This window comes from Macaca mulatta, chromosome 13, assembly GCF_049350105.2.
Source record: "Macaca mulatta isolate MMU2019108-1 chromosome 13, T2T-MMU8v2.0, whole genome shotgun sequence".
NCBI classification, from domain to species: Eukaryota; Metazoa; Chordata; class Mammalia; order Primates; family Cercopithecidae; genus Macaca; species Macaca mulatta.
In genome coordinates, this window is record NC_133418.1 from 16,605,190 (window position 1) to 16,677,278 (window position 72,089).

The 72,089-nt window shown below is 49.2% G+C and overlaps 1 protein-coding gene across 1 annotated transcript; it reads left to right on the top strand.

The window, feature by feature from the left end:
* Window positions 1-11,672: 11,672 nt before the first annotated feature.
* On the top strand, window positions 11,673-56,450 carry LOC106996046 (SH3 domain and tetratricopeptide repeat-containing protein 1-like). The gene is given in 14 exon segments (XM_077958751.1): window positions 11,673-11,759; window positions 28,444-28,468; window positions 38,940-38,981; window positions 40,709-42,021; window positions 42,023-42,365; window positions 46,470-46,597; window positions 46,599-46,651; window positions 47,851-47,909; window positions 47,912-47,997; window positions 50,921-51,043; window positions 51,750-51,762; window positions 51,765-51,905; window positions 52,869-53,065; window positions 56,081-56,450. Coding segments are annotated over 14 exon segments (2,868 nt in total). The 3' UTR covers window positions 56,339-56,450.
* The last annotated feature ends 15,639 nt before the right edge of the window (window positions 56,451-72,089 follow it).

Genomic DNA, 72,089 nt, shown 5'->3' on the forward strand with positions numbered 1-72,089 from the left:
GTTTTTCTACATTCCTTACATTCGTAGGGTTTCTCTCTAGTGTGAGTTTGTTCATATATTAGACAAGAACCGGAAACAGTGAACGCTTTACCACATTGTTTACATTTATAGGGTTTTTCTCCTGTGTGAGTTCTCTGATGTCTTTCAATTGAATTGAGAACATAAAAAGCTTTCCCACATATCGTACATTTATAACTGGAGTTCCGCTGTGCATTATCATGTGTCTTCTAACACCTGGAACAGAAACGAAGAGTTTCCCACACTGTTCACATTTATATTGCTTCTCTCCATATGGTTTGTATCCTGAGTGAGCTAGGATGTGACTATTAAGGAGGGAATGACGTACAAAGACTTTTCCACAAATACCTCATTCACATTGTTTTAATCCAGGAGAAATGTTCTCATTCAGATCAAGCTTTGGAATTTGGCTGACAACTGTCCATACTGACTACTGTCTTTGCTTTCACACAGTCTCTGTATCATATGAATTCTGTAAAAAAAAAAAAAAAAAAAAAAAAAAAATGACAAGCACATTATTATTGGTTGGTTTAATAACTTTCTACTTATTAATAGGTCTTTGACTTACACTGCTACCAATACCAAGGAAAATGCTTTTTTTTTTTTTTTTTTTTTTTTTTGCCATGACTGAATTATTTGAAAGTAAAAGGGTTACTACTGAAAACACAGCTACCACCTGCATGGCTATGACCAAATTAGTAACATTCATGTACACAATTTTGTAGTACTATTTTCAAGTAAACTGTTTTCCAAACACTGACTGCTACACTGAAGCACATTACATTTTGGGTGAAATTTTTCTAAAAAGAAATAAATTTCAAGTGACTCTTATTTGTTTTGATCGCTTGTTTTTAAGTTCATGACTAGCTAAGATTCCTTCAGAGGACTTTATTTCCTCTTCTCAGTGCAAATTATCTTATCTCTTTCCCAGATTTTTCAAAGTGATCTTCAATATTCTGGCCTTTCCATTTGTTTCCTAAAATACAGACCCACAAAATTATCATAAATTATTACAAACTATAGAAATATTACTAGATTTCATGTTCATTGTACAGAGTGCCCATGCCTGATTTCTTCACCAAATCATTCCCTTGCCACATTCCAAATCACAAATAGCACTGATGATAGGGAAATACTTCTGTAATTAAGTGAAATGTGTTGTCATTCTCACCTACAGAAGCCAGGTTCCTGCAGGTTTCCTGCATCACTTCTCTGCAGAGAATCTTCTGAGAAGAATCTAGCAAAGCCCATTCCTCCTGGGTAAAGTTCACAGCCACATCCTCAAAAGCCACGGGGTCCTAGAACATCCCACACATGTGGATAGAAGGATGGGTGGGACTGACAGCACTGGGAATCTATACTCAATCCATACGCTGTTTACATGATTCTAAAATTTCAAGCATTTATTCTGTGACTTGATTGTCACAACTCTTACTCTGTTCACACATACTCCCTCCCACACAGCAGTACGAATGCTAGAATTGAACTATTCAAAAAGGCAACAGCAAAGTAGAAACTCCCATCTTATTAGAGAATCCAGGGAGTAAGATGTGCTGCTAGGAGTTACCATTTAACTTCACTTTGTACATTTCTAGTATCTGTCATAATAAAGTCCTACCTGATGTGCATAAGAGAGTTAACATTATCAGTCCTGAGACTACTTATTCTTAAAAACGCCTGCTCACAAAGTTCCATCTTTGTTTGTATTAGTAACTTACATTTTGAAAAGGATTCCACCAACCCAAGTAATAAGAATGACTCACTGCATCTAAATGGCTTATATTTGCCAAAACTTTTTCTGCTGAAGGTCTATTATTTTGTGTCACTGCAGTGGTGCTTAGGGAACCAGACACCAAAACACAGTCTGAACACTAAGTGTTCAATGAGTTTCCCTGGTAGACAATATTTTACAAATGCTGTCACTTGTTAACTGAGGAGTTGAGCCCATGCCATGTGATTACACCAAGACAGAGTAGGCTCATTAGATTTAACTGAGTAGTAAATAAAACCAATAATTGATATTTGGTAATACTAATGCCACAATTTTAAAAATTTCTATTGCACAATATCAAGGTAGAAAGGAATAAGAGGAAATGCGACACATGTTTTTTAAAATGACATTTATATCACCACTTCCAGATGTTATTCCTATGAAATCACAAAAATTCCCAACTCAGGTTGTTTTTGGGCAAGAAAAACTACTTTTTCTTACGTAGTAAAAATGACAAATGTCTAATGATTTTTAGTCATCTAAAAAAAGACTGATGGCTTGTCTAACATACTTCTAAGATTTTCAAACGAAAATATTCAGGACAGCACAGTATTAGCAGAGAGATGAGCAAGCAGATCAAAGGGAAAAAAAAGTGTTAATGACCCAGCATTTATATGGAAAGTTGATGAATGATAGAGTAGGCACTGTAGAATAGAAAAAGAAATCACATGCATTTTAAAATATGAGACAAACCAGGCTGGCATCTACTTGGGAAAATGCATTGTATTCTTCTCTATTCCATGAACCATAATCAACTTATTATATATTCAAATGTGAAAGATAAAACCAGAACACTTTCAGAAGTCACAGGAAGATTTTTTTTTTTAACGAAGGATTAGGCAGAATTTCTTTTATGTAAGAAAACAGTAACAAAGGAACAGACAAACTCAAACATATTAAAATTTAGGGAATAAAAAGAAAATAGAGTGGGCAGGGCATGGTGGCTCACGCCTGTCATCCCAGCAGCTTGGGAGGTTGAGGAGGGCAATCACCTGTGGTCAGGAGTTTGAGACCAGCCTGACCAACATAACAAAACCCTGTCGTTTTGTTGTTTGTTTGTTTGTTTGTTTTTTGAGATGGAGTCTCACATTGTCGCTTGGGCTGGGGTGCAGTGGCAATATCTTGGCTCACTGCAACCTCCACCTCCCGGGTTCAAGCAATTCTCTTGCCTCAGCCTCCCGAGTAGCTGGGATTACAGGTGCCTGCCATGAGGCTCAGCTAATTTTTTTGTATTTTTAATAGAGACAGGTTTTCATCATGTTGGTCAGGCTGCTTTGGAACTCCTGACCTCATGATCCGCCCACCTTGGCCTCCCAAAGTGCTGGGATTACAGGCCTGAGCCACTGTGCCAGGCCTAATACCCCATGTTTACTAAAAACTCAAAAATTAGCTGGGTGTGGTAGTGGGTGCCTATAATCCCAGTTACTCAGGAGGCTGACACAGGAGAATCACTTGAACCCGGGAGGCGGAGGTTGCAGTAAGCAGAGATGGCGCCACTGCACTCCAGTCGGGCTACAGAGCAAGACAGTGTCTCCAAAAAAAAAAAAAAAAACCCTCAGGTATCCAGATAAGAGGATACAGATGTGTCCACTGTCATAAATTCTTCACCATGCTGCAAGAGGGAAACTGACATTTTGGTGAATCTTTGTAAATCATCAATTTATCTATCACACTTTTATTTCAGCGGTAGCATTGACAAAGCTAAGTCTTACAATTCCATTTGAAATTACCTTTGAAAAGAACAGACCTTTAAAACTTACTACACTCACTCTGGGGAAGAAATAAATACGAATTTTTAGCAAATAAAATACATCATTTTACCTTGCCTCTTTGGAAATAGTATGTTTATCTTTCAAGCTGTACAGATAAAATGTATCTTACAGTCAATGAAAAACTGAAACTCAAATAAGTGGAGAAGCCTTTTCAAGGTAACAAATTCAGGGAGAGGCAGTGCAGACTCCAACACCTTTCTAAGTGTCACGGCAGGCCATTCTATCCCTCGGGACACCCATCGTGTTCAGTAAAGTGCTCAGTGACCACCTAGGAGGCACTGGCACTGCTCTTTGTCCTTCTGTGCGCCTTCAGTGCATTTTCATGTTCAGGTTGTTGCACATCCTCTCTGGGGTGGGTTTTCCTTGTCCTTTGGGACAGTTTTTCTCTCTTCACAAGTCTGTGACAATCTAGAGAGCAGAAACCATTTTTGCCTTTTCCTCTCAATATCAGCATCCCATTGGCAGACCATCAATGTGTCTCCGAGGAATCAAAACTCCGGCTGGAAGAACAGTTTTAATGACCTAGCTTTAATCACATTACGTTGTATTGTCCATTCATTTTAATGTCCTAAAATTTTAATAACCCTAAGGGGTCACCATTTTAGATGAAACTATACCAGGAGATTCCTCTAAGGCCAAGAGCATCCAGCTACTCCCCTGAGAGACTCTACCCCCTACCTCAGGCTGTCCTTGGCGATGAGGTGACCCCGGGGCTGATACTCACTAGACCCTCCAACAGACATGGCCACTGTGGGTATCCTGGGTCATCCCCAGACAGTTCTAAAATACCAGGACTAGGAAAAGACAGGAGGGTGGTTGAGAACTCAACACCCTGTAAAGTTTTCACGTGGGGACCTCAACCTAAAGACATTTTGGTAATATGTACACTTAGGAAAGATGAAAAGAAGAGAGGCACAAAGATTTTTTTTTACAGTAGAGTGTCAGATGATTTATTCTCCGCTTTCCTCTCATGTAAAGTGCTTGGAAACAGAAAAATATTTTGACCAGCACTGTATTCCCAGCACCTTACGAGGCCGAGGCGGGAGATAAATTAAAGTCAGGAGTTCGAAACCCACCCAGCCAACATGGCAAAACCCTGTCTCTACTAAAAATACAAAAATTAGTTGGACGTGGTGCTGGGGGCCTATAAGCCCAGCTACTTGGGAAGCTGAGGCAGGAGAATCGCTTGAACCCAGGAGTCAGAGGTTGCAGTGATCTGAGACTGCATCATTGCACTCCAGCCTGGCTACAGGGCGAGACTCCGTCTCAAAAAAAAAAAAAAATATATATATATATATATAAAAAATATATACATTTAAAATTATTACATGTAGATAGTATTTGAAGTCATGGGACTGACTGTAGGTAGAAACAAGAGAAGGCAAGGAAAGTTTTTATATTTATATATAATTATATAAAATTAATATACATAATTATAATATATAAATATAACATATAGGCTGGGCACAGTGGCTTACACCTGTAATCCCAGCAATTTGGGAGTCCGAGGTGGGCAGATCACTTGAGGTCAGGAGTTCGAGACTAGCCTGACCAACATGGAGAAACTCTATCTCTACTAAAGATACAAAAATTAGCCAGGCATGGTGGTGCGTGCCTGTAATCGCAGCTACTCAGGAGACTGAGGCAGGAAAATCACTTGAACCCGGAAGGTGGAGGGTGTGGTGAGCCCAGATTGCATCATTGCACTCCAGCCTGTGTGACAAGGGTTAAACTCCGTCTCAAAATAAATAAATAAATAAAACAAGAAATATATATTTACGTCTAAATATATAATTGTAATACATAAATGTATATATAAATATACATTTATTATAAATTTATTGATGTATGAAATATGCTTATTTCTGAGATAGGGTCTGGCTCTGTCACCCAGGCTGGAGTGCAGTGGCACTATCATAGCTCATTGGAGCCTTGAACAGATGGCTCAAGCGATCCTCCCACCTCAGCCTCCTGAGTGGCTAGGATTGGATGCACACACCACCATGCCTAGCTAATTTTAAAATTTTTTGTGGAGACAGGGTCTTCCTTTTTTGCCTAAGCTGGTCTTGAACTCCTGGGCTCAAATGATCTTCCTGCCTCATGCTTCCAATGTGTTAGACGTGGGCCACTGCATCTGGTCTAATGCATTTTTTAATTTGCGAGTTTATATTATTTAATATTTTGAAGTACTGAATGTGTTGAACAACCAACTTGCAGAATTCCCGAACAATGGATAGTCAGCTCTCATGTCCTGGTTCCAATCGCCCCAGCACACCATGGCTAGAAATCTTTCAGCCAACTTCCACTTATATGTCCCGGGGCAGGACAATGTCACTTGGCCAATCCCCACTAAGAGGGACTCTAGAAAGGCAAGAAACTATTCTGTTCTCTATAATGGAACCTCACCAGGGAGAAGGCAGCTGAGAGGGCCAGCTGGGCCCTTCAACCAGAAGCTTCCACCATCGACCCACTGCCCTAGAACTACACCGTGCTGGGCATTTGGGGCACTGTTATGAGCAAGAGTTTCCATTTTTCTTCTCATGGGACCTTCAAGCTAGTGGCAAGAGACAATTTTTTTTTTTTTTTTTTGAGACGGAGTTTTGTTCTTGTCACTCAGGCTGGAGTGCAATGTTGTCATCTCGGCTCGCTGCAACCTCTGCCTTCTAGATTCAAGCAATTCTCCTGCCTCAGCCTTCCGAGTAGCTGGGATTACAGGATTGCACCACCATGTCTAGCTAATTTTTGTATTTTTAGTAGAAATGGGGTTTCACCATGTTGGCCAGGCTGGTCTGGAACTCCTGAGCCACTGCACCCAGTCAAGAGGGAGATTTTCAATCAATAACTATAATTGTGATGAATGCCAGAAAGAAGAATGTGTGTGATGGGGAAGGGACCTAAGTTATTGTCTCATATTTTAACACTTTCACAGGCGATAACTATAAACTTAGAAGGTTAAAACAACACACACTTTTAAGCCAATTTTGGCAAGCTAAGAGTTGAGCGCATTTTAGCGGGTCCTGTGCTTGGGATCTCACGCTAAGCAGCTGGGCTGCATCCTCATCTGAGGCTCCACCAGGGCAGAATGCATTTCCACATCCGCTGAGGTTACTGGCAGAATTCACTTCCTCGGACCCGCTTGGCAAGGGCCCAGCTTTTTGCTTCCTTGCCTACGGGGCCCCTCCAAAGGTCTTTTCTCAGCACATCATCTCCCTCTGGCAGCCCCTGCAGGAGGAACCTTTCTCTCAAGTCTGCGAAGGTGATGCACTGTGACAGTGACATCCCATTGCTTTTGCCAGGCTCTATGGGTTAGAAGCCAGTCACTGGTTTTGCTCGTACCCAAGGTCAGGAAGACTATACAAGGACATAGGTTATTGGGGGGTCAGCCACTTTAGGGTGTGGCTGCCACCACTGAACTTGGTGAGAATTTAAGGGTTGGTAGGAGCTGGCCAGGTACGGGGTGAGGGTGTGTCAGGCAGGGGTGAGGGCATGCAGGGGGATGCAGAGGCCTGCACCCTGGAATGTCCTTTCACTCCCTGAGGGTTTGTTCTCTTGATCCCTGAGTACATCCCAGAACACGGTGGGGCCCTAGCAGGGGAGAGGTAGGGCAGCATGTGTTGTTCATCTGGAGACCTTGTTAGGCAAATCAGATTAGGGGCCAGGCTTTCAGTGGTGGGTGTGAGCGTGGGAGTGATGAGTGTTCAGGTGTGTGTGGGAAGAGCGATGGGGATGAGGTCAGCCTCAGCCACCATGAAAACCTTAACTGTGCATCCACCCATCCCAGCAGTATCCCTGAGTGAGTGCCTTCAGGGTGCAGGTCCTGTTTTACACAGGTCCCAGTAGCTGGGACCACAAGTACGCGCCACCACGATCGGCTAAGTTTTTGTATTTTTAGCAGAGATGGGGTTTCATCTTGTTGGCCAGGCTGGTTTCGAACTCCTGGCCTCAAGTGACCCACCTGCCTCGGCCCCACAAAGTACTGGGATTACAGGCGCGAGCCACCGTGCCCGGCCCTACTTCACTCCTAAAGCCCACCATACGTGCTTTCAAATGTTTGGTGAATCACAAAGTGAACGAGTGAATGGGACTACGTGACTTCGGGCAGCAGGCAATCCTATTCCTTGGACCTCAGTTTCACTTTTTGTAAAGCAAGCCTGTCTCTCGCTCTCTGCCCTAAAAGCCTGAGTTCTGGGCTTGAGATGAGCGCGTCCTGTAGACCAGACTGCAGGTGGACGTAGAGCTGGGTCTTCTAGGAGGCCAGGATCCGGCCAGCTCTTGGGTACCGTCCTCCCGCGGAAACCTGTACGCCCAATCCCAGCACCGCCCCGCCCAGCCTCCATTTGTTCCCCTAGGCCCCGCCCTCTCCGCGCGGCTCGCTCCCCATTGGCCGGGGGGCGGGCCCTGGGCGCCCGGCTCCGCTGGGGGCGGGGTAGCGGGCGGCAGGCGGGGCCCTGTGCACCTGCATGATGTGTTTTCCGGCCGCAGCCCGGCGCCAGCTGCAGCTCCTTGATCCGAGCCGGATCCTGAGCGTGGAACACGGGCTGAAGCGGCGGCAGCGGCCCCGCCCCGGGGCTCCGTGGTTGAGGCTGCCTCGGCTCTGTCGGCTGCTCAGCTGCGCTCCAGTCGGCCCAGGCGCCGCGGCGAGGAGCGAGCGCTCCGAGGCGGCGGCCTGAGGTGAGAACGGGCAACGAGGTCTCCGGACCGGGCGGGGGTCTCTGCCCCGGGCGAGGCGGCTCCGAGCTGGGTTCCGCAGGGTCCGAGGTCGGGATCCGGGGTCCTTGCGCCTGGGCTTTGTCTCGGCCTCGGGTGGTACCGGGGGCTTCGCGCCTGCTACGATACCGCGTGGGCCCGCGCGGGGGTCCCGGTCGTCCTGCCGGTAGGGGCCGGTCCCCACTGCTCCCCGGCTCCCCGCATCTGCCACGGAGGGGGCTGCATGGACCCGGGCGCTGGCTTCTGAGCCGAGATGGCGTCACTGCACTCCAGCGTGGGCGACTGAGTGAAACTCCGTCTCGAAGAAAAAAACCTGGTCAAGTGTTTTACCCAGCCTAGGTACGTGTGGCAGAGCCGAATGAAAGCTTAGAAAAAGACGACTTGAGAACTAACCTAGCAGAGGAATCAGGCGGGTTGTGTTGTTACTAAGTGGAATTTGCACTGTTTTCTCCCAGGCCTCGCTGAGTTGTGTACAACAGAGAGCTCAGGTGTTGGGGGCAGTTGACCGGTTGAAGAATGCATTACTATTATGTGAGAAATACTGGCCTTTGAAAAAGCAGAACTGGATCCACGTTCTTGCCTGGTAACTCTATCATCTAGTTTGTAAGTTCACTGAAAAATTCTTATGACAGTGGGGAAAGGATTGGGGCGTCTGCATTGGTTTGTGTAATATAGGTCATATGAAAGAGCATTTAGGCTGGAGGGAGACTTTTCACCTCTCTAACTTTACTTTCACAGGACAATTCCATCATGATTTGAAGATTTTTGAGTGAAAACTACATTGTTCTGCTATGTGTTTCGGGGCAAATTTATACATACAATTTGCTTAAATATTTCAGATGATACAAGAATATATGTGTGGGCTAAAAAGCTGAAATTTGCATTCCCCCTTCTCTAGAAGTAACCATTGTGAATAGTTAAGTCTGTATTCCAGCTATTTTGTATACTATAAATACACTGTGAACATTTGAGTGTATATAGACATGTATGTTACACACAGTTTTAGAGGTGGAATATTGCTCTGTTGCCCATGCTAGTCTCAAACTCCTGGGCTCAAGTGACCCTCTCGCCTCAACCTCCCAAAGTTTTGGAATTACAGGCGTAAGCCACCGCGCCTGGCCTGCATGAGTATATTTAGTAATTGCTAAGTTACTCTGTCCAGTACGTGTCTATTGAAGTCCCCCATGTGCCAAGCATTATTCTGAATACCTTATATGCACCAATTGACTTAATTTTTAGAGCAGCTCTCTTATTGTGGCCCTTTTACAGTGAGGAAACTGAACCACAGAGAGGCTGGGGACGTCGTCTAACATCACACAGCCAGTGCTGTTGGAATTGAGGTTTGAACCCAGACAGCTGGCTTCAGATCTCTTAGCTGTTATCGTAGATGGCACACCCAAACCTTAGGGCCGCCTCCCAAGCCTTGCCTGAGCTCTGCCTGAGCTCTGCGAGAGCCGTGTATGTGAGGTTTCTTTCCTCTTTAAGAACACAAGTCTTGGAATTGTCCCAGACCCTGGTAGGACCTCTTGAGGACCAAAAACAGGGATTCTTCAAGCCTGTCCCAAGGGCCAGATCTCTGATTTAGCTACTTGGAAGGTAGATGTAGAAGAGAGTATTTTTACCAGAACAAAAAGTCAGGATGGCTGGGCTGACTCGGCCAGATGCAGTGGCTCATGCCTGTAATCCCAGCACTTTGGGAGGCCGAGACAGGTGGATCACCTGAGGTCGGGAGTTCGAGAGCAGCCTGACCAACAAGTTGAAAGTATGTCTCTACTAAAAATATGAAAATTAGCTGGGCGTTTTGGCGGGTGCCTGTAATCCCAGGTACTTGGGAGGCTGAGGCAAGAGAATTGCTTGAACCCGGGATGCAGAGGTGGCAGTGAGCTAAGATTATGCCACTGCACTCCAGCTTGGGTGACAGAGCGAGACTTCATCTCAAAAAAACAGAAGGAAGGGGAAAGGGAATGCCTGGGCTGACTCACAGGGAAGAGGCCCTACAGCAGCCGTAGGACATTGGCCACTTGGGTGGAAAAGAAGGAAGGAAGAGCTTCACCCATGGCGGTGACCTGGACTGCAGAAACCACACTAAACAGTCCACATCCTGGAGCCTGGCCACCCCATTTGCTTCTCTTCTCCTTGGGTAGAGGGTGTGTGGAGCTTTCTACCCCGGAGGCTGAGCAGCGCAGCTTCTAACCAGGGTAGGCGTTTGTCTGTCCCTGGGAATACAGACAGCATTCTCATAAGCAGCCCAAATACTCCTGAACAGCTTTTTGTAGGGTGGGGCAGGGCGGGGCAGAGGATCATTTTGACTCCTAGGTACCTTTTCCACTTTCACTGCTGATAACTGTGTTACAGATTAAAGTTTTGTTTTTGATACTGAAGAGGGCTTAAGAGAGTGAGCTATTATGGCACATCTAAGTCTACTAAAATAGAACCACAGGGTAGTGTAGGAAAATCTCTTCTAAATTATGGATCATATATGGTGAACGTTAGAAGCCATGTGTACCTAAGTTGAAAAATCAAACCATGTCTTGTATTTGGGTGACCCCGGTAAGTCTGGATGTCACTGCGCCTTGTGTGAACACAGGATGCTGAGGTGCAGGGATCAACAGGCTTTTTCTGGACATCTTGCGCTTCTCCCTTGGGGTAAAGTGGGGCGGCAGTAGCAGCGCACAGCTGTAGGGCCCCTAATATTTGTCATGTGGGATTACATGTGGGATTCCATTTAATGCAATCTTGGAGGTAAAATTATGTTATTGAAGATGAAGATAGAGGCTTAGAGAAGTTAAGAAAATTGTTCAAGGTCACATCATTTGTTTTGTTTCGTTTTGTTTTTGAGACAGTTTTGCTGTTCTTGCCCAGGCTGGAGTGCAATGGTGCGATCTCGGCTCACCACAACCTCTGCTTCCCAGGTTCAAGTGATTCTCCTGCCTCAGCCTCCCGAGTAGCTGGGATGACAGGCATGCGCCACCACGCCACGCTGATTTTGTATTTTTAGTAGGGATGGGGTTTTTCCGTGTTGGTTACGCTGGCCTTGAACTCCCAACTTTGGGTGATCCACCCAACTCAGCCTGCCCAAGTGCTGGGATTACAGATGCGAGCCACCACGCCTGGCCAAGGCCATGTAATTTCTTAAGTTGAAAGATGAAGTACTGGATGAACTCAGAAGTTTGACTTCAAGGCCCTTGATCTTTCCATAACACGTGGTTCCTTCCCTGGTTGGTCGGAGTGACTGAAGAACTCAAGGAAGCTGTGTTTTGTGGAAAGAGGACCTGAGGGGTGTATGGTCTTTCCAGGCTTGGAATCTGCCATGCTGGGCTTCTGAATTGTATAACTTGACCATATAGAAAGAAGCCCCTCATTTAAGACTTATTCTTTGGGGAAAATGAAGGAAAGCCGCCCACATGAGACAGGCAGAGGCGACTTTCTCAGAGTTGCTGTGGCAAGAGAGTCGGCACCGTCACTTGCGTGTGGCAGAGACTGACATGCAAGTGAGTGGCGGATGAGGAGTGAGGAAGCTTCAGGATGGAAAGAACGGCCCCCAGTGGAGGCTGTTGTGGGGGTTGGAGGCGGCTGTTCAGAAGTGGGGTGTCCTATGTGATTGGGTAGGGGCATATTTGACTTTCTCTGAATGATCCTAACTGGAAACACTGGGCCAAAATTAGGGTGGCTGTCAGTTTTGAGTCAAGTCCTGGTCACCTGGGACAGAGTTGTGGTTTAGTTTCTGGGTTGTGGAGAGAGAGCAGTCTGGCTTCCTGTCTGATGTGCTAGCCTGGCTGGCCTCCTGGCTGTTGACTGTAGATAGGGGATTGGTTTCCTGGGTGGGCAGCTACAGGTTGTGATCTGAGTTCTGTCTTTATACATATGATCAGGCATGGTCTGTTTGTATATTCAGTCCCTCATTTTTCTTGTCAGTAAAAATATCAAGTGACAAATTGGATACATTGGGAAGATTTTAGATGTCTGTGTCCCCTGGAGGAAGTTTTCACATTCACATTGAGTCAGAATGAATATAAACAATGGGGCTATTTATCTTGAAGATTTTAAAAGAGGAAATCTTCAACAATACTACCTCGGCGCCATTGCCTCTCTGTCCATCGTTAGGGAATGTGTTTTTATGCACCGCCGGCTCATCGTCCACCAGTTTGTGGTTGATCCAGTTCTCTATACGTCTTACCTTGTGTGTATTTCATTGTTTGCTAGTGTTACCTTTCCCCTTCATCAGTGTAGTTTATTTGTGTAGCCTCTGTTGATAGGAAGTTATTTGTGGAATTTGTGAATGGAAGGGACCTTGGAGGTCTGCTAAGTCAACCAAGTGATTTTAGAGATAAACGGAAATACAGGGAAATGTTCCAGCTTTTTTGGTGGCAAAACCAGGAATAGAAAGCAGTGTTCTTTGTGCCACAATGTCATTGAAAGACAGCTCAATGTGGGCCTAAAATGCAGAGTAACTAACTTTCATTTATCTCTGCTTCTGACTCTTGTTATCAGACATTTTAAATTGACCTAAATGTGTTAGCAGAAATATGAAAAGTCCTGACTTGTTTACATATAAGGTACTTTGTCGCCTACTCATTTGGTTGTTTTTTTCAACAGGATTGAAAAGACATTGTTATAAACTGAATGTTTATGTCTCCCCCAGATTCTTGTACTGGAGCTCTAACTGCCTGTGTGATGGTATTAGGGGGTAGGACCTTTGGGAGGTGATTAGGGTTAGATGAGGTCATGAGCATGGGCCCTGGTCTGACAGGATTAGTGCCCTTAGAAGAAGAGAAACCAGGCCGGGTGTGGTGGCTCACACCTGTAATCCCAGCACTTTGGGAGTCCGAGGTGGGCAGATCATGAGGTCAGGAGATTGAGACCATCCTGAAATCCTGTTTCTACTAAAAATACAAAAATTAGTTGGGTGTGGTGGCATGTGCCTGTAATCCCAGCTCCTCGGGAGGCTGAGGCAGGAGAGTTGCTCGAACCAGGGAGTCGGAGGTTGCAGTGAGCTGAGATTGTGCCACTGCACTCCAGCCTGGTGACAGAGTGAGATACTTTCTCAAAAATAAAAAGAGAAAGCAGAGAGCCTGCACTGCCCTGGTGTGAGGAAACAAGAAGAAAGGTGGCTGTCTGCAAGCCAGGAAGAGGTCCCTGTCCTGGAACTGAGTTGGCCGACACTTTGATCTTGGACTTCCAGCCTCCAGAGCTGTGAGAAATAAACTAATGTTTAAACCACACAGCCTATGGTGTTTTTGATGGTATTTGCCTACGGTATTATGGCCATCTGATTTGACTGATACAGAGATGGTTCCAGAATACTGTAGCCTGTATCTGAGTTGGTGATGCCATGAAAATAAATGTGGTAGTTCATTCCTTTATATAAAGATAACGCTGTGAGCCCAGGGCCTTTGCTCATGTCTTAGTTGAGTCTTGTTTTCTTATAATAGCTTCCTAATTTCTCTTTTCCCCTTCTAATTTATATTATATAGCTGGATTAAATCATATATGGTATGATTTTATACTTTATGTCTGTACAAACTTGTAGTGATTTTATTTCATTTTATTTGATTTTTGAGACATGCCCTTGCTCTGTTGCTCAGGCTGGAATGCAGGCGTGCCATGACAGCTCACTGTAACCCTAAATTCCTGGGCTCAAGTGATCCTCCCGCCTCAGCCTCCTGAGTAGCTGGGACTACAGGTGTGCTATCCTGCCTAGCTAATTTTTAAATTTTTTGTAAGGACAGAGTCTTGCCGTGTTGTCCAGAGTGGTTTCAAACTCCTGGCCTCAAGCAGTCCTCTCGCTCAGCCTCTCAAAGCACTGGATTACAGGCATGAGCCGCCACACCCGGCCCAGTGATTTTTCATTGTTAAGATCAAGGACGGGTTCCCTGGCTTGGCATTCAAGGCTCATGATCAGGGCGTGATCTGCAAGTTTGGGTTTCAGTGGTTCCATTCCCGCCATCAGCCTTGCACTCCAGCTTGTTGCCTAAGCCCTGTTCTGAAGCCCAGCCTGAGAGCTGCACTTAGAATTTATACCTTCTCATCTCTTCATCGTCTTCGCCTATGTTCTTATCTCCATCTGGGCCATGGTCTTCGCCTATGTTCTTATCTCCATCTGGGATATCGTCTTTGCCTATGTTCTTATCTCCATCTGGGACATCGTCTTCGCCTATGTTCTTATCTCCATCTGGGACATCATCTCCACACTTCTGCCTCTTTAAATCTTCTCCATCCTTCAAGACTTGAAATACTCACTTCCTTTACATGATCCCCGCTCTGACATCCAAGCTAGAATTAATCTTTCTTCCTTTGAACTCTGATAGTGCCTGTTTTTCATCCTTTAATTATACAGCAGTTCTGTGTGTTAGATATTATTTTCCCAGTTTTTCATAGTTACTTTGAAAATATTTGCTGTAGTCATATATTTTGAATATGTAATATGAGCGACATTCAAAACGTACTGGAGAGTGAAAGGCAGTCCTACTCCCATCACTGCCCTGTGACCACTGTTGCCAGTTTTTGTTTGTTTGTTTGTTTTTCCAAGGCAGAGTCTTGCTCTGTCACCAGGCTGGCGTGATCTCGGCTCACTGCAACCTCCGCCTCCCGGGTTCAAGCGATTCTCCTGCCTCAACCTCCTGTGTAGCTGGGACTACAGATGTGCTCCACCACGCCCAGATAATTTTTGTGTTTTCAGTATAGACGAGGTTTCACCATGTTGGCCAGGATGGTTTGGATATCTTGGCCTCGTGATCCACCTGCCTCAGCCTCTCAAAGTGCTGGGATTACACGCATGAGCCACTGTGCCCAGCATATGTGTCTTGTTTTTAAAAACACAGATGTTGGCATAAGATAAACACGGTTCTCCACCAGTTCCCCACTGGTAAGTATTTAGGTTGTTCCCAACCGTTTGGATTAATCAATGCTGAGTTGTACATAATTCTTGCATATTTGCGTGAATATGTTCATAGGATGCATTGCTAGAAATGGAATTGTGGGATCCAGGGTTCTGCGCATTTTAAATATTGATGGGTGTTGCCGGATTCCCTTCCGTTAGGGCCATACCGTTATCTTACTGTCAATGTGTAAGGGCGCCTATTTCTATTTCCTTGCCAACAGTTTCTTCTCAGCTGTTTTCTTTGACATCACATACACACAAAAATAGCCCACTTGTTCCAAAAACATGGACATTTTACATTTCTACTTAAAGTGTGCGCACACTGACTGAAGCTCTGTGTTGCAGTGATGTGTGCTGCTAGGATTGTGGCTCTGTTTTGAATTTGCTAGCCAGGCTATGGCTTTCCAGTCAGGTATTTCTTGTTTTGTTCATGCTGTTGCTGTCCTTGGGCTGTGTGAATTTCCCTCCACTGCCCAGCCAGATTTCCTTTCCGGTGGACGGGCTTAGTGTCTCATCCGGCAGCCCTGTTTCCTAGTGACCTGGGCCGAATGTCTCATCTGGCAGCCACGTTTCCTGGTGACCTGGGTCGAGTGTCTCATCCAGCAGCCCTGTTTCCTGGTGATCTGGGCCGAGTGTCTCATCCAGCAGCCCTGTTTCCTGGTGATCTGGGCGGAGTGTCTCATCCGGCAGCCCTGTTTCCTAATGACCTGGGCCGAGTGTCTCATCCAGCAGCCCTGTTTCCTGGTGACCTGGGCCGAGTGTCTCATCCGGCAGCCCTGTTTCCTGGTGATCTGGGCCGAGTGTCTCATCTGGCAGCCCTGTTTCCTGGTGATCTGGGCCGAGTGTCTCATCTGGTAGCCCTGTTTCCTGGTGATCTGGGCCGAGTGTCTCATCTGGCAGCCCTGTTTCCTGGTGATCTGGGCCGAGTGTCTCATCTGGCAGCCCTGTTTCCTGGTGATCTGGGCTGAGTGCCTCCATGAGAACTTGCACCCATCTTCTCCAGGAGTGCATCTTTTCACAGCAAGCAAAACATTTTCATCACTTTTCTAGTGGGAGAGGCACTAGTTCTTTTCTGGGCATCAGGAGACCTGAGTTTGTTCTGGTTCAAGCAACAGCTGGTGAGTTACCAAAGACAAGTCGCATCTGGTCCCTAGTCCTTTGCTTTATAAGTAGAATCACAGTCCGAGTGGACATCACTGCCCTGGTCTCTATGCGGGGCTGAGTGTTGTGGGGATGATGGCTAAGTGTCAGGGTGCATTTCCACCACTAGGGGATTACAGGCCAGCCAAAGACACAGGAGGAAAGCTAACAGCCCCGGGCAGGTACACAGAACCAGAGGAGTTTGGAAGGGTGGTTCCAAGCTCCGTGGTGTGATTGATGTGATCACAATAAACATTTTATCTCTAAGTCTTTGGCCATTGGATCAAGAGAAGAGAGAGCTGGTGTTGAGTTGTAGTGAGAGGTGCGTGGTTCGTGTGCCTGCTGAGCCTGGCTTGGACTCAATTCCATTGAGTCCCATTCCATTTTACCTTCTGTTTCCACCTTTTTCATCCTCTTGCTTGTTTCTCCGGGAAAAAATTGAAACAAATTCCTTTCAAAAACTTTACAAAAGCCATGGATGCTTATTGAAAATAGTTCAAATGATATGGAAGACAGAAAGATAGGGAGTGTTTTTCTGTTGTGTGTTTGGATGAATGTGTCTTTGGGGTAGTCATTATTAACACTGGGTGTATTTCCTTCCAGACCTTTTCCAGTGTACCTACAAATATATATGTACACTTTGTAAAACACAAAATAGTACCTGATAAACACTGAGTCCCCCTACTCCCACTGCGCAGTCTACATGGACATCCTTTCATGGTGATACGATGAGACCTGATCGACTCCTTTTGTTCGCTGGACTGCTAGGTACTAATAGCTACAGACAACTCACCTTCAGTGGACGTTTGCCATGTGACAGGGTCTGTGCTCCAGGCAGACTACATGAAGTGGATCTTAAGGCTTTTTACAACAATGCTATGGGTGAACGCAGTAATTGTTAACATTTTGCAAATGATAGGATTGCAGTAGAGAGAAGCAAAGCTGCTTGCTCAAACTCATGGCACGATTCCCAACAGAGAGAGAGAACACTTTTAAAACAATTGTTGTTATAGTCAGGTGATTTATGATCATTTGAAGAAATAGTGCATTCAGTGAATACATTTCAGGGTCTGGTAGAGTCTGGGAGCTGTTCCTGAAAATGCACTGGGCTAGAGGTAAGGGAGCGGTCCATTGGCCCTGGGCCCCTAGTGCAAGGAGGGAGGTGCCGGGGAGAGGGGGCATGGAGAGGAGGTCTCTGAACAAACCTTGCAACGTCCATTTCTGCTGAGTCTGGTTCGAGGTGTGGCTCTTGACATGTACACTTTTCAGAGATACTTGGTTTCGATTTTTATCATGGTTCACCTGAGCAGCAATGGTTTCGAACTGCCTGGAGATGTGGTCTGGCAGGCCAGTGCTATGCCCATCCTTCCCGCTCCTGCAGGAGGGGAGTCATCCTGGGACTAGAGGGCTGCGCCTGTAATCAGCTATCTCATAATAAGTGGATTTGATGCTGGTTTCGCTAGGTCAGGAAATTTCCCATTTGGAAGGAAAACTGATACTTGTTTTTGGGTTTTGCTGAGGAGCCACAGGGTTTAGAACAGAGACTGGAAGTTTGTTGAGACACACGTGAGTGCACTCAAACATCTTCCATGAAACATGGAAATAAACAGTGTTCCAGAGAGGTTCCTGGCTTTGGGATATAAATATTTCTGTAACAGAATGGCACTGGATGTCTGCTGTATTTTTTTCTCTGCTATTTTGGCAAGTTTTATTTGGGTGTGTGTCTCCTGTACAGAAGGTATGACATCAGTTTTTGCCACCAAGTATTTACAGCCGTTGGTTACCTCCTATGTGGGTCACTTTTGTGCCGTGGTTTCTTTGAGGAAATTGTAGGTCTCCTACCCAAAGCACATTGCCCATTTCAAGGTGATCCTGGTTTCTGAACACCTGTGGCAGTGCCTTCCATGTGGGTGAAGCCCGCCGAGAAAGTACCCCCCCCTCCAGGAGGTGGGGACTGGTGATTGCCTGAGTGAGGAGGCCAGGGATGAGCCCTGGACTAGAACTTGTGACCGGCTGCTTTTCCTTCCCCTCATCTCCCTCCTATTTTTCTACCACCCCCACTTTTTAAAAATTTCTTATAAAAAATTAAGCAAGTATTTTGGTTTCCTTTATTCGCTATTCCTTGCTAATCGTATGCAGAATGAGCCTGGGAAAGTGGAAAGGAAAGTTGTACTTAGCTTCAGATGATCCTTCCAGCCCCGCATTGAGGGGCTTCCGCCAGGTGGCATTGTCAAGTGGCGTTGTGGAGGTCCTCCTTTCAGTCCTCAGTGTTAACCAGCAGAGGCAGGTGACACTTACTCCTGGTTAATGTTGAGGAAGTTGAGCTCAAAGTGGCTAAGGGAACTTCCCAAAGTCACATAGGAAGTAGCAGAGTAGAACCAAACACAGATTGTCTCTGAATCAGGCAGGTCATCGGATTCCAAAATGGGCTCTTAATTTTTGGAGGTCAAAAAGCTGAACAGACAACGCTATTTCTTTTTTCTTCTACTTCTTCTTCTTTTTTTTTTTTTTTTTTTTTTTTGAGCTAGGATTTCGCTATGCTGCCTAGGCTGGTCTAGGCTCAAGCTGTCCTCCTGCCTTAGCGTTCTGAGTACTGGGCTTACAGGTTTGTGTCACCACACCCAACAGAACAGACATTTGTTTAAAGAAGACATACAAATGGCCAAAAAATATGTGAGAAAAATGCTCAGTATCACTTATAATCAGAGAAATGCAAATCAAAACCACAGTGAGGTATCATCTCACCTGTCAGGATGAGTATTACCAAAAAGACAAAAAATAACAAGTGCCGGTGAGGATATGGAGACAAGGGAGCTCTTACACACTCTAGGGGGGTGTACACTAGAGCAGCTGGCTGGGCGCGGGGTGCACGGTGACATCCCAGCACTTTGGGAGGCGGAGGCGGGCAGATCACCTGAGGTCAGGAGTTTGAAACCAGCCTGGCCAACATGGTGAAACCCCATCTCTACTAAAAACACAAAAATTAGCTGGGAGCGGTGGATCACACCTGTAATCCCAGCACTGTTGGGCGGCTGAGGTGGGTGGGTCACTTGAGGCCAGGAGTTCAAGACCAGCCTGGCCAACGTGGTGAAGCCCTATCTCTACTAAAAAATACAAAAATTTGCCAGGTGCAGTGGCGGGTGCCCGTAATCCCAGCTACTCAGGTGGCTGAGGCATGAGAACCACTGGAACCCGGGAGGCAGATGCTACAGTGTGCAAGCCGAGATTACACTACTATACTCCAGCCTGGGCAACAGTGAGACTCTGTCTCGAAGGGAAAAAAGAGAAAGAGTAAGAGTAAGCTAAGGCACCCACTATGGCAAACAGTATGGAGGCTCCTCAGAAAACTGCAAATGAAATTACAGTGTGATCCAGCAGTCCCATTACAGTGTAGATACCCAAAGAAAAGGAAATCAGTGTCGGAGGGGCATCCACACCTCCGTTTCCTACAGCACTGTTCACCATAGCCAAGATATGGAATCAGCCTCGGTGTCCAACAGCAGATGATGGATAGAGAAAATGTGGTCTTTATACACAGTAGCATACTATTCAGCCATAACACAGGATGAAGTCCTGTTATTCTCAGCAACGTGGATGGAACTGGAAGATATTATGAAATAAACCAGGGACAGAAAGTTACACAGCACATGTTCTCTTATGTGGAAGGCAAAAAAGAGTGGATCTCATGGAAGTTGAAAGTAGACAGCGGATCCTAGAGGGTGAGAAGGGTGGGGGAAGAGGGAGATAGGGAGAAATTTGTTAAAGGATACAAAATTATAGCTGGATAGGAATAAGTTCTAGTGTTCTATAACATAGGATGACTATAGTTAACAAGAATATATAGTTTCAGACTGGGAGCGGTGGCTCATGCCTGTAATCCTAGCACTTTGGGAGGCTGAGGTGGGTGGATCACCTGAGGTCAGGAGTTTGAGACAAGCCTGGCCAACGTGGTGAAACCCCGTCTCTACTAAAAATACAAAAATTACCTGGGCATAGTGGTGAGTGCCTGTGTAATCCCAGCTACCAGGGAGGCCGAGGCAGGAGAATAGCTTGAACCTGGGAAGCAGATGTTGCAGTGAGCTGTGATCACACCACTGCCCTGTAGCCTGGGCAACAGAGGAAGACTTTGTCTCAAAAAAAAAAAAAAATATATATATATATATATATAGTTCCAGATAACTGGAGGAAGGGTATTGAACGTTACCAACACAAAGAAATGATAAATGTTTCAGATGGTGGATATGCTAATTATGCTGATCACCTACAATACATGTATTATAACATCACCATGTGTACTACATACATATGTACAGTACGCAATTATGTGTCAATTAAAAAAGAAAAAACTGAACTTAGATTGGAATGGCTATGAAGTAGCTAGCTTTTTCATATTTTTTATATAGACCCTAGGCATTTATTTTAAGTAAACTACCCTTGGCTTCAGGAAATGTTTAGTATTTGAATTTTAGCCTTGCATTTTATAATACAGAGAAGTAAAACTGTAGGCTTGCCTTAGATACAGTCACAGGGATTTGCCGTGATGACCTTTTTATGTAATAAGGGGGAATATACCTTAATTAATAGGCATACATGCTCAGTTTTCTCCCTCGTACACATTTTTAGTTGTTGTCCCGGCATTGTGATACTTATGTAAACAGTATGAGATATCTTAGGTAGGAATCAGAATTTTAAGGTAAGAATACTTAAAGTTATGTATTTTTCAAACTTCCAAACTGGATATTTTACATGTCCATTATATAACTGTAATTAAATTATCAAAAAGACAATACCTGTCTTTAATATGGGTGATGCTCTAGCTTTTCTTTTCTTTTCTTTTCTTTTTTTTTTTTTTTTTTTTTGAGACAGGGTCTCACTTTCTCCCAGGCTGGAGTGTAGTGGTGCGATCATGGCTCACTGCAGCCTCAGCCTCATAGGCTTGAGAGATCCTCCCACCTCAGCCTCCCAAGTAGCTGGGACCACAGGTGTACAACACCATGCCCAGCTAATGTTTAAAATTTTTTGCAGAGACAGGGCCTCCCTCTGTTGCTCAGGCTGGTCTGGGATTCCTGGATTCAAGTGATTCTCCTGCTTCATCCTCCCAAAGTGCTGTGATTACAGGCATGTGCCACTGCCTGGCCCCATATAAGTGGGATGATGACTTGAGCCTAGGAGTTCCACACCAGCCTGGGTAACATGGCACAAGACCCTGTCTCTACAAAAACTAAAAAAATTAACTGGTCATGGTGGCACCTGCCTGTGGTCCCAGCTACTCCAGGAGGCTGAGGCGGGAGGATAACTTGAGCCCAGGAGTCAAGGCTGCAGTGAGCTCTGATCTTGTCATTGCATTCCAGCCTGGGTGACAGAGTGAGACCTTGTCTCTTAAAAAAAGTTACTGGCTACCTGATTATTCATAGGAAAAAAACCTGAACTCTGCTCTAAACCTCATACCTCGTACAAAAATTAACTCAAAATGGATCATGGACTAAAATGTAAAATGCAAAATAAAGATGAAAAGAGGAGCTAGAGACTGGGAGAAACTATTTGCAAACCACATGTCTGATAAAGGCCTCATATCTATAATATATAAAGAACTATCAAAATTCAGCAGTGAAACTGAATCATCTAGTTTGAAAATGAATAAAAGACCTGAAGAGACATTTCAGATAACATATAAGCACATGAAAAGCTGTTCAACATCATGAGCAATCAGAAAAATGCACACTAAAGCCACGTCACTATACACCTATCAGAATGCCTAAAATAAAAAGTAGTAACAAGACCAATGCTGCTGAGGACGCAGGGAAATGGGATCACTCACACTTGGCTGGTGGGAATGGAAGACGGTACAGCCATTCTGGAAAACAGCTTGACAGTTTCTTAAAAAACTCAATGTGCAATTGCCATAGGAGGCAGCACTCACATTCATGGGCAGTTATCCCAGAGAAATGAAGACTTATGTTGACACAAAAGCCTATATGTATCTGTTCATAGCAGCATTATTTATAAAGGCTAGAAACTGGAAACAACCTGGAGACTGCTCAGCAGGTGAATGGTTAAACCAACTGGTGCACCCAGGCCCCAGATACCACTCTGCAGTAGTTAATGACATCCGTGTTCATCAGTCTTTCAAACTAGAAACCACCATTATGTTTACTCCCCTTTTTTCCATCCTGGGTCTGAGTGGATTTCATTTTGCATTTCTTTCCAATGCATTTTCCCTCTGTCCTTTCTGCTTGCGCCTCATGCCTCATTTGAACCGTTGTAAGAGCCACCGAATTGTTTCTCTGCCTCATCATGGAATCCTTTCTACACTTCATGCCCCGCATTGCCATTGGAGCAATCTTTCCAAAACATGAACAAACTAACTTAAAAGAAATATCCCAGGTAGCCTTCCAAATAAGTATAAGCTTTCTGTTAGAAGTTTGACTTCTTGTCTATAGGGAACCCCAGGACTGTAGAGAGACGGATTTGCTGTCTGCATTTTAAGATCAGGCAGAAATCCCTGGAGGGGCCCATGTGGAATAGTGGCACAAATACCGGTTCTAGAATCAGAAGCCCTCATATCCTGGTTCTAACACTAGCTGGATGTTCTTGAAAAGTTTTGATTTCATAACCTCAGAAACTCCATTTCTTAAGAAATGGAGATGGGAAAACATACTCAAGGGATCACACAAGGCTACTGGGAGGAGCAGATGAGGGGCATGGTGAACATGCTGTGTAATCCGTGAAGTACGTCGTATGTGTGAGAAGTGGAACTGTGTGGATAACGGTTCTGGAATCATTGTATGAAAACGATGGAAAGCACATTCGTAGTTCTGCCTGATGATACCACTGGGCACCTGTGTTGTACGTGACTGCAACATGGGTGAGGCCCGGGTCAGTACAGCTCACAGTTTGGTTTTCATGCAGTTAGAAAGGCCCGAGAGGACCCTTCCCCCCACCAGCTGTAGGAAGGAGGAGGCTGTCTCCTGCCTCTATTTGGTGGGGTTGTCTGTGGCTCCTTAGGGACAGGAATGCAGGGAGTGGGGGAAGAAAGGCGGCCTGACTGCTAACTAGTCACCCTTCCCCCAGGAAGGAGTGGAGGGGTCATTTCGTGGTAACTTGCCAAGTCTTTCTTAACCCATCTGCTCTTTGAAATGATGAGCATGACAAGTAAAAGAACCGTTAGAGACAGATGGGCTGTGTGTCCCGTGCGTTTATGGCTTTGTGGCCTCAAAGCTGCCAGAACTCGATAGCTTTCTGGGGAACGGTGGGTCAGCCAAGGGGCTGCAAATAGTGAGAGGAAGAAAATTCTCCCTCACTGCTCTGGTCTGGGAGTGATTACTGAGGAGAGCGGCATGGAGGGCCCAGCCGTGGGGTCCCTCTCAAACACACCCTCACCTCAGTGGGAATGCGGGTCTCAACCTCTCTAGGCCTCCGTGATTTTCATCTGTCACATACTCACCTCCAGCAGGGATGTCAATGGTGATGAGATGAGGGAGCATCCTAGCACATGTGGCACTTAGTAGGCTTGTGGTGAGTGGACGCTGGCGTCAGTGGGACAGGAGACTGGGAGCTGCATGTGGACGCACTCACGTGCTGGTTGCATGAGTGGACAGAGGAGAGAGGGACGCTGTGCCGTTCTCCTTTTGGTCTGTCACTCCCGCTGTTGTGAACAGAATCCGTGAGTGTATTCTGTAGCCCCAGTCAACTTGGTAGGCTGATTGCTCAATTTTTTGCTTCCACTTTTGATTTCTTAAGAGTGGGAAAAGGAATACTTCAGTTACTTTTCTGGTTGATGGCATACATTCCTTGATATCACCTTAATGCTTTTTAATTTCTATGTATTTTGGATGCTGGAGCTTGCCTGACATCTGTGTTTTTATGCCTCACCCTCGTGCATAACTGTTGGCCACACCAGGACCAGAGAGAAGTGACCAGACCGATTGGTAGCAGGGCTAGGACTGGAATTCTCCAGCCTTTTGATGCCCAGCAGGCTCTGTTTTCTGTATTGCACTGCTCTTCCCTATTTCGACCCCTGTTAGGACAGTGGATGTGAAATGTAGCTGGGCGCTTTTGGGGGTGTGCTAGGAGTGTGGCAGATGCCTCAAACTGGCATTTTCCCCTGATTCTGAATTCTCGTGGCTCAGAGTCAGTCTCTAGGCTACTGACAGGGAAGATACAGGAAGTTGTTTTGTATGACAAACTATGCCAGGGCATTTTTTTCACCCGGCAATTTATTTGGTTTGGACTGGAATAAATCTCTGATATTGGTTTCTTTGCCAATATTATTAGGGAGTGGAGCCTGACTTGTTAACTTAGTCCGATTCATAGTGCTTAGAATCTCAGTGAGTGTGTGTTGAACGTAGCGGAAGTGTGAGAGCATCTTGGACAGTGGTTTGCAAACCTAGCTGCATCTGGGGGGCTGTGAAAAACACATGCGTGCTTACTCCAGACCAGTTGAAATAGAATCTGCAGGAATGGAGCCTGGGCAGCTCTAGTGCGGTTAAAAACCCCCAGGTGGTTCTGATATACCCTAAAGGTTGAGTAAAGGTTGAGATCCACTGATCCACAGTGAATTGGAGTCCTGGATCATAGACATGCCTTACGCTTTCACCAGCTTAGAATGGCTCTTGTGCTTTAGAACTGTGAAAAAGTGTTATGCAAACAAGTGTGGAAATAGCCTAAATGCCACATCCTGTTACTACCTGTCATGAAGTACATTGACCAGTTATTCACTCTATTCTGATCTCTACCCATTCCACCTTTTCTTCATGGAACAATAATTTGACAGTTGGTTATGCAGAAGCATTGTAAGTCCAGTTTGATTGGCAGGAAACGATTTTGGGTATGAAGTACTCTTTAGGCATTTATTGAACTCTTGTTTGTACCACCGCTGTGCTGGACAGTTTATAAATATTACTTCTTTAAACAAGGCCTATGGAGTCAGGCTGCCTGGGTTTTGCTAACTAGCTGTGCCATTTGGGACAAGTTTTTAAGCATATATAAACCTGACTTTCATCTATGAAATGGGATGACAAGGGGTCATTATCATCTCACAGGATCGTGCAAATGTGTGTGTAAAGTGCTTAGTTTGGTGCCTAACACATAGTAACTACTCAGTAAAGTTATTATTACACCATCATCATCATATTTAAATGTAAATATTAAGAGCTAATAAATTTGTAAAAGGTACTATACCTTTACCCCTTGAACCAAAGACTACTTTAGTTTTAAGCGGTTGGGTGAATTTATCACTTAAATATTGGCCTCTTGAATACCTTGAATTTCAATTGAACGTAGCCAGAGGATTTCATAATTGGACCGTTGCCTCTGGAACTTGGAGCTTTGTTTGTTTGTTTGGTTTCACTTCCTACACTAAGCATGCGGCTGTGCACACCTTTATGATGACTTCTGGTACTGGGGAATCAAAGCTTCATTCGCTTCTTTGGAGGAGATGATCTTATGCTATATGAAGCACTCAGACTTTGTTAACTGTGTACCATCCAGACAAGAGCAGGTGCTTCCCATGGCAGCCTGTCCTTTTCTTAGCTCTCTCATCAATCTAGCCTGTTCCTTCTATTCCTCTTTATACTAGAACTTCTCTTTGAACAAGGAATGTTGTTTTGTCACTACTAGGTCCCCAGCAATTAGTAATGCCTAGCACATACTAGGTGCTTCCTGAATGTTAATAGGTGATAATCTAGCAGAACACAAGATAAATCCGCAGGTTGAGATTTAAGCTGAGTGGTATGAGCGCTGCATTAGCAAACTTATTAAATCAATTTTGTTAATACAAGTTTAACATATCTTAGTAACTGACTTAGTTCAGGAGTCATTTACTGAGTGTCTTCTAGGCCAGACATTGGGGACAGAAAGGTAATAATATATGATCCCTGCCTCATGCGCAGGAAGTCTAGTGTGATGGACAGACACGTGCCAATGGCTGCCATGGAATATGGTGAGCATTAAGATAAAGGGGCACCCTGTGTGCCCTTGGAGCATAGAGCAGGGCTTGTGTTCTGGGAACATGGGCTCCATGTGAAAACACAATTTAAATTTTTTTTTTTTTTTTTTTTGAGATAGAGTCTTGCTCTGTGGTCCAGGCTGGAGTACAGTGGTGTGATCTCGGCTCACTGCAACGTGCTCCCCCGAGGTTCAAGCGATTCTCGTGCCTCAGCCTCCCGAGTAGCTGGGATAACAGGTGTGCACCACCACGCCCGTCTAATTTTTGCATTTATAGTAGAGATGGAGTTTCACCGTGCCGGCCGGGTTGGTCTTGGACTCCTGACATCAGGTGATCCTCCCGCCTTGGCCTTCCAAAGTTCCGGGATTATAGGCATGTAAGTATTCATCCTTTTAAATATCTGCGGGTAGCACTTAACTTTAAATGGGTACTAATTAAACTATTGAATGACTTTAGTAAGGATTGAATGACTTTGCTCGGGCCTCGTTTTTAATTTCCTTCATTAGAGAAAAAAAAAAAAAAATGCAGGTTGAATATCCCTCATTCAAACTGCTTGGAACCAGAAGTGTCTCAGATTTTTTTACATTTTTGGATTTTTGAATATTTGTATTATACTTGCTGGTTGAGCCTCCTGAATTCAAAAATCCAGAGTCTGAGCTGTTCCAATGAACATTTCGTGGAGCGTCACGTCGGCACTCAAAAGTTGTGGATTTTGGAGTTTCTGGTTAGGGAGACTCATCCTGTATGGGTGCTGGATTGTCGCAGGAGTTCCGGACCAGAGGTTGGGTGACTAGGGTTTGGTTTTCACTTTGTTACTAAACAGGTTGTTTTCTTCCATACGCTCAGCTTTAGATCCCCCGGTTGTCAAAGAAGGGAATGGGCCATCTCATGTTTAAGGCCTCTGTTAGTTCTGACTTGGAGACACCTGGCTTCAGTTCATCTTCCTTAGGAGTGGACAAAGAATATGGGAATTTTGAAATTGTTAGTCAACATCTACAGGGTCGTTGCAGCCTGGTTTTGGGTAAAGGTCATCTTTAGTGAGCCCAGGGAGAAACAGTGGTTTAGCTGTCAGCTGAGAGGGGTAAGTGGTCCTATTAATTTTCCTCTGTGGTAGTGGAAGCATTGTTTAGGGTCACAGCGTCAGTGGAGCTGGCTGGAAAGAGGAGGGGAACTCACTCTTACAGGTTATATTGAATGTGTTTTCAGTCACTAAATGCTTTTTATGATATGTTTTTCAGGATTTAAGTGTTGTGTGATTTCTCTGTGTTAAGCACAGGAAATTTAACATCAGCAAAAAAGAATGCTCTTTTTTCCTTTTTTTTTTTTTTTTTTTTTTTTTTGAGATGGGGTTTCCCTCTTGTCATCCAGTCTGGAGGGCAGTGGCATGACCTCAGCTCACTGCTACCTCGGCCTCCTGAGTTCAAGCGATTTTCCTGCCTCAGCCTCCCGAGTAGCTGGGATTACAGGTGCCCGCCAGCATGCCCGGCTAATTTTTGTAGTTTTAGTACAGATGGGGCTTTGCCATATTGGCCAGGGTGTTCTTGAACTTCTGACCTCAGGTGATCCTCCTGCCTCGGCTTCCCAAATTGCTGGGATTACAGGCATGAGCTGCCATGCCTGGCCTTGAATGTTCTTTCTATGGGAATCTACAAAAGCCAGGTTTTGAGTCTAGTGGCAGAAAACCTCTTCTTCATTGTTGAGCTGTGCTGTGAGCTTAGAGGGCTTCAAGCCCAGCTGGAAAAGCTGTAGTATTTTATGTCAGTTGGCTGTCTTGGAGAACTTAATGAGCACTGGGCTGGAGTGATACTGTCAGAGTTCATGAGCGGTTTGAGGCTCTCAAAGCCTAGATACTGGGGTCGCCCAAATACATCGGCTGGACTCACTATTTCTCTCGGGAGTCGGGGGTTGGAAAATGCTGTGGTCTTAACTCTGCTCTTAATTTGATGGTGCTGTTATGAATGGTAAGAATGATTTCATACGTTTGCATTTTGCTTTGTAATTCACAGAGAATTTAAAAATCCGTTATCTGATTTTATTCCCTCAGCAGTTCTGTGAAAAAGGCAGAGCAGTTTTCCTATCTTCTGTTTTCCCGTGATTCTCTTGTGGCTCACAGAAGCTAAGAGCCTTCACCAAGGTCTTAGGGTGAATGAGTCGCAGAGCTGGGAGTAGAGGCTCAGGCTTCTAGGGACCCTGTTTCTTCCTCGAATAGCTCGCTCCCGTGGCGCTGTGCTCAGGTGAGGGCACATGCTCGGTTTGGTCTTTTGTAAATCCCTGCCCCATTTCGGGGGAGGTTCTTGGGAGGCTTCTATTCATTTTGGAGCATTTAAGTATCTTGTCCTCTCTCCCTCTTCCCAGATGCATGAGCATTTCTGCAGGCTCCCAGGCTGGCCCTTGTGCGTGGGGGCGTCTCCTACCTCCACATTGCTTGCATGCCCTCTTCTGAAGGTGCTTTTCCCCGCATGGAACCCCCTCGTGCTGCCTCCACACTGCAGGCTGTTCGGTAAATGTTACTGACTGAGCATCGTTGTTTTCTAGAAATGGGACGGGGTACGGATGCCAAGTTCTTTTCTGTGTGAAGGCTGCGATTGTATCATCTTGCCTTCCCCGTGTGTGCTCCTTGAGGGTGTCGCTGTGCTGCGGTCATCTGTGTTCCCTAGGGTGCTTCCCTTGGAGTCCCGGCCATAGCAGACATGCAGTCAGTGTTCATGGCCTAAATGAGAGGAAGGCCAACAGAGCCATTAAATCTGGAAAATGACAAGTGAGGGAAAGGAATTTTTATTGAAGGCGTGTGAAAAAGAAATCTTTTTAGAAAAGTTGACCTGTTTCTCAACTGGAGTTGAATTTCAGCTCAGAAAAGCAGCTGTGTGCCCAGAAGGCTTTGGGATTTCAGTTTGTGACAGATGAATTGAATTCGTTGTTGTATGAATGTATTATCCTTTTGTGGTTTTATTAGGCCTTTCTCCCAAATGGAATCGATTTTTCTATAAAAGTCACACTTCCTTTTTGAGAAGTGTAACACTAATTGTATGGGATGGTCTCCCAAAAGATGACCTGCCAGGAACCAAACACTGCCTGAGACTCACGGCCCCTGGTTTCTGCCTGTGCAGCTGCAGGGCAGAGAGGCACGCTCGAGCTGAAATCAAGACGCATGTCTGCATCTTCCCTTTCTTGACTGCTGTTTCGTCTCTGAGCTGGCCTGCCTTCAACGTCTAGGAGCTTGGTGGGTGTAGACACATTACGGTACGGAGGAGGGATATGGTGTTACAACAGCCAGGAGACTCGCTGAAGTCTCTGTTCTCTTCCTGTCACTGCTCTGACTTTGTATAAGTCACATGTGTAGGGCTGTGCCCAGTGGCTTACACCTGTAATCCCAGCACTTTGGGAGGCCGACCTGGGAGGATCTCTTGAGCCCAGAGTTTGGAACCAGTCTGGGCAACATGGTGAAAGCCCATCCCTACCAAAAATAAAAATTAAAAAATTAGCCAGGTGTGGTGGCTCATGCCTGTAATCCCAGCTACTGGAGAGGCTGAGGTGTGAGAATCACTTGAGCCCGGGAAGTCGAGGCTGCAGTGAACCATCATCATGCCAGTGCACTCCAGCCTGGTCAGAGCAAGACCTTGTCTCAAAACAAACAAAAGCAAACAGAAACCCATGTGTAATAGTGGCAGTAGTTAACTTTTGAAAGTTTGAAGAAAACTTCCTAAATCACCTGTGACCATGGACAACTTACTTAGCCTTTCTATGCCTCAGTTTCCTCATCTATGAAAAATGAGAGAATATGGTACTGATCTTGCAGGATTTCAATGAGAACTAAACGAGATCAAACTCAGAGCCTGGCACCTCGTGAGCCCACACTCAGTGTTATTATTTCAATATTTTAGAGGAAAATGAATGCTAATGGGTCATTATGGCTCAACATAGTCTATCACTGATGTTACTCATGGTATTGGAAGGAACGTGAATTCCATATAGATAGTGTGATGGAGAAAGTATTTTGGGCATTGGCAGTATTGATTCAAAGAACAAAGGACGTGTCTGTCCTGTGTGGAGAGCCGTTTCCGCTTGTTTCTTTAAATGCTATGGGAAAAGCCGTGGACCCTGTGCTCTCTGCCCGACAGCTTCAGTCTCCGCATATTGATTTGGCCAATTGTCGCTTGCTGTCATCATGGCAGCAGCAGTTGAAGGGACAGTTTGTCTTGATTTGCATTTTTGTGTGTTTGTGTTATTTATAGACAATTAAGACATGGAAGCCTGTTTATGGCAAGCTGGCAAATTCAGCAAAACTTGGAGAAACCTGTTAGCACAGTTTGCACGTGTGCGGGCACAGAGCAGCCAAATAAACACACACGTTTTCCTGTATTTTAAAACTCTCTGGAAAAAAAAAAAAAAAGACATTAAACCATTGCCCAGATGGCTTCTAGAGCTAGAGCTTTTTCCTTGAAGTACATGAGTATGGCTGTCAGACATCTGAAACCCGAAGCCATCTTAAAACATCATTTTGATGCTACCCCCTATCCGCCTTTTTTTCCTGTTTGTAAGGGACAAGGATCCAGGAAGGAAAGTAACAGCTTACAAAGGCTTTTGTTACAACTAATCGTTCATGTTCTTTCTTTTGGTATCTTATTCTCTGTTTACATTTTTTTTTAATTTTTACATTTTTTGAGACAGATCCTTGCTCTGTCACCCAGGCTGGAGTGCAGTGGCATGATCTCGGCTCACTCCAACCTCTGCCTCCCAGGTTCAAGTGATTCTTGTGCCTCAGCTTCCTGAGTAACTGAGATTACAGGCATGTGCCACCACGTCCAGCTAATTTTTATGTTTTTAGTAGAGACAGGGTTTCGCCGTTTTGGTCAAGCTGATCTTGAACTCCTGAACTCAGGTGATCTGCCTGCCTCAGTCTCCCAAAGAGCTGAGAGTACAGGTGTGAGCCACGGCGCCCGGCCGCTGTTTCCATTTTGTAACGCTAGCGTCACCCCAGTGTAGGGTGGCTAGGGGTATTCTTCTTTCCTGTTTCCTGGTGTATTTTCCTCTACAGTATTGATCACTCTTTAACATACTTTTTGGTTGTCTGTCTCTACCTACAAAAATGTATGTTCCCTGTTATATCACCAGTGATTGGCACGTAGATAGTTCGTCAATATTTGTTGAATGAATGAATGAATGAATGAATGGGCTGAAATAACCTTATTCTTCTTTCTTCTGTCACTTCCCACCAAATGCTTTTGGAAAACGCTATGTGAACAGGGATCATAAGCAGAAGAGGTTACACACATGGCTGTGGGATAGCCCATCATCCTCAGATACTTGTCTGGAAGGAGGTGGAGTACTTGAGTAGAAATGATACAAGATAACTTCTTCAGAAAATCAGCCAAGTGTCACAGCTTTTCACACAGGCGTGTGATATTTGTGTATGTGTGTATGAAGAGCTGTCGTGGCCTGGAATCACTGGCCTTTAGATCCCTTGTACAGATGGAAAAGTAAAGTCGGAGGCCCAGGAATGCTGTAGGCCACCGAGGTAGAGTCCCTGTCTGCCCTTCTCAGTGCCCAATCACTTCTCACTGCATTCCCCTCTTTACTGCTAAAGTCACATTCCCTGACTCTGAATGTGTAACCACGAGGGAGAAAATGTACTCCAGGCTCACAATTTGTGGAGAAAAAGCCCAGCAGCTGAAAATAATGTTCACAAAGTTTGTACCTAGAAAAAGTGGCCATTTCTATCATGTCTTTGAATTTCCTTGTTTCTTATACATTTTATAAACAAGACAGTAGAAGGAGATTCGGGAACAGCAACTTTAGAACAAGGGGGAAAAAATCGAACCTAAAGCGGTCCAGTTTCTGTTTTCTTCTCAGTTTAGGGCTGAGGCAATTTAGCTTCCTGTCTAAGGGACTACTCAAATCTGATTAGAAGCCATTGTGGGCTGGTAATTATCTGTAATTTTAGGAAGACAGATGCAGCACCAACTCTGTTCTCTAATAGCAGGCTTATTAATTTTAAATTTGCATGGCAGGAGAAGCAGATGGCGAGGTGGGATAAGCGTTCTGATGCTTGGTCATTGATAGCTTTTTACTTCCACGTATCACATGGGGATTTGGGACCCGGGAAGCCCGCTGAGAACTGATGATTGTCTGTCCCCTAATCAGCTGGGTTCTTTTTCATCCTGAGCTCAGAAAGATTGCTCCTACTGCAGCCAGGGAAGACAGCTTGTTGACTGGTTAGAAATCATGGCAGGTCATTTTCTCCACCCGCAGTTCACAGTTGGAAAGCAGAGCTATCAAAAAGTGGTCTTCTCTGTTGTATTTCAAATCTGGGTGTTTAAAAAATTATGTAAGTAAATTAAGCATTTCTTTAACGGTAGTTGTGTGTGTTCTTTGAAGGGGTGGCCTGCCCCTCCACACCTGTGGGTGTTTCTCGTTAGGTGGAACGAGAGACTTGAGAAAAGAAATAAGACACAGAGACAAAGTATAGAGAAAGAAAAGCGGGGGCCCAGGGGACCGGCGCTCAGCTTACAGAGGACCCACGCCGGCACCGGTCTCTGAGTTCCCTTAGTATTTATTGATAATTATCTTTACCATCTTAAAGATAAGGGAGTGGCAGGACAATAGGATCATTGTAGGGAGGAAATCGGCAGTAAGACATATGAACAAAAATCTCTGTGACATGAATAAGTTTAAAGGAAAATGCTGTGCCTTGAGATGCATATGCAAACATCTCCATAAACCTTTTAGCATTATTGTTTCAGTCTATCACATGGGGAGAAACCTTGGACAATACCTAGCTTTCCTAGGCAGAGGTCCCTGCGACGTTTGGCCGTGTAGGTGTCCCTGGGTAGTTGAAATTAAGAGAATGGTGATGACTTTTAACCAGCAAGCTGCCTTCAGGCACTTGTTTAACAAAGACACATCCTGCACAGCCCAAAATCCATTAAACCTTGAGTCACCGCAGCACATGTCTCTTGCAAGGACAAGGTTGGGGGTAGGGTCACAGATTAACAGTATCTCAAATACAGAACAAAATGGAGTCTCTTATGTCTACTTCTTTCTATATAGACACAGTAACAGGCTGATCTCTCTTTCTTTTCCCCACAGTTCTTGATGCGAATGAGAGGTGCATTCCCTTGTAAATTCCCTGAGAATTAATAGGAGGCTGTGAGCCTTAGAAGAGAAGTTGCTTTTCTAGATGATCACGTAGGTATGATGCTGAGCACTAGACAAAGATGTTGATTGAAGCGATTTTAAAAAATTTTGTCTGAGTTCAGATTTTACACCAATATTTAGAAAATCAGCAAAAGAACTTGGAGGAATGTTCTCAGGCATCCAGTTCAGCCCCCTGCGCACATTGTCATAAAATCCGAGTGTGTGTACAGGGAGACGCATTCCTTTCTGTTCTCATCACAGGTCCTTCCCTGGCTCTGCACCTACCTGTCTTGCGCGTCCGTGTGAAGAGCCCACCAAACAGGCTTTGTGTGAGCAATAAACCTTTTTAGTCAACTGGGTGCAGGCGGGCTGAGTCCGAAAAAGAGAGTCAGCGAAGGGAAATAAGGGTGGGGCCGTTTTATAGGTTTTGGGTAGGTAAAGGAAAATTACAGTCAAAGGGGGGTTGTTCTTTGGTGGGCAGGAGTGGGGGTCACAAGGTGCTCAGTGTGGGAGCTTTTTGAGCCAGGATGAGCCAGGAAAAGGAATTTCACAAGATAATATAATCGCTTAAGGAAAGGACCGGTCATTTTCACTTATTTTGTGGTGGAATGTCATCAGTTAAGGTGGGACAGGGCATTTGCACTTCTTTTGTGATTCTTCAGTTACTTCAGGCCATCTAGGCATATAAGTGCAAGTCACAGGGGATGCGATGGCTTGGCTTGGGCTCAGAAGCATGACATTGCCCTCTTCCCGACCTTCCCTACCTTTTCCCTCCTGTGCGGTTCTCTCACAAAGTGAATGGCCTCAGCCACAGCTTCTCTGCAGCTGCATCAGACTGTGGAGACAGGAGTGGTGGCTCCTGCAGGGCCTGCTGTTCCCACGGAGCCCAGTCTTGCTTGCCGCTGCAACCTGGTCACCATTTTGCACCGAAAGTATGTAATTCTACGGAATGAGAGCCAACATGCTGGGAATGAAGGCGTCTTTATCACGGTGCTCTGCATATTTTAATCTTGGGTAGAAAGTATGGAAAAGTATGTGACACCTGTGGTTTGATGTCAGAAGGACGTTGTGAACTTGATGTGGACTGAGGATGTTCAGGTGCAACAGGCACCCCGGCTTCATTAAATGAGACTTCTCCATCTCCCTGCCAGGCACGCACAGGTGTATGGCCACATCTTATGTGTTATCCTTATCTAGAGTGTGCCTTGGCATCATGCTTAAAGTTACATGATGATATTCTTCCTCATAGAGTAGGTCCCAAACCACATTCAACACAGAAATGTACTCTTGCTGTTCTACATCGAAAGTGCTTTCATATACCAAGTGGGAGAGCAGTCCTAAAATCTGGGCTGGAATCACAGAAGGAAGGCTTTGGGAAGCAATAGATTCCCTAGTCCAAAGCTGGGTTTTGATGAACCTAGAAACAGGACCAAGAGAAGTGAATTTGCCTAAGGCCCAGACAGTGTCTCACGGTAGCATTTGAACGTAGCAGTTTCTTGACCTATTTCTTTAAATGATTAGTCATGCTTCCTCTGATTCCTATATAAACGTATTCCTCATTCATTCTTTTGTTTCAGTGAATTATCGCCGTGCTACCACGTAACAGTATTTGAGTCAAAATGTGGCAGTGTTTATCCCTTTCCAAGGTTTTTAGTTGCACAGTTTGTCAAAGTTGTGCTTACAGTTTCTTGTTGGTTGCAAGGTGTCCTTTCAGAAGCCGATTGTGTGGTGTATTTACATTGCTTGTTGGAGGTAGTTTGGTTAGAACCTACTTCGAGTGGCTGGCGTGGGCCTGGGGGACAATGACAGCTGCCTGCTTCATGGGCAGAGATGAAGTAATTGCTTCCTAGGAAGTACCATCCTCCTGGCCACACTCTCCAGCCCATTTCCTTTGTGGTGGTTTCCTCGCATCTGCACGTTTCTGGCTTCATGTGAGTCTCATTGATTTTAGCATATGACTTCAGGCTGTGGGGAAGAATGGCCATGTTAGCACAGAGATGCACACAAAGGAACAACTGGCTAAATGTGAGGGAAGACATTCTTACAGGGGGTTTCATTTCTTTTATTCTTTAACAGGCAGTCTGGGAAGCATTCTGGACACTTGGCCTGCACTGTCACAGCTCCTCCCTGCAGGATCGCAGATGTTTGGAGATTGTAGTGATAACTGTTATCATTGAGAATGTCATTCTCACAGGCTCTAATAAGTCAGGATTTATTCAGTGTTAATTTGTTAAAGACAACTGTGTTTCTACCAAATCCATGGGAGACGTTTCTCCTGGCAGTGTTGCTGGGGGTATTCCCGTGGCTTAGTCTTAGGGAAGCACACGCCTTTGAATACTGCTGAAGCTGTGAGTACCCAAAGCGCACCACAGTACTTTTGCCATACGGGGTGTTAGTCACTGATACACGTCTCAGTCAGACCTGATGGATTCTTGACCTCTTCCTTTTTTAATTTTTTAATTTTTATTTTATTATTATTTTTTTAAGAGCACAACCCCTCAGGTGGCCACCATGAATCTCTGGTGTTTTCAGTTGGCTGCAGCCTATTTGCCGTCTCTGGTTCAAACATACTCGAAGCCTGATGATGCTTGCCTCGGTTGTTCTACTACTGTGTGACCTCCGCGCCCGCACGGTTCAAGACTGTCAGAGCTGGGAGCCACCTTCACAACTACCAGGGTTTCCGGAACCTCCTTTATCTAGCCCTGGGGATGGAAGAGATGTCATCAGAGGCGGAGGCTTATTAGGTTTACATGCCATTGATAACGAATGAGGAGGTTTTCTTTTATATAAGGGGAACTTCTTATAACGTGCTTTAGTAGGGTAAAGAAGCTTTTGAGGTTTGCTTTCTCTGGAAAGATAATTTGTGATCCTGCTGTTGCTTTCAACAAAAATATAATTTGCATACCAGTGCATGTTGTGTTACTGAGCACTGGCTGACAAGTGGTTCTTAACTCGTCATTCACTCTGCCACTGTTTCTTGAATGGCATATGTTTGCCAGCTGTAGTAGGAAATTGCTAGGCTCTAGGACTAACCGTAATGAAACGAGGGTCCTGGGGGAAGCAAATGCATATAACTATAAAGGTTTGAGGGGATATCAGAGGGGGTGCCTATAGGTGGAAAACTTCGTTCATTCATTGTCCCATCTAGGAGGTTTTGTGTCTTAGCAACGTGTTCCATAGCAACACATCCCTCTATCAAAATATTCATCATATTAAATTGAAATTCTCTGCTTAGGTATGTATTTTTCCGACTAAGTTTAGAACTGGTTAAGGACAGGCTATGGGGTATGTATTATATATATCTACACACACATATATTTATATATATACACACATTACCGTTGTAAATATACAATATGTATTTATATATATACACACATATATATTTCTCCCTCTCTATATGTACATACAACCCACACATATATATGCACACACACATATATATGAAACACACACACACACACACACACACACACACACACACACACACACACTTCTACTGCCAAGCACAGAAAGTCAAAGCTAGGCAACATTTCTTTTAGTGTTCATGAAAAAATAGATGTGTTAGTTGAGAGCGTCCTTAAGTTGCCAGGGGAAAGACAGCATGGATTCACAAAGGGAGATAGTGTTTTTTTTTTTTTTTTCTTTGTTTAATTCTTCAATTCGAAATAATCCAGACTTATGGAAAAGTTGCAAAAATAGTACGGAGAATTCCCATATACTCTTCCCTCAGATTCCCCAAACATTTCACCCCATTTGTACTTTCTCTCTCTGTGGATATAATTTTTTTCTCTTCTGAAATGTTTTAGAGAGGAAGGTAGAATGCAGGGCAGGGTGAAAGGTGGAAGGAGAGAGGTGGGTTGGGAGGCTTTTTTTTTTTTTTTTAACCTCCTGAGATGGAGTTTTGCTCTTGTCACCCAGGCTGGAGTGCAACGGCACGATCTCGGCTCACTGTAAACTCTGTCTTCTGAGTTCAAGTGATTCTCCTGCTTCAGCCTCCCGAATAGCTGGGAGTACAGGCACCCATCACCATGCTTGGTTAATGTTTTGTATTTTTAGTAGAGGGGTTTCACCATGTTGGCCAGGCTGGTCTTGAGCTCCTGACCTCTGATGATCCACCTGCCTTGGCCTACCAAAGTGCTTGGGATTACAGGCATGAGCCACTGTGCCTGGCGATTGGGAGGCTTTTGCAGTAACTCAAAGTGCTATGATGAGGGCTGGACCTGTTTGGAAATGATGAGGAAGGTGAGAAGTGGTTAGGTCTGGCATATATATTGAAAGGAGAGTTTAAATGGGTTGGATGACAAGAGAGAGAAAAAGAAGTTTTCAGGATGATGTCAAGGATTTTAGCCTGAGTAACTGGAAGACTAGAGATGCTGTTATTGGGATCGGGAAGACTATGGGAGGAGTGGGTTATAGCAGGGGGAATCAAAAGTGTGTTTTTGGCATGCTAAATTTGAGGTCCAAAAAGAGATGTCAAAAGTGTTGGCTGGTTGCGGTGGCTCACGCCTGTAATTCCAGCACTTTGGGTGGCTGAGGTAGGCAGATCACCTGAGGTCAAGAGTTCGAGATCAGCCTGATAATTATTAAAATCGATCATTGATGTTTACTAATTAATCATATTATTGCTCCTAATACTGCAGGGGGTGTACACCTACCTGTGGTGTTGTTCCTAATATCCAGGGACAGAGAACATGATCTTAGTTTTAATATCGCAGTAGGTGTACACTCACCCTGTGATACTGATCCTAATATCCAGGGGGTAGAGTATGACATGACTCCCAACATAGCAATGAATGGACAGCCACCCGGTGACATTGCTCCTAATATTCATGGAAGAAGCACATGATATTACTCCCAATATCGCAGGGAGGGTACAGCTCTTCTGTGATATGGTTCCCAGTATCCGGATGGGGAGAGGATGATAATAGTTCCAGTATCGCAGGCTGTGTTCACCCGCCCTGTGATATTGTTATGAGTATCCTGGAAGGGATATGACTCCCCATAGAGCAGGAGGCGTACATCCAGCCTGGGATATTGTTCATAATATCCATGGAGAGGAGAGGCTGATATTACTCCCAATATGGTAGGGGGTGTACATCCACCCTGTGATATTCTTCTTAATATTCCAAGGCTGAGAGGTTGATATTACTCCCAGTATCGCAGACACCGTACACCCCCGTGTGATACTCTTCCTGATATCCAGAAGGGGAGAAGATGGTATTAATCCCCATATCGCAGGAGGTGAACACCCACTCTGATATCTTTCCTAGTATGCATGGGGAGAGGGGATAATATTATTCCCAATATTGCAGAAGATGTACACGCCCCCCCGTGATATTGTCCTTAATATTCCAAGGCACAGAAGACGATGTTACTCCCAATATCGCAGAAAGTGTACACCCCCCAGTGATGTTGTTCCCATGATCCAGGAGGGAAGAGGATGATATGACTTTCAACCCTTGCACCCTGCAATGCTCTCACCCTGCAACACCGACACCAGCTCAACCTGACATGGGAGCAGAGGTGCTGGCTGGGGGTGTTCATTGCTTCTCTTTTCTCCCTTGCCAGACTCAGTAGAGGAAGCTGAGACCGAACAGCCACAGGAACAAGGTGGGTTTTGCCAGTGGCTCAGGCTTCCTCTGGTTATGAGTTGGGCCTTGGGGTAATGCCGGGGGAGGGGACAGAGCTGAGTACAGTGGGCATTGGATGCGACAGTCACCCCTCTGTGGTGCGGGCTGGGGGCTTGGGGGACGTCGCCTGAGGTGGGCCTGAACCTCCCGTCTACTCTGGCACTGGAGGCTGTGGGGTCCCACACTTCTTCCAATGAACATGCTGACCCCCGCCTGGTCCCCGACCGAGGTGGGGCATCCTTTCCACTGCTGGGGCCCACACGTAGCTGTGGGTTCCTTTTTCATGACCTGGAGAAGCTGCAGCTTGCCCTGTGCTCTGCCTCAGAGATGGGAGGCCACACAGCCCTCAGCGGGGAGCAGAATTCAGAGCGTTAGGTTGCAGGGGCCTCGACTGAGGTCCCTGAAGGGTCTGCTCCTTCCTGAGGGGCTGATTCAGGGAGGCCCTCCCGTCTCCCCTGTGCGACTCTGTCGCTTCCCCTCACACAGGGCCCGCATGTGGACAGCCTGGTGATGTGGATGCACCAAGGGCCCTTGGAAGTTCCCTGGAAATGGGATCCATCCCAGTACATTTGGGATGCAGGCACAAGGTCCCAGAGGAGGCCCGGGAAGCCAGTGGGGAAGGGAAGGCTGTTGTAGGTTTGCCTCGGGGAGGGGGTGGTTCCACTCTCTGCCAAAGTCTCTGGAGCAAAGGCACGTGGCTCTCCAGCTGCCCCGGAGGCCAGGGTAGTGGCTGGGAGGGGCTGTGTGCCTCTGCCGGGTGGGGGAGATTTCTTAGCTCATCTAGTGTAGTCAAGTCACATTTGCCTCTAAATCATATTTATTTATTTTTTTAATTCCAAGGCTTTACAGATGAATAAAATAGTTTGTATTGAAAATAGTTTTTACATGTGAGCTTGAAACAGAGAGTCTGTTTAAATCTAGTTTTTTCCTTCCCAGTAATGCCTCCTTTCATCCCAGGTGTTCCAACAGGAAATGCGCTTGTTTGCTCACCTCTGGGAGGGGGCTTTGGCTAGGAATCCACCAAAGCCAGCAGACACCAGTGGGCTGCTGGAGCAGTCTGGCCTTGGTTAACCCTTTAGGAACTGTGGGCTTCAGGTTTTCAGACCATCCAAGGTGAAAGTGGCCACAGGGGCCTGGAAGCTTTCCCATCCTTCCTGCAGGGATGGTCCGTTTCCCTGCACGGAGCTGGGTACATGGGTACAACACCCCTGTCCTGTGCCGTCGGTGGCTTTACCAATTTTGCATAGCAGCTTTTGAGCTGATCCATAGCTCTGATTGGCTGTTGAGGATTTCATGGATTCCTGTACCCCACCGGGGGGCCCAACATGTTGACAAAAGTTACATTTGTAGTTGTTGTGCTGCATATACATGGGTCCAGTTAGAAGGCTTTGATTCTTTCTAAAGGGAAAGGCATCTCTGAGGGATCACTGAGCTGACATAGTCTCCTAAAACCATGCTGTGAGGTGGCGACAAAGCAGGACAGAAGGGTGATTTGGTAGGAGAGTCGGGCCACGGGCCTGCGTGTTCTGTGTGTCCCCGGAGTTCGTACGTGCTCCAGACCCCGGGTTTGCCTTGCGCATAATTCTCAAGGGCTCATGGCAAGCTGCGCCAGGGACACAGAGGACGGGGATGCGGGGATCCTGCCCCAAGTGGACCAAGGACTCACTGTTGGACTCTAATCTGTCTAGGTGTTTTTGTGACTTGCAGAAATACCTCCACCTTGCCTGGGCCTGGAGCCACAGGAGACCCTGCCGAAGGTGAAGAATGTTCTGGAACAATGCAAGACCTGCCCAGGCTGCCCCCAGGAGCCAGCGTCCTGGGGTCTCTGTGTAGCATCCAGCAACGTGAGCTTGCAGGACCCCGAGGAGCCCTCCTTCTGCTTGGAAGCTGAGGACAACTGGGAGGATCCAGAGGCCCTGAGATCACTGCTGCTGTTCCTGAACACCTCTGGATTCAAGGCCGGCTTCTGTGGCCTGTACAACGTGGCGCTGCCATGGCTGAGCAGCATGTTCAGCAGCTTTAGCGACGAGGAGGAGCTGACTGGGCGCCTGGCACAGGCCCCAGGGGCGGCCAAGAAAGGTGGCCTCCTCATGGCCCTGGCCAGGTTCTGCTTCCTCCTGGGGCGGCTGTGCAGCAGGAGGCTCAAGCTGTCCCAGGCCCGGGTGTACTTGGAGGAAACACTGGGGGTCCTGGAGGACAGCTTTGGGGACCTGTTCCTGGTGGTGGCTGTGTACGCCAACCTCGCCAGCATTTACTGGAAGCAGAACCAGGAGAAGTGTACACAGGTGGTTCCCAAAGCCATGGCCCTGCTCCTGGGGACGCCCGGCCACATCTGCAGCACCGAGGCAGATGGGGATCTCCTGCAGCTGGTGCTGCAGTGGGCGGTGGGTGGCCAGAGCCAGCAGGCCTGGGCCCGGGCCTGCTTCCTGCTGGCCAGGCACCACGTGCACCTCAAGCAGCCTGAGGAGGCCCTGCCCTTCCTAGAGCAGCTGTTGTTTTTGCACAGGGACTCGGGAGCCCCAGACGCTGCGTGGCTCTCAGACTGCTGCCTACTCCTGGCTGACATCTACAGCCGCGAGTGCCTGCCCCACCTGGTGCTGACCTGTGTCAAGGTGGCCTCATTGAGGACACAGGACTCGCTGGCTGGTTCGCTGAGGAACGTGAACCTGGTGCTCCAGAACGCCCTCCAGCCCCACAGCCTCCCCACCCAGACTTCCCACTACCTCAGGCGAGCGCTGGCCTCCCTAACCCCAGGCACAGGCCAGGCACTGCGCGGCCTTCTCCACGCCAGCCTGGCCCAGCCGTACAGCCACCATGGCTACCATGGCCCAGCCATCACCTTCATGACACAGTCGGTGGAAACCAGTGCTGTTGCCGGAGTCCGTGCCATCGTGGACCCCCTGGTGGCCCTGGCCTGGCTGCATGTGCTTCATGGGCAGAGCCTGGTGGCCCTGAACATCCTTCAGTCTGTCCAGGATGCAGTGGTAGTCAGCGAGGACCAGGAGGGTGTGATTGCCAACATTGATGGCCGTGGCTCTGAAGAGGACGGGACGGACGAGGCAGGCAGCCGAGGGCTACTATCACGCCCTATGGGTGGCTTGGGACCTGGGCCAGCGGAGGAACCAGGCAGTGTTGCTGGCCAACTTTGGCACCTTGTGCCTGCACGCGGGTGCCAGCAGGCTGGCCCAGCACTACCTCCTGGAGGCTGTACGTCTGTTCTCGAGGCTTCCCTGTGGGGAGTGTGGCCGGGACTTCACCCACATACTCCTGGGCTACCTCTTCACCCGCCAGGGCCCGGCCCAGCAGTGCAAGGGCTGCTACGAGTGGGCCCTTCTGGTCGCCGTGGAGATGGACCACGTGGAGAGTGAGTGCCCCAGTTCCTCCTGTGCGCCTTCTGGGACCACTTGGGTCAGGGCACACCTAGGGTTTGTGATTCGGAAACAAGTGGTTGTTTTTCCACCATTGAAAGTGCTGAGTCATGGCCAGCAGCAGATGTTGGCAAACGCCCTGGAGATGTTGGAACCGAACTGTCGATTCCTTCCTGGGCAGGGGTCGCCGCGAAGGATCACCGACACGAGATTCACAGCAGAGAGTTATTTATTACTAGCGCGCTAGGGTCCCAAGCTCTAAGTTGGCCCTGGGACCCCTACTGCTTGTTACAGGCTGTTTATATAGGCAAACACAAGTTCAAACATAGCTTAGGGCGCGAAATTCAAACAAAGCTTTAGGCGCGTGGTAATTGGGTCTGTCTATGGCCTGAGCAAGGTGTCTTGTTCTAATTGGTTAGAGCAGGACCTTATGAGGTTTTTTCCTGGAGTTGTTGATTCCGGGAACTTCGAGGCAGGGTGGGACCCCTGGAATTGGCAGGGTGGGACCCCATGAGGTTGTTTCCCGGAATTGGCAGGGTGGGACCCTATCAGGGTGGGACCCTATTGAGGCAGGGTGGGACCCTATCCAGAGCCACCTGGTGTTAATTTTTTAAGTTTTTTTTTTTTTTTTTTTTTTTTTTTTTATGAGGCCTAGTTTCTAAGTTTTATACGGCCTAATTTCAGAGACAGGCCGTTCCCATGCAGGGCCAGGCCCTCTGTGCCCTACTGAAGCAGCCAATTTTTCCTGGTTTGCCCAGGGACCATCCTGCCTTGAGCATGGAAAGTCCTGCATGCTGGGAATCCCTAGACATAACCCTGGGATCAAGGCATGTTGTGCTGAGCTGGGACTTGGGGCCCCTCCATGAGCCAGGCCCTGAACGCCAGTTCTTGTGCCTGTGTTTGCTTGGAATCTCGGCAGCCCTGTGTACCGGTCATCCCACTTCACAGAGGACACGGGGCGGGTGATTGCCCAAAGCCACAGAGCAGTTCACGCAAAAGCAGCTTGTGCTGAGTGTGCCAGGCCACACCCACAAATGGGGCTTGTGGGGTCCTCGGGAGGGAGGTGCTGAGCGTGGGAATGTGAGCTTCAGGCCAGAGAAGCCACAAAAGGGTGAGTGGCGTGATGGCGGGGCAGCACTTGGCCCCGGATGAGGGAAGCCTCTTTAGTCTGGGACCAGAGGGTTGAGAGGATTTAGTCAAGTAATAGGTGTGGATGAGGGGCTGGTGGTGTAGCCTGTGTGAAGGCCCAGGGGTGAGAGAGTGGGGGTGAGTCAGCGAGGATGGGTGGGGTTTGAGTGGTGGTGAGTGAGCGGGAGTGTGAGTGGGGATGAGTGGGGTGTGAGTGGGGGTGAGTGAGCGGGAATGTGAGTGGGGATGAGTGGGGTGTGAGTGGGGGTGAGTGAACGGGAGTGGGAGCGGGGATGAGTGGGGTGTGAGTGGGGGTGAGTGAGCAGGGCTTATGCAGGGAGGTGCAGAGTTGGGAGTAGGTGGGCTGGGTGCTGGATAGTGAGAAGCTCTTCTGGAGAGCTAAGCAGGGTCTGGGGCCTCAGGCTGTGGCTTGGCCTTTTCCCCAAGAGCACTGGGGAGCCATGGAGTGCTATCGAACAGTCAGTGCAGACCGAGCAGTGAACGGACAGTAGGTGGGCAGGGCTGTCCGAAATGTAGGCCGCAGAGAATAGATGAGGAAGTTGAGTGCAGGGAAACGGCTGAGACAAGGGATACTGTTGACTCCCCTCTGCCTTGCAGCGCTTTGTCATGGCATAGTGAGACTACTCAGAGGTGCCTCCTGTGGCCTGGACCAGAGCTCCAGGGGCTGTGCCCAAATCTGAATGTGCTCATTTCCCAGCACAGGCCTGGCACCCACTCTTGGCCCTAGGAGGGATGAGATTTTGGAAAGGACCGTGTGAAGGGGCCCCGGTCCCACACATCTGCCCAAGGAGGGTTGGGGGGTTCAGACCCAGGCTTCTTCCCCAGGGGCATTCTGTGACTGGAAGGAGACCCTCCAGGAACCCAGCGCCCCAGCCCCCGCTGCAGCCTCCGGTGGCTCCTGGCACAATAGCCTGTGGCACCTCCTCCTACGAGGCCCTCCCCTGGGTGCTGGGGGATTCAGACTTGGAAATGCAGGCCAGGGAATGGGGATCATGCTTCCCTGTCTCCCCACCCTGCGCTGAACGGTCGAGGAGACCGAGGGCGGGGCTGACACCCCACATGCTTCCTTGGGGTCATTTTTGAGTCACTTTCGGTAGTTTGTGTCCTTCTAAGAGTTTGGCTGTTGTGTCTAGATGGTCTGGTTTCTTGGTGTACAATTGTTCGTAGTGTTTTTATGGAATCCTTTTATTTCTGTCAGGTCGGCAATAATGTTTCCTCTTTCATTTCTGATTTTAGAAACTTGGGTTTGTAATTGTTTATTTATTTTTATTAGAGATGGGGTCTTATCATGTTCTCCCAGGGGGATCTTGAATGCTGGCCTCAGCGATCCTTCCCCCTCGGTCTCACAAAATGCTGGGATGACAGGCGTGAGCCATGGTGCTCAGTCTCTGATTTTAGTCGTTTGTGCCCCATCTTTCTTTTCTTGGTCAGTCTGGTGAAAGATTTGTCAATTTTGTTATTATTTTCAAAAAACCCACTTTTGGTTCTGTTGATTATCTCTTTTGTTTTTCCATTCTCTGTATTTTTACTTCCCATTTCCACTCTCACGTTTATTATTTTCTTCCTTTTATTCACTTTGGGTTTAGTTCATTTTCTAGTTTCTCAAGGTGGAAAGTTAGGCTTTTGATTTGAGATTTTTCTTCTTTCTTTGAATGTAGACATTTACAGTTATAAATTTCCCTTTCAGCACTGCCTTAGCTACATCTTGGTGTTTTTGATACACTGTGCTATTTTTTTCTTTTTAAAGTTTTGCTCTATTGCCCAGGCTGGGTTGCAGTGGTGCAATCTTGGCTCACTGCAACTTCTACCCAGGTTCAAGTCATTGTCATGCCTCAGCCTCCTGAGTAGCTGGAATTACAGATGTGCACCACCACACCCGGCTAATTTTTGTATTTTTTTTATAGAGACAGAGTTTCACCATGTTTCCCAGGCTGATCTCAAACTCCTGGACTCAAGCGATCCTCCCGCCTTGGCCTCCCACAGTGCTGGGATGAGAGGCGTGAGCCACCGTGCTGGCCCGGGCTGTGCATTTGTTTGTATTCTTTTCAAATTAATTTTCAGTTTCCCTGATGGTCTCTTCTTTGACTCACTGGTTGTTTAGGAGTGTGTAGTTTCCACATATTTTTGAATTTCCCACGTTTCCTTCACTGTCGATTTCCAGTTTCGTGCCAGTACAGCTGAAGAACACCTCTGCTTTGGTCTCGGTCCTTCTCCCTTCACCGAGGCTCATTTTGTGGCCTGGCACATGGTCTGTCATGGGCAATGTCCCATGGGCGCTCAAGAGGACTGTGTATTCAGCTGTTGTTGGGGGGCGTGTGTGACAGATGTCCATTTGGCGTACCTGGTTTCCAGTGTTAATCTTCGGAATGTTTCTGACACTAGAAAATCAGAAGCTTTCCACCGTTCCCAGCGCCCTGGCTTTGGGAGAGGCCAGCGAGCCTGTGGGTTTGGAGCCTGGTTGCATGAGAGAAGCATGTGTGGAAATGCCAGGGGCCGGCTTTGAACCCCATTCCCCCAACATGATGCCATGTGTGGCAGACATGACGCTTGGCTTTGCTCTCTCAGGGTTCCATCTGCGACAGGGGCTACTTGTGCCCCTGGTCTCATCATCTCAGGCTGAAGACGGCCCTGGTCCTGGCCAGAGGGGCTTTGTGAAGCAGAAATAGATGGCCTGGTGCAGGGGCCGAGCCTGGCCAGGACCTTGGCCCTGGGAGTTGTAAAGAAGGCCAGCCTGTACCATGAACATGTGCACCAAGCTGTGCCCATGTCACGGTGTGCTCGGCGCCTGCCCTTGCACAGGTGCATGGCCTGTCTGAGCCCAGGCTCCCCGCCTATGGGGCCCAGGTTCACAGAGGTGTGAAAGAGACAAGCACAGAGCAGGGGCCTCCGAACCCAGCCAGCCTCGCTTCGATGCTGGGAGGCTGACGTCTTCCATTTTGTCTTCTGCCCAGGCCAGCTGCGGGCCGTCCAGCGGCTGTGCTACTTCTACAGCGTCGTCATGCCCAGCGAGACCCAGTGTGTCATCTACCACGAGTTCCAGCTCTCCCTTGCCCGCAAGGTGGCCGACAAGGTGCTGGAGGGGGCAGCTCCTGGAGACCACCAGTCAGTTCTACCGGTCCCTGGGCACCGAGCGGTGAGGGCTGGCTTTGCAGTGGTGGGGGTGTGGAGGGGGGCAAGGGGGTTGAGGGGGCTGGGAGGGGGGCACAGGGAAGCTGGCCCAGGGCCTCCTCAGCCCCTTTCCTTTGGATCATTTGGTTCCTTGGCATCAGATGCTTTGAGCTGGTGGGTCTGGGGTCGTCCCAGGGCTGCTGCTGGCTTGTGAGTCCCAGCTTGAGTCTCCCTTGTTGGGTCAAAGGTCATCTCAACCCCAGCAGAGACAGTACATGCACACTGGGCTGTTCTTCCTACTATGGTGGCCTTTGTCATGTGACCTCTGCCTGCCCCGAGTCTTCACTCCTGGCCTTCATCTGTCCCCTTAAATGTGACCACAGCAGCCACCTGTGGCTTCTCTCCCACAGAAGACAGAGCCAATTGTGTCACCTGCTTCCCTGGGGCAGGGTTTCAAGGTCTCACGTCCCATATGTGGCCCACTGGTCTTCCCCCGAGCATGCTGACCTGGTGGGGTAACCATGGCCCTGGCCACCCCACCCACAGGGCCTGGTGACATTGCTGCAGTCACAGCCCCTCAAGTGTTGGACTTACTGAGAGAGCAGGGAAGGGGCCAGATTCCATGGGGACCCGGGAGACTGGCTCCAGTCTTGGCCTCAGGTTCACAGAAGGAAAATGGGCCAGTGTGCTAGAGCCATGCTTCTCAAAGTGTAGTCCCTGGACCAGCAGAGCAGCATCCATGTCACCTAGGAGCTTGTGGCAAGTGGGAGTTCTAGGGCCTGCCCCAGGCCTGTGGAGCCGGAAGCTCTAGGGGCAGGGCCAGCAAGCTATAAGGACAGTCCTCCGGGTGACTGTGATGCCTGCACACCTTGAGAACCATCGGCCTAGATAGCCTCTGAACACTAACGGCTCCTGGTGCGTCTGGAGAAGACACAGGCCATGTCTGGGAGGCAGGGGAGATGGACTAGCACACTCCTCCTGCCACAGGGCAGCATGATGCTCGATTCCCTCAGAAGGATGTCCTTCATCTTTCCCATGCCGTGTGTGTTCACCCTGGCCCTCCCAGCAGCCTGGGAAGGGCAGAACACTGCACACACAAGAGGGCCGTTCCCAGTCCCCACATGCCAGATTCATCTGTCACCAGACCCACGGGAGGAGGCAGACTGGTTCCAGGAGGATGAGAGCCCTTGTTCTGACACCTGTGTCTGATTCCAGTGATTCCAGGGCCTACAAATCCGCTCTGGACTACACCAAACGAAGTCTGGGAATTTTCATTGACCTCCAGAAGAGAAGGAGGCGCATGCCTGGCTGCAAGCAGGGAAGATCTATTACCTCCTGCGGCAGAGCGAGCTGGTAGACCTGTACATCCAGGTGAGTGGCAAGGGATGCAGGAGGGCCCCTGTGCTGTTCACTCTCTGTCCATCCACCCATCCACTCATCCTTCCATCATCTATTTACCTGTTCATCCTTCCATCCATCCATCATCCATCCATCTGTCCTTTCATCCATCCATCATTCATCCATCCTTTTATCATCCATCTATTCACCTGTCTATCCATCCATTCATCCTTCCGTCATCTATCTGTTTACCTCTTCATCGTTCCATCCATCCACCAACTATCCATCCATCCATTCTTCCATCATCTTCCCATACACCTGTGGGTCCTTCCATCCATCCATCCATCCATCCTTCCATCATCCATCCATTCACCTGTTCGTCTTTCCTCGCATCCATCAGGCATCCATCCATCATCTATCCATCTTTTTATCCAGCTATTCACCTGTTCGTCCATCCATCCATCCTTCCATCTATCTTTCTGTCATCGATCCAACTGTTCATCCATCATTCATTAATCTGTTCACTTGTTCATCTATCCATTCACCTGTTTGTCCATCCATCCATCCTTCCATTATCCATCCATTCAGCTGTTCATCCTTCTATCCATCCAACCATCTTCCATCCATCCATGATCCATCCATTCACCTGTCCATCCATTCACCTGTCCATTTATTCATTCATCATTCATCTTTTTATCATCCATTCATTCACCTGTCCATCCATCCATTCATTCACCTGTTCATTCATCCATTCACCTGTTCATCCATGCCTCCATCCATCCTTCCATCATCCATCCATTCACCTCTTCATTCTTCCATCCATTCATCCTTTCATCATCTATCTACTCACCTGCTCATCCTTCCATCCGTCCATCCTTTCATTATCTGTCCATTCATCTGTTCATACATCCCTCCATCCATCTTCCATCCATCCTTCCCTCATCCATCCATTTACCTGTTCATTCTTCCATCATCCATCCTTCCACCATCCATCCTTCCATCATCTATCCACTCGCCTGCTCATCCTTCCATCCATCCATCCACCCATCCATCATCCATCCATTCACCTGTTCATCCTTCCATTCATCCATCCATCATCCACTCATCCATCCATCATTCATCCATTCTTTTATCGTTCATCCATTCAGCAACCATCCATCCACCTGTTCGTCCGTCCATCCTTTCATCCATCCATCCTTCCATCATCCATCCATTCACCTGTTTGTCCTTCCATCCATCCATCATTCATCCATCCATCATTCATCCATCCATTTATCCATTCGTCCATATATCCATCAATCTATCATCCATCCATCCTTCCCTCATCCATCTACTCACCTCCTGTTCATCCTTCCATCATTCATCCATTCATCTATTCATCCTTCCATCGATCCATCCGTCCATTTATCCATCCATCCATTTATCCAACCATTCATCCATCATCCATCCCAGTGTCCATTCATCCATCCATCATTCATCCATCCTTTTATCATCCATCCATTCACCCGTGTATCCATCCATTCACTTTTTCATGTGTACATCCATCCATCCATTCATCCTTCCATCATCCATCCATCCATCCTTCCATCATTCATCCACTCACCTCCTGTTCATCCTTCCATCCATCCGTCATTCATCCATCTATCCATCCATCCATCCATCCTTCCATCATCCATCCATTCATCTGTTCATGCTTCCATCCATCCATCCATCCATCATCCATCTATCTATTCATTCATCCATCCATTTATCCATCCATTCACCCGTCTATCCATCCATTCATCTGTTCATCTATCCATCCGTCCATTCATCCTTCCATCATCCATCCATTCACCTGTTCATCCTTCCATCCATCCATCATCCATCCTTTCACCCATCCATCCAGCTGTTCGTCCATTCATCCATCCATCATTCATCCATCTACCCACCAATCTACCTATTAATCCATCCCTGCATTCATCTATCTCTCCATTTGTTTATCCATACATTCGTCTATCCACCATCTATCCATCCACATGTACATACATCATCTACCCTCCACCCATCCATACGTTGTCTATCCACGCATACATACATACATACACACATCATTCCACCCACCCATCCATCCATCCATCCATCCAAGCATTAATCTATCCACACACCCATTCATCCATCCATGTGTCTACATCTCCTCATCCATTCATCCATCCACCCACTCATTCCTAAGCCACTGCTGAGCACCTGTTGTGTGCCTTTTCCCTTCCTCCAACTGGTTCCCTCACATCCTCCCCCGGTGGCCAGCATCTTCTCCCTGAGGGCAGAGGCGCGGCCCCTCACAGTGCACAGCACCTGCTGGTATACAGCACATGCTCAAATAATGTGACCACTCAATTAACACACAGAAGAACTTGGTCCAAGCCACATGTGGCACATCTACTTACAAAATGAATCTATCATAGTGGCTGTTTTCAGAGGCTTTCCCAAACACAGTGTGATCTGGAACAAATTGTGAAGCCCACGAGACTGATGAAGCTTTCATTATTGAGCACCTGCTGTATACCTCCTTGAGCTGAGGAGAGGGATGAAGAGCTTATGGCCAAGAGGGGACCAGGCCCACCCACAAACACTGCTGATGTGGCAGGGATGTGGCAACGCAGAAAGGAGCCAGGGGCTGGGCTCCCAGCAATCTGGGGGCCACAGAGACTGGTTTGAGTGCAGGGGGAGTGGGCTAGGGCTAGCCCTGGTGGTAGGATTCACAGGTGTCGGGCTCCTGGGCTGCAGCTGCTCAGTCACTTCCTAGCACTCAGGAGCATCAGTTCATTGTCCTCATGCCAGTGGTGGGGGCAGCCCTCATGCACAGGTTCTGAAAAATGCTCAAGTGTACCTGTACTGTGGGAGAGGAAGGAGCCTGGCAAAGATGCGCATAGCCACCTCGCCAGGTGTGGGTCTTGAGGGAACTTCTGTCTCCTCTCAGGTGGCTCAGAATGTGGACATGTACACAGGCGACCCCAACCTGGGGCTGGAGCTGTTTGAGGCAGCTGGAGACATCTTCTTCAATGGGGCCTGGGAGCGGGAGGAAGGCATGTCCTTCTACCGGGTGAGCTGGCCTGTGGGCTGATGTGGGTGGGCCTCAGTGGGGCACCTGGAGGGCTGAGGCACAGGTGTGGCAGGGTAGAGGCCTCCCAAATGGAGGCAGGGCCACCCATGCACATGATGAGTTTCCAAGTGGTCTGACCGGGAATGATATTGACCATGCCCCTGCCTGGGACAAACTCTCGGGGCCTGGACGTGATAATGGCTCTACCCTTGTACCTGATGACCTCAAGCAACCATGAGTGGGAAGTCCTGTCCCCATCTTCCAGATGAGGAAACTGAGGCTCAGAGAGGCACAGGGACATGTCAAAGGACACACAGCATATCAGTGGGAGGCCCAGGTCTGCACGCACCCCGAAGTGGGACGGCTTCTCCCTTCCTCTGAGCTCACGGTGTGGCTCAGCCTTGGGCACAGATCAATGTGGTGTTTTTAGAGCAGAGAGGAGTGCTGGCTCCCCCCAGTCAGACCTCCGGTGCCCAGGTGGGAGAGGCTGGTGTGTGGCTATCGGGTGTAGCTGGATGGGCCTCAGGTGACTCTTCAGCCCCCAACTTGGATGTCTGAACTGTGTGTTATCCCGGAGCACAGAGCTGTGTCGAGGTGCAGGGGTAGCTGGGGTGTGGGAAGCTCCAAGCACGTGTTTGAGCTCTGAGGAGGGCGCTGGGCAAGGTGGGTGCTGCGGGAAACCTGACCCCACCTGCCTGTGTGGTAGGACCGGGCCCTGCCCCGGCAGTGACTACGGGCAACCGCAAGGTGGAGCTGCAGCTACAGCTGTGCAACAAGCTGGTGTCACTGCTGGCCACACTGGAGGAGCCCCAGGAGGACTTGGAGTTTGCTTACATGGCCCTAGCACTCAGGATCACTCTGGGTAAGTCCCCTGAGCCCCCGCCCTGCCAGGACCCACACTTTGCCAGAGCCCAGCCTCCAGGTCTGCAGGCCAGGAGCTGAAACAGCTGCTGGATTTTCCTGGTCTCCTGTCCAGGCAGGCAGATCTGCCCAACTGGCTTCCCCGTCCGGCTGTGGGACACAGCCCGAGGTCTCTCACGCAGTGCAGAGCTCCCTGCCTGACTGAGCTCTGCTTCCTGTGCCTGTTCCCGCTGCTGACCACAAGGGCCGTCCAGTGTGCCCTCTGCCTTCCAGACATGCCAGGCATCTCGTTGGTCCCTGTATGTGCCAGACTGAGTGGCACATTCCCTTTCTCTTGTGCCCTTCCCACCCTCATCAACCACACGGTTCTCTGGCTGATAAAATCCCAGTTCCCCTTCCAGCAGTCTGCCTCTTAAGGCCGTGCATCCTCTGGTGCTGTGCCAGGGTCGTCTGTACCCCTCCAGAGACAGGGAACCCTAGGCAGGCCACATGCCCCAGCGCCTTGTGCCCCGTGGCCCAGTACACAGTAGGTATGCAGCTGACTCCCCAAGGTAGGGGGCTCTGATCATGACACACCCAGGAGGAGTCGGATGTCACGTCTGTGGGTTGCCTGGAGCCGGGGAGCCCGGGAGCACCTGCACTGCATGGCTTTTGGGCTCCCCTGGTTAAAACCAGTGAGCAAAGGCAGGTGGCTATGTGTAGGCACAGAACTGGGCCATCCAAGTCCGACTTTGCCAAAGCCTCTCAGTAGACAGGGGCAGGCCTTATTAGTTCTGCTTTGCAGATGGGAAAGTGAGTCTGGGAACCTGGAAGGGAATGGCCAGAGCTGCCTGGGTGACCACAGGTGCCTGGAGACAAGCCAGGTGTGCTGCCTGGGATCTGTATACCTGCTCCTGAGGGGCCTGTGCACTCCCTGCCCCAGGGAGCCACATCCTCACACCTGCCCCTTTGGCCTGCACCCCAGGGGACCGGCTGAACGAACGCGTGGCCTACCACCGGCTGGCCGCCCTGCACCACCAGCTGGACCATGGCAAGCTGGCGGAGCACTTCTACCTCAAGGCCGTTTAGCTCTGCAACTCGCCGCTGGAGTTCGACGAGGAGACCCTCTACTACGTGAAGGTGTACCTGGTGCTCGGTGACATCATCTTCTACGACCTGAAGGTAGGTGGGGAGGATCAGGGCTCGGGGTGTTCCTGGCCCCCTTGGAGTGGGATCTCCACCCGGACCCCAGAGGCCTGGGTTCCAGCCTTTCCTAGGAATGGCCCAGTGTCCTCCCTCGAGCTCTACACCCAGCTGGAGGAGCCGGCAAGGTTAGCAGGTAAAACCCAGCTCCCCAGATGGCCAGGCCCCACCCTCAACTCAGTCTCAGCCAGGGAGGCTGCCACATGAGTGGGCAATGGTGGCCTCTGGGTAAAGAAGGGGGATTGTAGTCAGGGGGCCCTCCTGGAGGAGGTGACACCAAAGCTGAGTCTTGACAGTCAAGTGTCAAGGTGCATTTAACAAAGAAAAACAGGGTCGGGAGAGTGACATTTCAGAGGACGGCATCATCCTCACATTGAATCCACGTTGCAAGATCCAACCCAAATCCTGGCGCCTCCTCTAGGAAGCCTGCCCAGGGTGCCAGCCTGCACTGAGCAACTCCTTCCTGGAGTCCCGAGACACCTTGAATCTTCACATCACCCAGGAAGGGTGGGGTGGGACCAGTGTCTTACCATTGGGTTCACAGACAGGGAAACCCCAGCTCAGGGCAGGTGCAGTGGGGCGGGGCCCCAGCCAGCCAGGCTGAGGCCTTGTTAGGTCGGGTGTGTCTCGAGGGGAGGTGCTGTGCTCCCTCTGCCCCCAGCCCTGTAGGGGTGGAGAGCTGAGATTGGTAGACTGAGACCTGTGGTGTCTCCACCCATCTGCCCAGCAGGCACCGCCCCTCCTTAGCATCACACCAGCCTCGTGTCAGTGCTCCTTACGGGCTGAGGGGCCAGGGCACTCCAGTCCAGGGGCCGAGATCTTGGGGGCCTTAGAACAACATGAGGAGCTGGGGCAGCCCTAAGACCCTGCCCCGTATACCCCACCGCAGGCCTGGGGCTGCCCGGGAGGCCCCCGCCCAGTACTGGCGACACCTGGTGGTTAGACGTGGTTTCTGTGGCCTCCCAAGTCCCAGCCAGACAGGGAGGTGCCAAGTATCAGGCCCAGGGGGACGCTGCTCACCGCTCAGGGGCTCGCCTGGGACCCAGGGGGACGGACCTCCCAGAAGAGGCCTTTATCTCTCTTGGTCAAGCCTGCCGCCCACTCCGCCTGTCCAGGAGAAAGGAAAGCGCTAAGTAGTATCTGAGAGGCCAAAGTCCACGGTTGGGGTCGAGGGACGGAGGCCTCCTTCACCTCCTTCCCATGCACAGTCCTCCTTCCCATGCACAGTCCTCCTTCCCATGCACAGCCCTCCTTCCCATGCACAGTCCTCCTTCCCATGCACAGTCCTCCTTCCCATGCACAGCCCTCCTTCCCATGCACAGCCCTCCTTCCCATGCACAACCCTCGTTCCCATGCACAGCCCTCCTTCCCATGCACAGCCCTCCTTCCCATGCACAGCCCTCCTTCCCATGCACAGTCCTCCTTCCCATGCACAGTCCTCCTTCCCATGCACAGTCCTCCTTCCCATGCACAGTCCTCTGGGCCTCATCGTGACTATGCTGTCAGCACAGGCCAGCTTCCCAGAGGGAGGCCCCCTTGGAATTCCCCAAGGGCGGCTGTCTTTCCAAGGCTACACCCTCTTCCTTGTATAGGAGGCTCTGGACCCAGGGCCCAGAGGAGTGGGAGAAAAAGCCAGGCTTGATGGGACCTGGAAGGCTGGCAGAGAAGCAGGGGTAAATGAGCATCTTTGCCAATTGCCTCTAAAATGGGGTCCCCTGTAGTCTACACATGAGAGTGAGCCCTGGAATAGGGTGGATTAAGTGTTTACTGGCTCACGCTGTCACTCACTAGCTGCCGCACACACTACAGGCACATGGAAATGCACACGCAAATGCACACAGGCACACGCACACACAGGCGCGCACACACAGACATGCACACACAGACACACACACAGGGACATGCACGCACAGGAACACAAACACGCACATTCACATGCACAGGCACACGCAGAGACATATGTATTGCCTGGCTCCTTCCTGTTTAGTTGGGAAGCCCCCACCCCTTCAGGAAGCCTTTGCCTTCCACCCCCGGCTGAGTCTGGGGCCTCCTGGGCTTCCCTCTGCCACAGCCCGGGCCACCCTGTGTGGTCAGTGTTCACTCCCAGGTCCCTCAGACTGGAAGCAAGGACGTTAGGCTCAACCATGCACCCAGCACAGAGTCCAGTGTTCGGCTGGGCCAGGGGGCATTGGATGAGCAGTGGCGGTGACTCGGGGCCTTCTCACGCCCCTGCTCCGTGTGTGGGGCGGGGCAGTGAGGGAATGGACTGCTGCATCTTGGACTTTGTCATTGGCCCTGGGAGCCATCTTGAGATGGTAAAGAGGGACAGGCCAGGCATGGGTCTCAGAGAGGTCCCTTGGGTGACCGCCATGTGGAGGAGGTGCCTGGGGAGAAGCCGGGTGGGGGATGGGAGGGTGAAGGAGGAGGTCTGGGAGGTGGCATCCCAACCCAGGGATGGTGAGTTTGAGCCAAAGACGCATTGACAATGGGAGTGGATGTCTGGGGAGTCACGCTCCGTGAATATTTCAGGGAACATTGCCAGAGAGGACACCTGTGAGATGGTTTTGTACCTGGCCTGGCCCGTGGAGGGCCTGGAAATGGTCAGCATGGACAGGGGCCAGAGGGGAGCCTGGGTCACTCAACACCGTGCCCCTGCTGTGGCTTGGAGCCACGGGTCCTGCATGGAACTCTCAGAGCAGGCAGGATCTGCCCTGACCTCAGCCCATGGGGAAAGCAGCCACTGCCTGCAGAGAGGGTGGCACTGGGGCAGGAGGCTTGGGGTGAGTGGGGCGTAGGGACAGTCAGGAAGGCTTCTAGGGGTGTCAGGGTCATCCCCACCTCCTGCAGCTGAGACCACAGCAGTGTCACAGGCTTCGGGGCTCCTGGGGCAAGCCAGCATCGGAAGGACATGTGGAATGACCTGGAGACAGGAACGGCCTCTGGGAAGACGGGTTCCGAGTCCCCCTTTTGCTGACCATGACCTGTCCCCTTCAGGACCCGTTTGATGCAGCCGGGTACTACCAGCTGGCACTGGCAGCCGCCGTGGACCTGGGCAACAAGAAGGCACAGCTGAAGATCTACACGCGGCCAGCCACCATCTCCCACAACTTCCTCCTGGACTGCGAGAAGTGGCTCTTCTTCTACCAGAAGGCCAGGACCTTCGCCACAGAGCTCAGCGTCCACAGGGTCAACCTACCTCCTCTGCCACTCTGCGGGTGGGCCCCCTGGTTGGCCTCCAGCCACCCTCGCTGAGGACAGTATCCGAGGGAGTGGGTTTTGTGCAAGGAGGATGATCTCCTGCCTCTCCTGGTGTCTCCCGTAGCTCATTTTCTGGGTAATGGAAGCATAAAAGCAGGGTTCAAATAGCAATAAATGTTTTTTTTTTTTTGCAAAAACATACCGAAGTCCCCATGGCATCCTTCCCTGTGTGCTTCGTGGGCTGTGTCTAGGGGCCAGCTCCTTCCCTGGTGGCAGCCCTCTGATCTTGGGGATGAGAAGGACCGTGAGTCCAACAGACCTGGGCCAGGTCACCATGAGCCTCGGTTTCCTCGGCGGCCAGAGGGGAGATGGTGATTGAACTCTGGGCAGCTCCCTGCTCTCCCTGCTCAGAGTTCTTGCTGTAGGTCTCGTGCCACCCTTGCCTTTAACCTTCAGGCCACTGTGCCCGGATGTGGGAGCTGCTAGTGTCCCTGTTCGCCATTGAAGAAATAGAGGCACAGAGAGGTTAGGTGTCTGGCCCACCGTCACACAGCAGGTAGAGGCGGACACGCAGAGCCCAGTACACTGACCACCACACCACCCTGCCAGCCTGCAGCCAGGAAGGTGTCCCCCGTTAGGACCCAAGGTCAGCTCCTGGACCTCTCTCGTGGTGTCAGGAGAGCCGCAGGCCAGTGAGGGTGGCCCTGGGGATCCCTCACTCAGTGTCCTTTGCTCCCAGACTTGGCTGGGCCGAGCCTGGCCAGTCCCACCTCTGGCCACTGGTCAGCCCTGCGGGAAGTGAGATGCAGGGATCTCCGCCTGTGTAGACGCTGCTACCCAGTATTGAAAGCCTTATCTAGGTTGCCTCCCAGCTGTCCCCACCCACCCACTCCGCTTCCGGACCCCGGCCCTCATCCCAGTCCCAGGAATCCCAGGTTTTCCTTCTTGGAATCTCTTGGCCCCAGGGAATACAGTTCACACGGTCTCGTTGCCAGTTTACGCAAGGAAACTGACGTTCAGAGACTGTGGGTGTCCCACGTGATTCTCACATACACTGCACTCTCCCAGACCCCTCTTTTAAACACTTTAAATGAGGTGATTTTCACATCGCATGCAATTAACTATTTCCACGCAAATAATGTGGTGGCATTTATACATTCACAGTCCTGTGCAACCACCCACGCCATCTAGTTTCAAAATGTATTCATCTCCCCAGAAGAAACCTCCCATCCTCACTAAGCAGTTACCCCTCCTTGGTATCCCCCAAGCCCCTCGTTTAATGGAAGGGGAAGCTGAGGCCCGGAGAGAGACTTGCCAGTGGGCAGCGCTCTGATAATAAGGAATCAGGCACCCATCTGCTGCTTCAGCCCTGGGTTGGTTTTCCACCCAGCAGAGGTGACAGAGCCAGGAAGTTCTGGGAGCGCCACAGGTGTCACTGGTTCAGTCCTGGGTTGGTTTTCCACCCAGCAGAAGTGACAGAGCCAGGAGCTTCTGGGACCCCATGCTTGCAGCCAGAGCCCTACCCTAAGCCTCCCCACCAGGGGGCAGCAGAGAGCTTTCCAGAACCGGCCGCGGGGCTGGCGGGAAGCAGCGGGTCAGAGCTGCTGACAAACCTCACGTAGACCCCAGATCGCTGTCTCTGTGGGTTGGGTTTGGGAATTGGAGGGGAGGCCGCATGATTGGAAACGTGAAGACAGCACGGCCTGGCTGGAGCAGCCGGAAGCGCCGTCACGTTGACTGAGGACACAGACCTCCTGCCCGCTGGGCCGGGCCTGCAGCCATTCTTCTCGGGGTGGGGCCCGTAGGTCCGGGTTGCTCTTGGTCCCTGACCTGCTTCAGAGTCCGGGGGGCTTTGGAACTCTGCCTCCCCATCTACGCCCACCCTGGCTGGTGCCATGAGGGGCCTGGATCCTGGGATCCTGTTCCTCTTGGGCAGCAGAGACTGGGGGACCAGAGGAGATGATGGGTCTTCAAGCCCCACATTCAAACCCCAGCCCACCACTGACAGTCTGGGGGTTCGGGATGAGGGAGTTGATGTCTCTGAGCCCCAGTTTTGTCACCACTAAAATGAGGCCTATATAATGGGGCAGAGTGCCAGCCCCCGGGCTAACAGAGGCCTGTTTCCTACTGACAATACCTCTTACTCCTAGGAACAGCTCCAACAACCACACACTAGGGAACACTCAACCCAGGCCAACTTGTCAGAGGCACGTGAACCAGAGCGACTCCATCTTGAATGGGGGCTGGGTAAAGGGAGGCTGAGACCTGCTGGGCCGCATTCCCAGGAGGCTGAGCATTCTTAGTCACAGGATGAGATAGGAGGTCGGTACAAGATACAGGTCATAAAGACCTTACTGATAAAGCGGGTTGCAGTAAAGTCGGCCAAAGCCCACCAAGCCCAAGATGGCCACGAGAGTGACCTCTGATTGTCCTCACGGCTCATTATGTGCTAATTATAACGCATTAGCTACTACAAGACACTCCCACCAGCACCGCGACAGTTTACAGATGCCATGGCAACATCTGGAGGTTTCCCCACATGGTCTCAGAAGGGAGGACAGAAACTGTCATTTCTGGGAATTGTCCACCCCTTTCCTAGAACACTCATGAATAGTCCAACCCTTGTTTAGCGTATGATCAAGAAATAACCATGAGAATGGGCAACCAGCGACCTTTGGTGCCTCTCTGCCTATGGAGCAGCCATTCTTTATTTTCTTTTTTTTTTTTTTTTTTTTTTAAGATGGAGTCTCGCTGTGTTGGCCGAACTGGAATGCAGTGGCGTGATCTTGGCTCATTACAACCTCCACCTCCTGGGTTCAAGCGATTCTCCTGCCTCAGCCTTCCTAGTAACTGGGATTGCAGACACCTGCCACCACGCCCAGTTAATCTTTTGTATTTTAGTGGCGACAGGGTTTTGCCATGTTGGACCAGGCTGGTCTCGAACTTCTCACATCAGGTGATCCACCTGCCTCGGCATCCCAAAGTTATAGGATTCCAGGAGTGAGCCGCTGCGCCCGGCCAGAGTAGCCATGCTTTTATTCCTTTTCTTTCCTAATAAACTTGCTTTCACTTTATGGACTCGCCCCGAATTCTTTTTTCTGTGAGATCCGAGAAACCTCTCTTAGGGTCTGGATCGGAACCACTTTCCAGTAACAAACTTGCTTAACCTCTCAGACCCTTCGTCTCTTCATCTGTAACCAAAGACAAAGCCTTCCCCGAGGTTCCAAAAGTGTGGAGAGAACGCATGGGAAATGAGGGGCACAGAGTTGGTGTGCAGAACCAATATCACAGACTGGGTGTCAAGCCACTGTCATACTGGAAGTAATATCATGCTCTCCCCCAAGTTATGAGGAACAATATCACAGGGGGGTGTGTACCTTCTCTGGTGGTGGGAGTAGTATCATCATCTCTACCTTTAGATGACAGAAACGATGTCACAGGGTGGGTGTACACCCCGTGTTTTTGGAAGCAATGTCATTCTCTCTTCTTCTAGGTTTTACGATTCACATCACAGGCGGGATGTACACCCCTTGTTATATTGGATGGAGTCTCATCCTCTTTCAACCTGTATCTTTAGAACAATATCCCATGGGGGTTGTATATCTCTTCAATATTGGTAGTAATACCATCTTCTCCTTTCCTGGATCTAAGAAACAATATCACAGGAGGGTGTACACCCCTTGCAATGTTGGTAGTAATCTCACCTCTCTCCTGTGGTTATTAAGGACAAAATCCCAGGGTGGCTGTACGGTTCCTACGTTATTGGGAGTAATAACATCCATTCACCCCCTGGATATCAGGAACCATATCACAGAAGAGTTGTCCACCCCCTTCGATATTGTCAGTCATGTCATCTTCTTCCCGCCTGGATATTAGGAACGATACCCCGGGGCAGGGGGCGGTGTACACCCACTGCGATATCGAAAGTAAAATCAGCCTCTTTCCTCTTTCTGGATATTAGGAACTATATCACAGGTGCGTGTGCACCTTCTGGGATATTGAGAGTACTATCAGCCTCCACCCCGCTGCATATGAGGAACAACATACAGGGGGCAGGGTGGTTACACCCCCTGCGATATTGAGAGCAATATTCTTCTCTTTCCCCTGTACATTAGGAACTACATCACAGGGGTCTGTACACCGTCAGAGATACTGGGATTCATGTTATCCTCTCCCCAACTGAATGCCAAAAATGACATCACAGAAGGGTGTACACCCCCTGCAATATGGCCAGTAACATCATCGTCTCTACCTTTAGATACTAGGAACAACATCACAGAGGATGTGTACACTCCCCTCAATATTGAGCATAATGTTATCCTCTCTTCCCCTGGATATTAGAAACGATATCCCTGGTGGAGGGAGGTGGAGTACATGAAGAACAACATCACTGGGTGGGTGTACTCCCCCTGCGATATTGGGCATAGTATCATCCTCTATTGCCTAAGATATTAAGAATAATATCACAGGAGGGGTGTACAGCCAAAGTCCCTGCGTTATTGAGAGTAATAGCGTCTTCTCCCACTCTAGATATAAGGAACAATATTCCAGGGATTGTGTACATCCCTTGCTATATTGGGCATATTGCCATCGTCACCCAACGTGGATATTGGGTGCAGTGTCTTAGGGGGGTGTACACCTTCTTCGATATTGGGAGTAATATCATCCTCTTCCCTCAGGTTCATAGGCTAAATATCGAAAGGGTTTTACAACTCGTGCGATATGGGCAGTAATATCCTCCTATCCCCACCTGGATGTTAGGAACTATATCACAGGCAGCTGTACACTTCTTGGCATGTTGGGAATCTTATCATCCTCTCCCATCTTGGATAGTATGAAAAATATTAGAAACGAGGTGTACACCCGCTGAGATATTGAGAGAAATATTATGCTCTCCTCTTCGGATATTAGGAACAGTATCGCAGGAGGTGTGTACAACCCCTGCGACATTGGGGGTAATATTCTCTCCCCTTGAATATAAAAAACAATATCACAGGAGGGTGTACCCCCCCTGTGATACTAAGAGTCATATCATGTTATTCGGAACAAAAGCACAGTGGGTGTGTAAAACCCCGGCGATATTGCCACTAGTATTATCTTGTCCATCCCAGGATATAAGGAACAATATCAAAAGGGGATGTACATCCCTGTGATATTGGGGATGATATCTTCCTCTCCCCGGCTGGCTATTAGTAATATCTTCCTCACCCCTGCTGGATGTGAGGGAAAATATCAAAATGGAGGTCCACGCCGCTTGCGATATTGGGAGTAATATCATCCTCTCGCACCCTGGATAGAAGGAATAAAATGACCGAAACGATGTAAAAACACTGCGGTAGATTCAATTATGTCATCTTCTACCCCCTGGTTATTAGGAAAAACATCATAGAGGAATGTACACTTTCTGCGATATTGGGAGTAAAATCATCTTCTCCACATCGGATATCAGGAAATGGTCCATTAATTATTAATATTAATAAATATAATAAAATTAATACTAATCATTGACATTAACAATGACAATAAAGATACAAAATATTAATAGGGATTAAAAATTTTAATATTAGTATTAATAATTAATATTAACACTATTAATAATAAAATAATGATATCAACAATTAATGTTACTTAAATCAAAACTAAGTGATACTGCAAAAAAATAATTAATATTACGAATTAATATTAATAAATGACATAATTATTAAAAATTAATTTTTGACATCCATCATCTAATTAAAATCATCAATATTAACAGTAAAATATTAATTGATAGCATTACTGATAATTATTACAATTGATTATTGATATTTAATAAATAATTATATCGTTTTCTGAGCAATACACTAAAGATGCACACAGGTCAGTGAAATAGATCATTATTTGCAGAGGTCGAGACGATACTACTCATAATATTCTAAACAGGCTGTGGGACCACCATGGCTCCCAATAGCCAAGGGGGGGAGAGGGGGTGGCTATTGGTCCCCACCTCGCGGGGGGTGGCTCACCCCCCTGCGAGGTGGCTCCCAATAGCCAAGGGGGGGAGAGGGGGTGGCTATTGGTCCCCACCTCGCGGGGGGTGGCTCACCCCCCTGCGAGGTGGCTCCCAATAGCCAAGGGGGGGAGAGGGGGTGGCTATTGGTCCCCACCTCGCGGGGGGTGGCTCACCCCCCTGCGAGGTGGCGCCCAATAGCCAAGGGGGGGGAGAGGGGGTGGCTATTGGTCCCCACCTCGCGGGGGGTGGCTCACCCCCCTGCGAGGTGGCGCCCAATAGCCAAGGGGGGGGAGAGGGGGTGGCTATTGGTCCCCACCTCGCGGGGGGTGGCTCACCCCCCTGCGAGGTGGCGCCCAATAGCCAAGGGGGGGGAGAGGGGGTGGCTATTGGTCCCCACCTCGCGGGGGGTGGCTCACCCCCCTGCGAGGTGGCGCCCAATAGCCAAGGGGGGGGAGAGGGGGTGGCTATTGGTCCCCACCTCGCGGGGGGTGGCTCACCCCCCTGCGAGGTGGCGCCCAATAGCCAAGGGGGGGGAGAGGGGGTGGCTATTGGTCCCCACCTCGCGGGGGGTGGCTCACCCCCCTGCGAGGTGGCGCCCAATAGCCAAGGGGGGCGAGAGGGGGTGGCTATTGGTCCCCACCTCGCGGGGGGTGGCTCACCCCCCTGCGAGGTGGCGCCCAATAGCCAAGGGGGGGGAGAGGGGGTGGCTATTGGTCCCCACCTCGCGGGGGGTGGCTCACCCCCCTGCGAGGTGGCGCCCAATAGCCAAGGGGGGGGAGAGGGGGTGGCTATTGGTCCCCACCTCGCGGGGGGTGGCTCACCCCCCTGCGAGGTGGCGCCCAATAGCCAAGGGGGGGGAGAGGGGGTGGCTATTGGTCCCCACCTCGCGGGGGGTGGCTCACCCCCCTGCGAGGTGGCGCCCAATAGCCAAGGGGGGGGAGAGGGGGTGGCTATTGGTCCCCACCTCGCGGGGGGTGGCTCACCCCCCTGCGAGGTGGCGCCCAATAGCCAAGGGGGGGGAGAGGGGGTGGCTATTGGTCCCCACCTCGCGGGGGGTGGCTCACCCCCCTGCGAGGTGGCGCCCAATAGCCAAGGGGGGGGAGAGGGGGTGGCTATTGGTCCCCACCTCGCGGGGGGTGGCTCACCCCCCTGCGAGGTGGCACCCAATAGCCAAGGGGGGGGAGAGGGGGTGGCTATTGGTCCCCACCTCGCGGGGGGTGGCTCACCCCCCTGCGAGGTGGCGCCCAATAGCCAAGGGGGGGGAGAGGGGGTGGCTATTGGTCCCCACCTCGCGGGGGGTGGCTCACCCCCCTGCGAGGTGGCGCCCAATAGCCAAGGGGGGGGAGAGGGGGTGGCTATTGGTCCCCACCTCGCGGGGGGTGGCTCACCCCCCTGCGAGGTGGCGCCCAATAGCCAAGGGGGGGGAGAGGGGGTGGCTATTGGTCCCCACCTCGCGGGGGGTGGCTCACCCCCCTGCGAGGTGGCGCCCAATAGCCAAGGGGGGGGAGAGGGGGTGGCTATTGGTCCCCACCTCGCGGGGGGTGGCTCACCCCCCTGCGAGGTGGCGCCCAATAGCCAAGGGGGGGAGAGGGGGTGGCTATTGGTCCCCACCTCGCGGGGGGTAGCTCACCCCCCTGCGAGGTGGCGCCCAATAGCCAAGGGGGGGAGAGGGGGTGGCTATTGGTCCCCACCTCGCGGGGGGTGGCTCACCCCCCTGCCATACTTTTAGTAATGTCAGCCTCTCCTCTCTCTGAATATTAGGAACACTATCCCAGGCTGGGTGTACGCCTCCTGGTCTATCGAGGGTCATATCATCCTCTCTCTTCCAGGGTATTAATAACAATATCACAGGTCGGGTGTACACAGTCTGTGACACTGGAATTATTATCATCCTCTCCCCCTCCGGATACTAGGAACCATTTCACAGAAGAGTTGTACTCTCCCTGGGCTATTTCGAGCAATATCATACGCTTCTTCCGTTATTATTAGGATGAATATCAGGTGGCTGTTGTTCGTTGTTATGTTTGGTGTCATGTCATACTCTTTCCCCATAGATATTTGGATTATTATCACAGCTTTAGTGTACATCTACTGCGATATTAAAACTGATATCATAATCTCCGTCCCTTGATATTGGGAACGACATCACAGGTAGGTGTACACCCCTTGTGGTATTAGGAGTAATAATATGGTTAATTATTAAACATCAATGATCGATTTTAATAATTATCAATGACACTATTAATTAATAAGATACCATTATTAATTTTGGATAACTATTTTATGTATATGATTATACACGCTTAAAATTAATTATTAATATTAATGTCATTTAACAATATTATTAATTCTTAATAAGAATCATTATTTTATTACCAACATATCTTGGTAATGATTTCAGTGACATTAATTGCTGATATCATTATTTTATTAATAATGATATTAGTATTAATTATCAATATTAATAATTAATGTTTGTAATGAGTATTAATTTTTACTATCTTTATTATGATTATTAATATCCATAATTATTATTAATTTTTATATTTATTAATATTAATAATTAATAAACTTGTTCCTGATATCCGTCGGGAAGTAGATGATATTACTCCCAACATTGAAGAAAGTGTACACCCCTCTATGATGTTATTCCCAATAGCCAGGAGGTATAGGATAACATTTTTCAAACTATCACAGTGGGTGTCTATCCCCTCAGTGGTCTTGTTTCTTATATTCTGGGTGGGAGAGGATGATATGACTCCCAATGTCCCAGTGGGTGTAGACCTCCCCCGTGATCTTCTCCCTAACATCCAAAGGTGGAGAGGATGATATTTCTTCCGCTTTCGCAGTGGGTGTACACCACCCCTGTGATATTCCTAACATCCAGCGAGAGAAATAGTCTCAATATTGCAGGAGGTGTACACTGCCGGGTGATATTGTTCATAATATTCAGGGATGGAGAGGATATCACCCCCTATAGAGCAGGGGGTGTTCACTCCTTCTGTGACATTGTTCCTGATAGCCAGCGGGGGAGAGGAAGACATTACTCCCAATATTGTAGGGGGTGTACACCACCTTGTGATATTGTTTCCTATATCCTGGGAGGGAGACGATGATGCCAGCGGTAATATCGCAGGGGGTGTACACATCCACTGTGATATTGTTCCGAATATCCAGAGGGAAAGAAATTGATATGACTCCAAATATCACAGGGGGTGTACATCTTCCTGTGATATTGTTTCTTACAATCAGGGGGAGAGGATGATATGACTGCCAATATGGCAGGGGTTGCACACACCTCCTGCGATATTGTTCCTAATATCCCGAAGGGGAGAGCATAATATTTCTCTCAATATCGTAGGGGGTGTACACCTACTTTGTAATATTGTTCTTAATATCCACGATGGGAGAGGATGATATGACTCCCAATATCGCAAGAAGTGTACAGCCACCTGTGATATAGTTCCTAACATCTGGGTGGGGAGAGGATGATATTACTGCTCATACCGCTCGAGTTGTAAATCCCCTTTGATATTTTGCCTGTAATCCTGAGGGGAGAAGATGATATTGCTCCCAATATCGAAGAAGGCATACACCCCCCATGACACTATGCCAAATATCCACTTTGGGAGACGATGGCACTACGCCCAATATCTCAGGGGATGTACACCCACACTGGGATATTGTTCCTTATATAGAGAGGGGGAGAAGATGCTATTGCTCCCAATAGCGCAGAGACTGTGGCTGTACACCCCTCCTGTGATACTGTTCTTAATATGCTAGGGACGAGAGGATGATACTACACCCAATATTGCAGGGGGAGTACACCCACCCAGTGATATTGTTCTTAATGTACTCCACCTCCCACCACCAGGTATATCGTTCCTAATATCCAGAGGAAGAGAGGATAACATTATGCCCAATACCGCGGGGCAGTGTCACACCCTCTGTGATGTTGGCCAGACGATGATGTTACTGGCCATATTGCAGGGGGTGAACACCCTTCTGTGATATCGTTTTTGACATTCAGTTGGGGAGAGGATAACCTGAATCCCAATATCACTGAAGGTGTACAGACCCCTGTGATGTAGTTCCTAATGTACAGGGGAAAGAGAAGAATATTGCTCTCAATATCGCAGGGGGTGTAACCACCCTGCCCCCTGTATGTTGTTCCTCATATGCAGCGGTGTAGAGGCTGATAGTACTCCCAATATCCCAGAAGGTGCACACACACCTGTGATATAGTTCCTAATATCCAGCGGGAAAGAGGCCGATTTTACTTTCGATATCGCAGTGGGTGTACACCGCCCCCAACCCCGGGGTATCGTTCCTAATATCCAAGCGGGAAGAAGATGACATGGCTGACAATATCGAAGGGGGTGGACACTTCTTCCGTGATATGGTTCCTGATATCCAGGGGGTGAATGGATATTACTCTCAAAAAAGTAGGAACCGTACAGCCACCCTGGGATTTTGTCCTTAATAACCACAGGGGAGAGGTGATATTACTACCAACATTGCAAGGGGTGTACACCCCTCCTGTGATATTGTTTTTTATATCCAGGAGAGGAGAAGATGGTATTACTACCAATATTGAAGGGATGGACAGCCCCCAAGGGATATTGTTCTAAAGATACAGGTTGAAGGAGGATGAGATTCCATCCAATATAACAAGGGGTGTACACCCCGCCTGTGATATGAATCGTAAAACCTAGAAGAAGAGAGAATGACATTGCTTCCAAACACTCACGGGGTGTACACCCACCTTGTGATATTGTTCCTGTCATCTAAAGGAAGAGATGATGATACTACTCCCACTACCGGAGGAGGTACATACCCCCCTGTAATATTGTTCCTCATAACCTGTGGAGGAGAGCATGATATTACTTCCAGTATGACAGTGGCTTGACACCCAGTCTGTGATATTGCTCCTAATTTCCAGTAGGTAAAGTACAATGTTCCTGCCAAGAGAGTAGTGGGTGTACAGCCGCCCTGTGATATGTCTCCGAATATTCAGGGAAACACAGGAGGACATATACCCCAAATCTCCCAAAAAGCGTACACCCATTGTGTGATATGGTTGCTAATATCCGGAGGTGCAGAGGATGGTATTCGTTCTCCTGTCGCAGGCTGTGTACACACAACCTGTGAAATTCTTCCTAATATCCTGAACAAAAGAAACTGCTAGTAATGGACACACATTGCAGGGGGGAGTAATTGGCTATTACGATCCACATCGCAAGGGGTGAGGAACTCCCCACTATATGGGGAGTAATATCAACCCCCTCTCCCCACTGGCTCTTACGATCCACATCGCAGGGCAATTCAGGACACCAGCCCTGCCCCAAACTTGACCCAGACAGTGGGTGTCATGGGACCACCTCAGGGTGGGTGGCAGCTCAGCTCAAAGGTATCCTTGCTGCCAAAGACCAACTGCTCCTGCTAGTTTGAATCTGGATACAGGGTCTCTGTTGGTGAGACAGATGACCATGAGGCAGACACCCTGAAATCTAGCACGACAGAGCTCAACGCCCCATGAGAGGCACCATAGCACGCAGACTTTGCAGACATACTAGCAAAGGCCACAGCAGGCCCTGAGAGAGGAACAATCTGACCAAGATCCTGGGGTCCTGCCACACAGCCCTTAAACCAGGGACTGGAAACGGTTTCCCTAAAGAGCCAGGAGTCAGTATTTTCAGCTTTGCCAACAGATCTTTGCCTCCAGGATGCAACTCTGCAATAGCTGCACGACAGCTGCCTTCTGCAGGTGGCCTGTGAAGAGATGGGCATGACTGCACCCCCATCAAACTTTACTTATGGACATGGAAATTTCTCAGTGTCATGAAGTGTTAGTTTTTTATTTGTTCAACCATTTGGAAATGTAAAATGTGTTCTTGATTCACGGGCCACAAGAACAGGCAGGGACAGGCTGCCCCTTGCCGACCTCTGGAATGAGCTTAGAGAAGGAACGGACAGGCTGGGCCAGCGCAGCCTCCTCACAGGGGATTCGCTGCAGGAGGGTCCTTCGTAGCAACCACTTCTCATCCTTCGTCTTGGCTTCAAGTGCAGTTCAGGTGGAGAAAGAGAACAGAACCGGCCTCAGCAACAAGAAGGAAGGAGATGCAGGGTCAAGCAGCCGTGTGGATCCATCACACTCAACATTCACACCAAGCGGAGCACAGGCAGGACCAGCCCCGGGGGACCGAAGTGGAGGCTCTCTGGTGGGGGACCTCTGGGTGGGCAAGATTCTCTACCTAAAAGTCAAATAGAAGATCTACACAGCAGTAGTTCCAGAAAACGCACGCTAAGAAAACGGCCAAAATAAAAATAGGACACCAAGTTTGGCCAACCGGGTCTCACAAGCCAGTAGGTAAGAAAGCCCAGGAGGGCCCACCAGAGGCGCTGGGGGTGGGTTCCTGCCTGCAGGGGGCCTGGGACACCCCATTCCCACAGAGGAGGACCCAAGCTTTGGGGAGGAAGCTGTCAGAGTCACCCAGTGAGCTGCTCAGAGCTGGAGCCACAGAGCAGGGGAGGAGCCCTGGCTACGTCCCCGTGTGCGCTGAGAAGCTGGGGTGGGGGCACACCCCCAGGGGCCGATGCAAACAGTGGACCTCGGGCCCTCCTCCTGCCCAGAGGATGCTCAGCTCCCAAGGGACCACCAAAGCCTGGAACCCAGGGACACACCACCTGTCCCTTATGCCCAGGCCTCCTGGATCAGGCAATGTCCAGTACAGGCAGGCAGTCTGGGCTTGGGGCCAGGATAGGGGTGGGTGGTCCTGCTAGCCAGGCCTCCTTCTCCCTACCAGCTGGGCTGGTGGCACTGTAGTTTTGGTTCTGGCAACATATTGCTGCCCTCTTTGGCCACACCAGTCCCTGGCTCCCTGGTTAGACCCAGTGCTGTCCAACCCACCTAAACAGGTCCCACACACCCAGTGCCCAGCAGGCTCCTGTCAGCCAGGAGGACCCGTGCTCATCCCCTGAACTATCCGTGGGAGCCTGCATCCCACAGGGACCCACAGCTCGGGGCCAACCTCCATGGGGTTTTCTTGGTTGTGGTGGCAGGGGTGGGGGGGTGTTGACCTCCAGCCCTCCCATCCTGGCCACTGTGTTTTATGGGAATCATTCAGTCCTGGGAGCCTCCTGGGGACCCCAAAAGGAAGAGAACAGGGTGGCCATGGCAGCCTCAGCCCCAGGCTCTGCGCCCAAGCGCAACAGAAGGAAGAGAACAGAGTGGTCATGGCAGTCTCAGCCCCAGACTCTGGGCCCAAGTGCAACAGTCTTCCGGTTCTGGTTTGATCTGGGCGGTAACAACAGGTGAAGTCATTCACACGAGGATTGGCTTCAATATAATGCATCAAAGGACTGTGGAGGACACAGATCAGCCTCCAGACCAGTTATACCTGGTGACTTACCCAGTGCAGGCTGGGGAGTGGAAAAGCTGACCCCCGACCTCCCCACCTATCCTACCCACCAGATGCCAGTAGCGGCCAGGGATCCCTGACGTCAGGCGGAGGCAAACAGCACAGTTGCTGCCTTCTTTGATCCCATCCCAGGGCCCACAGGGCCTGGAGAAACCTGGCAGGGGCTGAGTTGGGAGAATCAGGCAGGGAGATGCCAAGTGAAGAATGTGAGGGACTGGCTATGAGGGGCACTAGGGCACAGGGTCTGCTTCCCCTGGGGAGGTGGCAGTGAGACATATAGTAGCCAAACCTCCACAGGCACCACCCTGCTGCCAGGCACACGAGGTTCCCATAACAACCCCAACGGCTGCAGGAAGGTTCTTCATCAACAAAAGGAGAGGACGCGCCCACATCCACATAGGCATTGGTGCCCACACACATCAGAGAAGAAAATTGCTGCTGTGCCCAAGGTGTGGGGAAAGGGGCAATGTCCCCTTCCTTCCCTTGGTGGGTCCAAAATTACCTGTTCCTGCCAGCACCCCCACCCCCAACTCCACAAGCTGCTGACCTCCACCACAGTGCCATGCCACATGCCAGGAACAGCTCAGCGGTACATCCCAAAGGGTGCTATCCTGGAGTGGCTGTGCTGGGCAAGGGACACATTTCCTAGTCACAGAGGTTTTCTTTCTTTACCGCTCACCGGCCCTGTGTCTCGGTTTCCCCCACTGTGGCACAATGCAAAAATCCCATCTTGAAGGCTAGGAACCCAGAAACGTCACCACACCTGGTGAAATGGGGGGTGAAACTCCCTGTCTTGGACCTCTTGCTCCAGGACTGATGTCCATTGGGACATGGCCAGGCCAGCATCCTGGGGAGGGCTGCATTCCCTGCCTGGGGAACCTTGCTCCCAGTTAGGGATCACTGGAGTTGAGGCCCCTAATGGATTGGGGGAGGCACAGGGGTAGAATGGAGGTAGCCCCATCATACAGGCCTGTGTAGACCCCAGAAAACAAGCATTGAGTTCAGACTCTTCTCTGAAGTTGGCCACCTGAAAGTATTTGGGCTTTGGGGTGTGATGAGGGCCTGGGGTCAGGGAACAAAGTGTTCTGGTTTGGACACGTAGGAGGTTCTCTGTAACTCTCTCAGGTATAGCGTATGTTGCTAAGTATATGCTTTTAAAAACCCTAGGAGGAGGGGGCACCTAGAAGGGGCCCTGAAGTCAAGGGCATGGTCCAGTCTTTCCACCTCCCCAGCTGAAGACAGGCTGCCGGACAGTTCTCCAGAGTTTCCTAACAAAGAAGAGAAAAAAGAAATCAAAAAGACCTGGAGGATAGGCAAGCTAATGAGGACTGACTGGGATTACCCTGCCTAATCCTCAAAACAAGCCTTCCCTATCTGTCCTTTGGGCCAGGTGAGGAAAGAGGTCATAGTAGGACATTCAGACCCTGGGCAGACAGCTGGCAGCCTGGAGCCCAAGAGGTGCAAACACATTTTCACTAAGGCACGTCCTGCAGAGCCCTAAATCCATTCAACCTTGAGTCAATACAGCACATGCTTCTGTGAGCACAGGGTTGGGTCTAGGGTTACAGATTAACAGCATCTCAAGGCAGAAGAATTTTTCTCAGTACAGATCAAAATGGACTTTCTTATGTCTTCGTCTTTCTCCATAGACACAATAACAGTCTGATCTCTCTTTCTTTCCCCCACACAGAGAGTGTCACCACTGTATGTCAGCCACCGGGGGACAGGCTTCAGCTTACACCCACCTTCCAAATTCCACCCTCTCACCTTGGCAGAAGCTGGCCAGGAATTGGGGCCAATGGATGGGTGGGGTCTGCAACGACACCGTGTTCAGGTCCCCATGACGGCTTCATACATGGGTGGTGGCCCTGCCGTTCCAGGTGCCACACACACGCCAGCCCCTGCTCGGGTCCTGATCTTTGAGGAGGGGGAGCAGCAGAACCCGGGCACTGACCCCACAGTACCACTCACATCCACAGATGATTCTGCAGACAGGCATCAGGTCTCGGTCCTGGCCACCACCCCCTGCAGGGCCTCAGCTCTCTCCCAGGACTCACGTGGTCCTTCCTCACATGCAGCTCTGGTAGGATGCATTGATCTGTACACTGGGGCTCTGAGGTGACAATGGCCACGGTCATGCAGAGTGCAAGGGCACAGGCTGGGTGCCCATTGTGGGGACCCTGACTGCAGCACTCCCAGACTATCATTGGGCATGTTGGCCCCCAGGCTTAGCTAGGGCACCAGCAGTAGGAGTGCACTGCTCTGGACTCTGCAGGAGGAGGACAACTGTCACCGCATCTTCATGTTCTCCTGCTGGTGTCACTCTGTGCTTCTCATCTCCTGGTTGTAAGGGCAGACTCTCTGAACACCTTGTGAGGAACAGCAGAGTCCA